The sequence below is a fragment of the Pelophylax lessonae genome, assembly GCF_965119305.1.
Source record: "Pelophylax lessonae genome assembly, chromosome: 12".
NCBI classification, from domain to species: domain Eukaryota; kingdom Metazoa; phylum Chordata; class Amphibia; order Anura; family Ranidae; genus Pelophylax; species Pelophylax lessonae.
The window spans coordinates 64,487,750-64,559,838 of record NC_138779.1 but is presented as its reverse complement, the minus strand read 5'-3'; positions in this window follow the sequence as shown (position 1 = coordinate 64,559,838).

The window sequence follows — 72,089 nt, the reverse complement described above, 5'->3', positions numbered from 1 at the left end:
GGGGATCACAGCTAAGGACCTCATATGTATTACTTTCAGAAAGTAGCCTCAGTGCTTCCTTCATATAGTCCTCTCTATTCTGGATTACTATGCCTCCCCTTTTATCCGCTACGCGGATAATGATGTCATGATTTTTCTTGAGCCAGCCTATGGCCGCTCTTTCCTCCTGGGATAGATTATAGGTATTTATCTTCCCCCTGGGGTGAGCACATATCTTGCTAAAATCCGCATACACCATGGCATAATAGGTTTTAATGAACTCAGTTTTTTACATGGTGAGGGTAGAACGTGGATTTTTGCCGAAAGTTGCTATGGATGATGTTATTGTAGTAGGGGTTTGAGACAGTAACTTCTGATGTAATACCCCCCTCTACAAATAGTTCCTCCAGAATATATAGAACTTCCCTATCCAGATCCGATGAACCAAGGTCTTTGCTTGAGTCAGGGAACAGTCCATGACCTTGGATAGGGATGGCAGGTTATTACCCATTAACAACAAACTTCAGGGACAACTCTTCCTCTATAAAGTCTCTTTATACAGTCTATGTACAGCTCCACTTTTTTCTCCAGCACTCACTTGCAGAACCCAGCTGGAACATTGTGAATACCTTACAGTCACTCAATCAGATTAAAGCAATGACCCATTAAAGCAGTGACCCCCCCGCCTTAGTTGTGTAGCAGAATTTTAGTGTCCAGCTTGCATCACTCCTGTGGCTACTGATCCCAGCACCACCACTTCAGGCACTGTCAACCCGCCTGGCTGCGGCTGCCTCTTTCACTAGCCCCCCACTGACACTCATAAGACCACCCGGCTGACTCCTGCTGTCCTTTCTCCTTGCTCATGTGACTCCAGGAAGGGCTTCCTTAGTGTGTATTGGCAGGATTCTTCCAGCACCCAAGCTCCAGGTCTGAGGTCACCCCCGACAGCTTCTTCCTCAGCACTCCATCTCCATCTTCCAATGAGGTAAGCTCTTCCCCCTGCTGGTCCCTTGCTGGGTATTGGCTGAGGCCTCATAAATATGCATGGCAGCCCCTCCTTACTCCCACCCTCCAGCTCTGGAAGTTTCTATCAACTTTCAGATGGGGGGGGGGTGCAAGAGATCTGAACCCTGAATCAGATTCACACAGCTCAGGTTTAGCCCTGAGCTAACTATGTTTTGTTTACTCTAATACCAAACCTATTTACATCTAGCACACATACTAGAGGGTGCTACAATAGGATTTGTATTTGCACGAATTTGATTGGCAATTATCTGCATATGTCTAAACTTTGGTGGTTCAGTGGTTCTTTACAAAATATAGCTGTTGGTGGTTCCATAGTGTGTCAGCCTATGTAGCATATCCCCCCACTTATACCTTAAATACTTTAGAGAACTTCTGGAGCTATAAAGAATGCACCTTGTGGTTCATGTAAAAAACTTAATAAAGGATCGCTGAACCCCCAATATTTCAGCATGCCCAATGCTGCCATGTTCCACAAGCAGTGGCTCCATTTCTATTGATAGGGTGACCTACTGATTTATATATTTCTACTCTCCAAATAAAGGCCAAGCCTCCTTTTTTGACTCCATGACACAAACTCTAAAACCCCACTTTGAGGGTACTGTAATTCTTGGAAGGAATTCGAACACAGCATTTGATCTTTCTGTGCATAAATCAGGGTACTGTAGTTCTTGGAAGGATTTCAAACACAGCATTTGACCTTTCTGTGCAGAAATCAGGCAACAGAATCCAAAAATCCAAACGTCCCCCAGACAAGGCCTAAAATTAGCACATCTGCTCTACACACTAGGTCTGACCAATATTTGGAGGGAACTAAATGCCTGTGCTAAAGACTACACTCACTATTCCACATCAAACCTACACCAGGATAAATCATATCTTCATACAGTCCTCCCCTATTCCTCTTGCTTCTATGTCCAAAATCCGGGACACAACCCTTTTGGATCACTTGATAGTATTCCTTCAGCCCCCCCCTAGGCTCACAAGGTCTTTCAAAATGGCGTCTCAAGGAAGCCCTTTTGAGCAACTCTGTACAATGTACAGTTCTAGAAAAGGCTCTGAAGGAATAATTAATGATTAATGATAATGATACAGTATCTCCTAAAATACTATTGGCGGTCCATGAATCGGTGACTAGGGGAAAAGTCATTCAGGTCTCCTCCCAACCAAAACGAGAATGCAGAACCAAAATAAATACTGACTAAGGACTTCTACTTCCTGAGCAAATGTCACAAATGAAATCCCACTTCGCACACTCTAGCAGAACTGGACGCAGCCCATCTAGGTCTAAACCTAGCTCTGACCACAGAAGTAGAGAAACTCCTTAGATGGACAGGGGCTTGATTTTTCTCACAATAAGATATGACTACCTCCAAATTGGCAGCCATATTCAACCCTAAACCCCTATCTTTATTTTTCCCCCAAATCCACTCCATTTCAGGCACTATAACTCAGAATCCTCTTAGAATAATGGTAACCTTCCATTAATTCTATGCTAAATTATATAGAGCAGATACTTCCTTTTCTCTCCTGAAACTGACTGAATTCCTCTGCGATACACCTATCCCCAAATTGTCATGAAATCACAGTGTGCTCTTTGACAAGCCTATTATGGTTCAGGAGGTCCTGGAAGTAATTAAATCCCTTAACCATTTGCCGCCCACCCATTGTCAAATGACGGCGGAGTGGTGCGGCTCTCGTCCTGGGGCGATGTCATATGATGGCCCCAGAACAGCCGCTCTCGCGCAGCGTGGAGTTCATGGCTGCGCCGTGTTTCTAGGAAACGGTGCAAACCTGATCTTGGTAAAGAGCCAATGACGTGGCTCTTTATCCATGTAATCGGCTGTGTCTAATCACAGCCGGTCACATGTAAATGCGGAACTGCCGTTTATCGGCGCTCCTCGCCTCACACTTTCAGAGTGTGTGGTGAGGAGAGCCCATCAGTGGCTCCTCCTCAAAGGGGAGTCCAGGACAAGTAATCAGGGCATTGATTATCAGTGCCCTGATTGCAGTAAAGCAACAGCAGTGCCCATCAGTGACACCAATCAGTGCCCATAAGTAACCCCAATCAGTGCCCATCAGTGACCCCAATCAGTGACTATTAGTGATGCCAGTCAGTGCTTGCTGATCTGTGCTGCCCATCAGTGCCCATCAGTGCTGCCCATCAGTGCCACCAGTCAGTGCCCATCAGTACTGCCCACCAGTGCTGTCTATCAGTACCACCTATCAGTGTCAATTAGTTCCGCCTATCAGTGCCCATCAGTGCCACCTATCAGTGCTCACCAGTACCGCGTATCAGTGCCACCTATCAGTGCAGCATATTAGTGCCTCCTCATCAGTGCCCATAAGTGGCACCTCGTCAGTGCCCATTTGTGCAGCCTATCAGTGCCCATCAGTGCCGACTCATCAACGCACATCAGTAAAGGAAAAAATTACTTATTTACAAAATTTACTGACAGAAAGGAAGAAAAACTTTTTTTTTTCAACATTTTCTGTCTTTTTTTTGTAAAAAATTAGCGGTGATTAAATACTACCAAAAGAAAGCTCTATTTGTGTAAAAAAAAATGTCATTTGGGTACTGCATTGCATGACCACACAATTGTCTTTCCAAGTGTGAAAAGCTGAAAATTGGCATAGGCAGAAAGGGGGTGAAAATGCCCTGTATTGAAGTGGTTAAAACAGGCAAAGTCCTAGGCCCTAACAGCTTCTTGGTATGCTATTTTCAGAAATTTGGTCTCTCACTATTCCCCTAATTAGCTTGGTTCTTCAATTCCCTTTATGATGGATCTCATTTGGGCAGTAACGTGCACTTAGCTTATGTCTCAGTCATTCCCAAACCAGGTTTTGACACGAGTGACATTAGTAACTACCATCTGATTTCCTTTATCAGTAACAATCTTAAAATTTTAACAAAAATACTTGCGATAACACTTTTAGGATTTAATGCATAATATATACACAAAGGCCAGGCAGGATTCATTCTAGGGAGAAAAAGCCCTGATGAAATTCAGAGAGCCATAGGTATAATTTCCTTGCTCAAATCCCAATGGAATGGTGGCAACTCACAAAAAGGCTTTTTTTTTATCCATTGATCTTTAGAAAGCCTTTGCTATGGTTCCTGGTCATGTCTTTTCAAAATCCTAGAAAGATGGGGCTTTGGCCCTAAATTCCTGGAAATAATGCATTCCCTTTATTCTAATCCTAGTGCTCAAGTTCGGCGACTGGGCCTGTATTCCGAGCCTTTTAACAGTGAGAAAGGAACTAAACAAGGTTGTCCCCTCTCTCCCCTGATATTCGCTATCACTATTGAAACCCTGCCCATCGCTATCAGAAACCATCCTAATATTAGGGGAGTCCAATGCGGTCCACAGGAACACAAATGCACATTGCTTGCTGACTACCTATGGCTTTTTGTAACCTCCCACTAATATCTACCCCTGATATATTTCAATTGCTCCAAGATTTTGGTTCAGTCTTAGGTCTCCAGGTCAATGTGTCTAAATCTAAAGCCTTAAATATCTTGGTCCCACCTGCGTTAGTAGACCAACTACAACAGAACTTCCCCTTTTCATGGGCCTCTAACTTTTTTCTCTATCTGGGAAATAGCTTACCTCTTATAGATAAACTATACTCCATTAACTAACCTCCATGTTAAAAAAACTAGAGGAGGGTTTAACACTTTGGTCGAAACATGATCTATCCTATGTCTGATGTACCTCTTCCGGTCTCTCCCTATCCTAATAAAGAAAACACTCCTACTCAAATTCTGATCTAAAATAATCTGCTTTGTCTGGGGGAAAAGGGGCCACCATTTCTCAAAAGACATACTATTGGTTGAAAAGCAAAGGAGGGCCAGGCCTCCCTAACCTATGGTGGTACTATCAAGCCCCCTAAATGGCACAATTTCCATTGTATACTCCAGGGGTCCAAAACCAGACTGGGACTCCATGGAAAGACAAGCAGTCCCTCATCATACTATTGTTTTCCTTCTTTGGAGTACTCCCAACTGAGACCCCCAGTTTTGGCACCTACTCTCTCACATCCCTAGCTCTGTGCAATACCCTACACAAACAGCCTTCACTAATCTCTAACACACGTCCTTTATCTCACTTATTCCATAATCCTTCCTTTCCTCCAAGCATTAATTTACAAGCCTTTTAAATGGTGGCTGAAAAAAAGGACTCTCTAGAATAGGTAACTTTTTCAATTCAGCGGGACCCATTTCCCTGGTATATTGTGTAAGCAAACTTAAAATGCCCATTTCTGAGAAATTCAGATTTTCCCAAATCTTTTACTTCCTGCACACTAACTGGCCCAACAAACCAGAACCTCCTAAACTCACTGCCAACAAACAATGGTGCTTCAAGATTATAGATCAGAGAGGAGGCATCTCTATCATATACTCCTCCCTGACGGAAACCTGTAGATAAAATTTCCTATGCTTGGGGCTGGGAATCTGACTAGGAGGCACAGTGAGATCCCGACAAGTGGTTTCAGTGTTTCCAACGTACTTACAAGAGCATCATGAACATCTCCCTAATCCCTAATATAAGCAAACGGTATCATTTTTACCAGTTGGTATCAAGGTCCCATCAGACTAGCCAAGATCTATCCGGACTCTTCTTCCATGTGCTTCAGAGGGTGCAACCTCAAAGGTTCCATGTTCCATACATGGTGGCCTTGTCCTCGTATTAGGAACTTTTGGAATAAATTCTTCCATTTGCAACGTAAAGTTACGAGCGTTGCTATTCCACAAGATCCCAAAATAGCCATCTGAAATTACAAAGTTGAAAACAACCCTAAATATTCTTGGGCTCTCATTTTTTATATGCTTTTGGGTGCTAAAATCAGGCTTGCCAGGGCCTGGAAAAAAACAGCAGTTTCACTATCAGAAGCAAAACAGAAAATATCTTGGATTATATCTCAGAAAAAAATAGTTGGTACGCTACAAGACAAAATCCGGTTTTTAAAGCAATATGGGAACCTTGGGAATTATATGTCAAAGCCCCCCTCTACCCTGGATTCCTGATCTTCTAATTGTAATCTCTTAGTTAACCCTGGTCAACTCTGCCCAGCTTTTCTTTTTTTTCTTCACTATATTCCTCTTGAATCTCATATGTTCTATCATGGCACCCGGGGCATACTGTCCTGATGCTAAATGTATGATAATATAAGCAATGTTCTGTCAAAGCTTGATTTACTTGATTTGTAGGACCTTCTTAGTAAGACACATTGTTCTTACTTTTGTTTTTAAGGCCTTGACCTACAAGCAACTTGTTTGCTGTTGATATGTTTATTGTTGAGATGTGTGACTTTTGTAGTCTCGGCTTTGTACTTTTTTTTTCCATTTCAATAAAAAGAGACTGAAAAGAAATCCTTCTGCTAATAATACTCTATTATATGTATTTCACCAGAACATTTACCTTATTACTTTGTGTTCAACTTTAGTTATTTTTTATTATTCTTTTTTTGTGGGATTTCTAGTTTTCTTTTAAATTCAAATTATTTAGAAGAACTTACCACATAAGAGTTCCTGGGAAAAAAATGAAAGAGACAGGACATTTAGGCTTGCCACACACAAGTTATGATGTAACCATACAACCACTTGTAAGGGTCCCCTTACTGGGTGACAGTTTGCTCAATTCTGTCCCTGGATCTGCCCCTATCTCCTTGAATGCAACAGTCCCTTACCTGTTGTTGTAGAGAAACTCCACCTTCACCTGGCCTGAAGCCGGCTCATATACCTATTCTCGATCTGAAGCCTATTAGATGAAATAAGCAGATGTCCAGAAAAAGCTCATTTTAACTGCTTTACTGCTTAACTTCTCTGTAGCATATTTTTTATAGTTACAGCCACTTCTTCCAGAACACCCTTCTCTTTCTAATAAATCAGCAGTTTAAAAAAACGATCAAAGAATGCAGAATGAAGAATGCCAGCAAATAGAAAATTCCCCAAAAAAACAGCGTGGGATCCCCCCCAAAAATGAATATTAGACCCCTATGCGAGCATGCAGCACAGCAGGCCAAAAGAAAAGGGAGCGGATGAGCGAGCGCACCCCCCCCCCCCATCTCCTTAACCAAAGCAGCCAACATGACCTCAACATGAACCTAAGGACCTTGTCACCTCTTCCCCACTACCCAGGGAAATGGTTGTGGGCATCTGTGGACAGGGGGCTTATCAGAACCTGGACAACCCTCAAACCATTTGCAATAGATCCCAGCTCCCCTATGTGAATTAGTATGGGGTACATAGTAGCCCTACCCATTCACCAAAAAAAGTGTCAAAAAGAAATAAATACACACACACACACATGCTATGCCCACAGCACCTCCAGACCCGAATAAAGAAAACAAAAACCTCCAGTCTCTTTGAATGCTCCCACTGACTGCCTGCTCCACTGTCTGACATTTCATAAATAGCTAAGGGGCGGGGTTACCTGATGATGTCATATGGTGACCCCACCCATTTTGTGGAATCGTCACCCCAGTATGCCCTGGTCGCGTGGGGGGGATAAGATTTGAGGCCCCCTTGTTAAAGGGGGCTTATAGATTCCGATATGCCCCCTACCTGCAGACCCCCACAAATACCGCCCAGGGTTGTGGAGAAGAGGCCCTTAGTCCGATCAACATGGGAACAAGGTGCTTTGGAGTGGGGGGGGGCAGAGATTCCTCTGTCCAAAAGCACCCCCCCCCCCCCCATGGATTTGGGTGGCCTCATGCTGTTTTTTTCTGGATTTTCTATTGCCTGAATTATTTTGTTTACATTTCAGCTATCAGCAGTAAAGCCTGCTGACAGCTGAAGAGTCGTTGGTTGTAAAGGACGCGGCGGCCGGCTTCCCGGCCCACTCCTTAACAACCAGCTATTCTTTACACAGATTTTCAATCGTTCTGAAAATTTGGAATTCCTTAGAAAACAAATAAACAAAATTAAATTTACAGATTTCAATGAAATTCTTTACTATTTCAATCAGAGATTCAGATACATCTGAATCTCTGAAAACCCCAAAAAATATAAATTAGTCCGAATTTACATTCCGACCAAAACAAATTGCACATGTCTACTGAAAGTGAAAAGGAGAGTCTTTGACATTCCAGATAATTATGTTTGTTTTCAAAAAAGTGTAGTGACATCGGGCTGTCTGATGAGAATTGTACTATTCATGAAATGATTCCAAGAATAAGAACACCCTAAACTCGTAAATGATAAATAGCAAGTGGTTGCCTTCTTGCATTTAATATTTGTTTTATTTATTGCTTCACATCTTTGCTCTTTTATTTGTTGAGTTGTACACTAAATTTTCATTCTCTTTTTAAGCATAAGATGAAAGATGAAGCCAATGCAAAATAGTTATATATTCATTCATATGTACACATAAATATATGCACACTAGCTGAGTAATCAAAAATAATATAGGATATCCGCACATAACATAACATATAAATTACAAATATGCAGCTGCTTAAGCAATCTGTGACACTACATGCAAGAATTGTGATAAATATATGAAGCAGCGCTAAAAATTTAACTCAATGTTGTGAAAACACAGAAATGAATCAATATAATGACACCAAACCTATTATCTGAAAAAAGTGTAAAAATAAATCACACCAAATATATAAATAGTCTCCATAAGGGTCCATACACAAGCACTGAAAAGAAAAAAATATATGTGAAACAAGAAAGTCCAAAGAAAACAAATTGTCCACGATTAACTTGCTCTACCAGTGTCCCCACAATCACAATTCCAGGTGACGGCAAGTATTAAAGCCTCTTACCGGATCCTGTGGAACATCATATAGTATGGTCAAATGTGCGTGTTACATCTCCTAATGAAGGGAAACTCCAAAGCGCCAACCGCGGCTACGACGCTTCGTCATTACGCATGCTTGTTGACCGGCGGGAGAGTCCGGTGCACCCACGTAGCCTGCTGCTTTTTGGGTAGAGCCATCGTATCTATTTTTATTGCTATATGCAAGTTTTTTTAAACATATTCCCCAAGGATTTGCTTAATGTGATTCCTTTTGCAAGTTTCACTTGTTATTTTTTGAAAAAATATTTTTTATGGGTTACACTACGGGCGTAAATGCTTTTTATTTTTCATCCTGCTGATGAACCAACCCTGACTGGATCACGTTTGGCGCTTTGAAGTTTCCCTTCATAAGGAGATGTAGCATGCGTATTTGACCAAATTATATGATGTTCCACGGGATGCGGTAAGAGGCTTTACTATTCAGTGTCACCTGGTGGTGGAAGCACTATGAATTGTGATTGTGGGGACACTGGTGGAGCAAGCGAATCATAGACAATTTGTTACCTTTGGACTTTCTTGTTTCCCATATATTTTTTTTCTTTTCAGCCCTTGTGTATGGGCCCTTTTGGACACTATTTATATACAGTATTTGGTGTAATTTCTTTTTACACATGTTTTACCTAATAAGTTTGATGTTATTATATTGATTCATTACCCTGTTTTCACAATATTGAGTTACATTTTTTAGGGCTGCATCATATATTTGTCACTAACTAATACTTCTAATCTTTGAAATTCAGTTAAATAAAATAGGTTGCCATTTACAGAAGAAGCTTTTTCAGTAAAGGATGTCCTTACAATTTCTCTGAGATCTTATCACCTCAACATAGTTACATGAAACATTTTGTTACTTTTTCAGACTTCATACTTTCTTGAAACATTTTGTTACTTTTTCAGACTTCATACTTTCTTGTTCTTAAGTGAAAACGTAACTTAACTACAAATTGTGTTCTTTGATGTTGTCTTTTAAATCCTGCTGCTCTGAAAAGGACTAGGGAGTATCCAAACCCAAAACCAAAAATGTAATATATTGCATCTTACGAGTTCTTAGATGAGGTGGCTGCATTTTTCTTATTGGGCTTTTCACTGAGTTTTTCTGCAAATAACACACTTCCTATCTCTTTATGAGTCCACTCGCTTCTTCATTTTATACACTGCTCAAAAAGATTAAAATAAAACTTTTTAATCAGAGTATAGCATCAAGTCAATGAAACTCCTGGGGTATTGATCTGGTCAGTTAAGTAGCAGAGGGGTTGTTAATCAGTTTCAGCTACTTTGGTGTTAATGAAATTATCAACAGGGGCACTAGATGGGCAATAATGAGATGACCTCCAAAACAGAATTGTTTTACAAGTGGAAGCCACTAAAAAATAAATCCCCTTCTTTTCTGACTGTTTTTTACTAGTTTTGCATTTGGCTAGGGTCAGTGTCACTACTGGTAGCATGAGGCGATACCTGGACCTTATAGAGGTTGCACAGGCAGTCCAACTCCTCCAGGATGGCACATCAACGCGTGCCATTGCCAGGTTTGCGGTGTCTCCCACCACAGTCTCAAGAGCATGGAGGAGATTCCAGGAGACAGGCCGTTACACTAGGAGAGCTGGACAGGGCTGTGGAAGGTCCTTAACCCATCAACAGGACAGGTATCTGCTCCTTTGTGCAAGGATGAACAGGATGAGCACCGCCAGAGCCCTACAAAATGACCTCCAGCAGGCCACTGGTGTGAATGTCTCTGACCAAACAAAGAGAAACAGACTTCAGGATGGTGGGCCCTGTGTTCACTACCCAGCATTGTGGAGCTTGAATGGCATTTTCCATTGAACACCAGAATTGGCAGGTCCACCACTGGCGCCCTGTGCTTTTCACAGATGAGAAAAGGTTCACCCTTAGCACATCTGACAGACGTGAAAGGGCGTGTAGAAGCCATGAATGTTATACTGCCTGTAACATTGTTCAGCATGGCCGGTTTGGTGGTGGGTCTGTGATGGTCTGGGGAAGCATATCCATGGAGGGATGCACAGACCTCTACAGGCTAGACAATGGCACCCTGACTGACATTAGGTATCCAGATTAATTCCTTGGACCCACTGTCAGACCATATGCTGGTGCAGTGGGTCCTGGGTTCCTCCTGGTGTATGACAATGCCTGGCCTCATGTGGAGAGAGTATGCAGTGAGTTCCTGGAGGATGAAGGATCAGATACCATTGAATGGCCCCCACGCTCGCTTGACCTAAATCCAATAGAACACCTCTGGGACATTATGTTTTGGTCCAACAGGTTACACCTCAGTCTATTCAGGAGCTCAGTGATGTCCTGGTCCAGATCTAAGAGGAAATACCCCAGTACACCATCCGTCGCCTCAAAGGAGCATGCCCTGACATTGTTAGGCATGCATGCAAGCATGTGGGGGCCATACAAACTACTAAGTACCATTTTGAGTTGCTGCAATGGAATTTCAGCAAAATGGACTAGCCTGCTGCATAATTTTTTCACTTTGATAGAAATGAAAATTATCAACCTACAAGAGGGCTGAATTCATAGACAACCCAAAAATCAAACGATGTGACATCCTTTCATTCCTAACACATTACCCAGTCCATATCAGTATAGTTATCCAGCATGATATTTTTCTCCATTGAGATCTGATGTGTCTTAAACGTGTTCCTTTAATTTTTTTTTGCAGTGTATATGAGAATAGCCATGTTTGCCGCAGTTAAGGATACTCCAAACATGTCTGCCTTTGATCATCTCCGTTACATAGTGGGCTGGTGGGGTTAGTGGTCTGCATAGCAAAGATGTTATTTTTTGTTCTGTATTTTTAGTTCATAAGAGATGACAAGGACACCACGCAAGGCAAGACAATTGGGTATTTTCTGTACTTGCTGTAAATGCTCCTAGACTGACAAGTGAAAAAAACTGTAGCCACCACCAAAAACTTGTAATCTACAATATGTTACATTTTTGTTTGGGGTTTTTAAATACCCTATAATGAGAGAGTTAGGCTCCGTTCACATCTTGGCGTTGCTATTACAGGCGTTTTTATGGGCGTTTTTTCAGGCGTTTTTATGGGCGTTTTTGCAGGCGTTTTTACAGGCGTTTTTTGGTCAGGCGTTTTTTGGTCAGGCGTTTTTTGGTCAGGCGTTTTTTGGTCAGGTGTTTTTAGATTGACTAGAGACCAATGGAAAACACCTGTAATCTGCCCAAAAAGAAGCTCAAGTACTTTTTTGAGCGTTGGGCGTTTTGCTCATGGCGTCAAAACGCTCAGATGTGAACAGGGGCCATAGAAATGAATAGGATTTGTCTTGTTGGGCGTTTTGAGAGCTAATCCTAGAGCAGAAAAACGCCCCCAAAACGCCTACATGTGAACGTAGCCTTATCTTAAATGTGTTCCTATTATAAGGGATTACTTATGAATAGGGTTGAGCGGACACCTAGATGTCCGTGTTCGACGGGTTCGGCCGAACTTTAAAAAAAAGTCCGGGTCCGTGTCCCGGACTTTTACCGAACTTTTCCCGGACACCGAACCCCATTGAAGTCAATGGGGACCCGAACTTTAAGGCACTAAAATGGCTCTAAAACACCAAAGGAAAGGGCTAGAGTGCTGCAAATGGCAGCAAAACGTAATTAAGAGCATGGCAAGTGCTCTGCAAACAAATGTGGATAGGGAAATAACTTAAAACAACAAAAAAAAACAGAAAAATAAAACAATGTTCTTCTTCATCTCTGAAGGACGAGGCCCATATGGAGTAGGAGGGAGGTTGAGGTGGTGGTGGATGTGGCGGTGACATAGGCGTGCGCACAGGGTGTGCTGGGTGTGCCTGGGCACACCCTAATCACCTAGGGCACATAGCATTGCCAGTGAGGAGATGGGAAAGATCTCCCTGGGACCTGCTCTGCTCTATTTCTCCTTGCCTACAGGTACATGGCCCCGATACATTACTCTCCCTGCTGGCAAACACATGCATGTGTATTTCAACTTTGGGGTGCACACCTTAATGCAATAGGCTGCGCACACCTATGGGCGGTGTAGGTGGAAGCGGCGGTGGAGGAGGACCAGGGCCGGATTAACAGCATCATGGGCTTGGTGCTGAGGATTTTGAAGGGCCTTAGGGCCGTGCCTTGCCATGCACCCAGAGGAGGAAGGGTGCAGCCATGCATGCCTAATTCAACATGGGATGCTGTCTCTGAAGCCCATAAACACATCCATGCATCGCCAACTGTCCCTCCTTGTCCGGCCTTCACGCTGTGTGGGGAGGTTCTGAGGGTGCTGCCTGGGGAAGCGAGCATAGAAGCCAGACTTCTGTGTTTACAAGTGACAGAAGAGCGGTAACAGTGAATATGGCCAACCCGGGGCCTATATAAAAGGTAGGGGCCTGGAGCTGCAGCTCCAATAGCCCCTACATTAATCTGGCCCTGAGGAGGAGGACGAGGTAGCCAACACTGCTTCTTTTCACAAATTTTAAATGAGGGTACACCCCAAAAGAGTGAGAAAGAGCAAAAATGGAACAATGGGTGGGTAAGGTCGGTATCCATTGCTATTCTGCATAAGGTACGGAAAAGTCCCGTGGGATCCATGCCTGGTTCATTTTAATGAACGTGAGCTTGTCCACATTGTCTCTGGACAGGCGGCTGCGCTTGTCTGTTATAACGCCCCCAGCCGTGCTAAATACCCGTTCAGATAATACACTGGCTGCAGGGCACGCCAGCACCTCCAAGGCGTAAAGGGCAAGCTCAGGCCATGTGCCCAATTTGGAGACCCAGAAGTTGAAGGGGGCAGACCCGTCATTCACTACATGTAGGCGTGTGCACACATACTGCTCCACCATGTTGGTAAAATGCTGCCTCCTGCTAAGACGTTCCATCTGAGCTGCTGGTGCTGCTGTTTGTTGTGGCGTGCTGACAAAGCTTTTCCACATTTCGGCCATGCTAACCCTGCCTTCTGAGGTGCTGGCGGTGCCCTGGTTGCGTTGGCGACCTCCTCCTCCTCCTCCTCTGCCTTGTGCTTCCACTGTGGCCCCGCTGTCAGATGGGAATGCCAGCAGCATGGCGTCTACCAGCGTGCGCTTGTACTCGCGCATCTTGCGATCGCGCTCCAGTGAGTGAATTAAGGACGGTACGTTGTCCTTGTAACGGGGATCCAGCAGCGTGGCCACCCAGTAATCAGCACAAGTTAGAATGTGGGCAACTCGGCGGTCGTTGTGGAGACACTGCAGCATGTAATCGCTCATGTGTGCCAGGCTGCCCAGAGGCAACGAAAGGCTGTCCTCTGTGGGAGGTGTATGGTCCGTGTCCTCTGTATCCCCCCAGCCACGCACCAGTGATGGCCATGAGCTGGCCTGGGTGCCACCCTGCTGTGAACATGGTTCCATCTCCTCCTCCAGCTCCTCCTCCTCCTCATCCTCCTCATCCTCCAGAACTGTGCCCCTGCTGGACAATTGCGTCCCTGGCGTTTGCGTGTGCAGGAACCCACCCTCGGAGCCCCTTGCGAATGACTGCCCTGAAAGCCTTGGAAATGTTACCTCTTCATCCTCCTCCTCCTCCTCATCCTGTGCCACATCCTCTTCCATCATCGCCCGAATTGTTTTTTCAAGGAGGCATAGAAGTGGGATAGTTAAGCTGAGAACGGCGTCATTGCCACTGGCCATGTTGGTGGAGTACTCAAAACAGCGCAACAAGGCACACAGGTCTCGCATGGAGGCCCAGTTATTGGTGGTGAAGTGGTGCTGTTCCGCAGAGCGACTCACGCGTGCGTGCTGCAGCTGAAACTCCACTATGGCCTGCTGCTGCTCGCACAGTCTTTCCAGCATGTGCAAGGTGGAGTTCCACCTTGTGGGCACGTCACATATGAGGCGGTGAGCGGGAAGGCCGAAGTTACGCTGCAGCGCTGCCAGGCGAGCAGCAGCAGGGTGAGAACGCCGAAAGTGCGCACAAACGGCCCGCACTTTCTGCAGCAGCTCTGACATATCGGGGTAGTTTTTAAGGAACCTCTGCACCACCAAATTCAGCACATGCGCCAGGCAAGGGATGTGCGTCAAACCGGCTAGGCCCAGAGCTGCTATGAGATTTCGCCCGTTATCGCACACCACCAGGCCGGGCTTGAGGCTCGCTGGCAGCAACCACTCATTTGTCTGCTGTTCCATGCTCCTCCACAACTCCTGCGCGGTGTGTGGTTTGTCCCCCAAACAGGCAAGTTGTAAAACTGCCTGCTGTCGTTTACCCCTGGCCGTGCTGAAGTTGGTGGTGAAGGTGTTACGCTGTCCGGATGAGGAGGCGGTAGAGGATGAGGAAGCGGAGTAGGAGGAGTTAGGAACAGGAGGCAAACTGAAGCGCCCTGCAATCCTCGGTGGTGGAAGGACATGCGCCAAATTGCTATCCGCCTCAGGCCCATCCGCCACTGCATTTACCCAGTGTGCCGTTAGGGAGATATAACGCCCCTGACCGTGCTTACTGGTCCACGTATCCGTAGTTAGGTGGACCTTGGCACAGATGGCGTTGCGCAGTGCACACCTGATTTTTTCCCCCACTTGGTTGTGCAGGGAAGGGATGGCTTGCCTGGAAAAGTAGTGGCGGCTGGGCACGACGTACTGTGGGACAGCCACCGACATAAGGTTTTTAAAACTGTGCGTCTCCACCAGACGGAATGACAGCATTTCAAAGGCCAATAATTTTGAAATGCTGGCATTCAGGGCCAGGGATCGCGGGTGGGTAGGGGGGTACTTCCTCTTCCTCTCAAGTGTTTGGGAGATGGAAAGCTGAACGCTTCCACGGGACATTGTGGAGATGGTTGTTGGTGACCCAGGTGGTGGTGTTGCTGACAGATCGTCTGTTTGCGGGGTGGCAGGTGCCGGTATCACTACAGATGTGGCTGGAGCGGCCGAGACTGCAGCAGAAGAGGAAGCAGGATGAGCCAGAGACGTTTCTTGGTTTTGAAGGTGTGTACTCCACTGCAGCTCGTGCTTTGCACTTAGATGCCTGATCATGCAGGTTGTGCTCAGGTTGAGAAGGTTCATGCCTCGCTTCAAGCTCTGATTGCACAGGGTGCAAACCACTCGTGTCCTGTCATCAGCACATTTTCTAAAGAACTTCCACGCTAGAGAACTCCTTTGAGCTGACTTTGGTGCGCTCGTTCCCTTGCTGCGTTGGGCAGTAGCGGGCGTAGTGTCTAGGGCACGGCCGCTCCGCTTCTGCACCCTGCTCCCTCTTCTGCTGTGCTGGTGGCTCTGTGCGACCACCGCCTCTTCCTCCAAACTACTCAGTTCACCTGCATGACGTTCATTCCATGTGGGGTCGAGGACCTCATCGTCCTCCACATCATCTTCCACCCAGTCTTCACCCCTGCCCTCCTTGTCGGTCTCCACAATGCTGAACGCCGCAGCAGTTGGCACCTGCGTTTCGTCATCATCGGAGACGTGCTGCGATGATCCTTGCATGTACTCATCTTGAGAAATAAGTGGTTGGGCATCGCTGCACTCAATCTCTTCCACTTCTGGGGCAGGGCTAGGTGGATGGCCCTGGGAAACCCTGCTGACAGAGTCCTCAAAAAGAATAAGAGACTGCTGTATGGCTTGGGGCTCAGACTGCTGGCCTGATTTGCAAGGGGGTGAGGTGAAAGACGGTTGGACATTGGCTGCAGGTGCCAACTCTGACCTTTCTGCAGTAGACTGGGTGGGAGACAATGTGAAGGAACTGGAGGCACTGTCAGCAGCAAACCAATCTACTATCGCCTCAACTTGTTCTGGCCTCATCACTTCTAGGGGCGTTTGATGCCCTACCAAATACTGATGCAGGTTCTGTCGCCTACTCACACTTGAGGAAGGTGTTTCACTTGTGCGTGTAGCTGGCACAGATCGACCATGTCCTCTCCTTGCAACAGGAGCTCTACCAGCAGCACCACGACCCAGGCCACGGCCCTTATTTGACGGTCTCCTCATATTTCTGTAATTTAAGATCTTGCCCTAGAAAGGTTTTTATTGAATAGCGGAATAGAAAATATGATCCAAAAAAAGTGTATGTATATCACACGTACACAACCACACTAGGCCCCAATTACTATTGTTTGTACCCCTAAAAGGCTAGATGAGGAGTAGGGGGAGTATGGAACAGGCAGCACCCTCAAACCTTCAGAAGTATGAGATGAACCCCAACAACTTGGAAAGGTGGATCTCTCTCACACGTACCGACACAGACTATCCCGCAATTCAATTGATCCTCAAAGGTTTTTATTGAATAGCGGAATAGGAAATATGATCAAAAAAAGTGTATGTATCTCGCACGTACACAACCACACTAGGCCCCAATTACTATTGTTTGTACCCCTAAAAGGCTAGATGAGGAGTAGGGGGGGTATGGAACAGGCAGCACCCTCAAACCTTCAGAAGTATGAGATGAACCCCAACAACTTGGAAAGGTGGATCTCTCTCACACGTACCAACACAGACTATCCCCCAATTTAACTGATCCCCAAAGGTTTTTGATTAAATAGCGGAATAGAAAATATGATCCCAAAAAAGTGTATGTATATCACACGTACACAACCACACTAGGCCCCAATTACTATTGTTTGTACCCCTAAAAGGCTAGGAGTAGGGGGAGTATGGAACAGGCAGCACCCTCAAACCTTCAGAAGTATGAGATGAACCCCAACAACTTGGAAAGGTGGATCTCTCTCACACGTACCAACACAGACTATCCCCCAATTTAACTGATCCCCAAAGGTTTTTGATTAAATAGCGGAATAGAAAATATGATCCCAAAAAAGTGTATGTATATCACACGTACACAACCACACTAGGCCCCAATTACTATTGTTTGTACCCCTAAAAGGCTAGGAGTAGGGGGAGTATGGAACAGGCAGCACCCTCAAACCTTCAGAAGTATGAGATGAACCTCAACAACTTGGAAAGGTGGATCTCTCTCACACGTACCAACACAGACTATCCCCCAATTTAACTGATCCCCAAAGGTTTTTGATTAAATAGCGGAATAGAAAATATGATCCCAAAAAAGTGTATGTATATCACACGTACACAACCACACTAGGCCCCAATTACTATTGTTTGTACCCCTAAAAGGCTAGGAGTAGGGGGAGTATGGAACAGGCAGCACCCTCAAACCTTCAGAAGTATGAGATGAACCCCAACAACTTGGAAAGGTGGATCTCTCTCACACGTACCAACACAGACTATCCCCCAATTTAACTGATCCCCAAAGGTTTTTGATTAAATAGCGGAATAGAAAATATGATCCCAAAAAAGTGTATGTATATCACACGTACACAACCACACTAGGCCCCAATTACTATTGTTTGTACCCCTAAAAGGCTAGATGAGGAGTAGGGGGGGTATGGAACAGGCAGCACCCTCAAACCTTCAGAAGTATGAGATGAACCCCAACAACTTGGAAAGGTGGATCTCTCTCACACGTACCGACACAGACTATCCCGCAATTCAATTGATCCTCAAAGGTTTTTATTGAATAGCGGAATAGGAAATATGATCAAAAAAAGTGTATGTATCTCGCACGTACACAACCACACTAGGCCCCAATTACTATTGTTTGTACCCCTAAAAGGCTAGATGAGGAGTAGGGGGGGTATGGAACAGGCAGCACCCTCAAACCTTCAGAAGTATGAGATGAACCCCAACAACTTGGAAAGGTGGATCTCTCTCACACGTACCGACACAGACTATCCCGCAATTCAATTGATCCTCAAAGGTTTTTATTGAATAGCGGAATAGGAAATATGATCAAAAAAAGTGTATGTATCTCGCACGTACACAACCACACTAGGCCCCAATTACTATTGTTTGTACCCCTAAAAGGCTAGATGAGGAGTAGGGGGGGTATGGAACAGGCAGCACCCTCAAACCTTCAGAAGTATGAGATGAACCCCAACAACTTGGAAAGGTGGATCTCTCTCACACGTACCGACACAGACTATCCCGCAATTCAATTGATCCTCAAAGGTTTTTATTGAATAGCGGAATAGGAAATATGATCAAAAAAAGTGTATGTATCTCGCACGTACACAACCACACTAGGCCCCAATTACTATTGTTTGTACCCCTAAAAGGCTAGATGAGGAGTAGGGGGGGTATGGAACAGGCAGCACCCTCAAACCTTCAGAAGTATGAGATGAACCCCAACAACTTGGAAAGGTGGATCTCTCTCACACGTACCAACACAGACTATCCCCCAATTTAACTGATCCCCAAAGGTTTTTGATTAAATAGCGGAATAGAAAATATGATCCCAAAAAAGTGTATGTATATCACACGTACACAACCACACTAGGCCCCAATTACTATTGTTTGTACCCCTAAAAGGCTAGGAGTAGGGGGAGTATGGAACAGGCAGCACCCTCAAACCTTCAGAAGTATGAGATGAACCCCAACAACTTGGAAAGGTGGATCTCTCTCACACGTACCAACACAGACTATCCCCCAATTTAACTGATCCCCAAAGGTTTTTGATTAAATAGCGGAATAGAAAATATGATCCCAAAAAAGTGTATGTATATCACACGTACACAACCACACTAGGCCCCAATTACTATTGTTTGTACCCCTAAAAGGCTAGGAGTAGGGGGAGTATGGAACAGGCAGCACCCTCAAACCTTCAGAAGTATGAGATGAACCTCAACAACTTGGAAAGGTGGATCTCTCTCACACGTACCAACACAGACTATCCCCCAATTTAACTGATCCCCAAAGGTTTTTGATTAAATAGCGGAATAGAAAATATGATCCCAAAAAAGTGTATGTATATCACACGTACACAACCACACTAGGCCCCAATTACTATTGTTTGTACCCCTAAAAGGCTAGGAGTAGGGGGAGTATGGAACAGGCAGCACCCTCAAACCTTCAGAAGTATGAGATGAACCCCAACAACTTGGAAAGGTGGATCTCTCTCACACGTACCAACACAGACTATCCCCCAATTTAACTGATCCCCAAAGGTTTTTGATTAAATAGCGGAATAGAAAATATGATCCCAAAAAAGTGTATGTATATCACACGTACACAACCACACTAGGCCCCAATTACTATTGTTTGTACCCCTAAAAGGCTAGGAGTAGGGGGAGTATGGAACAGGCAGCACCCTCAAACCTTCAGAAGTATGAGATGAACCCCAACAACTTGGAAAGGTGGATCTCTCTCACACGTACCAACACAGACTATCCCCCAATTTAACTGATCCCCAAAGGTTTTTGATTAAATAGCGGAATAGAAAATATGATCCCAAAAAAGTGTATGTATATCACACGTACACAACCACACTAGGCCCCAATTACTATTGTTTGTACCCCTAAAAGGCTAGGAGTAGGGGGAGTATGGAACAGGCAGCACCCTCAAACCTTCAGAAGTATGAGATGAACCTCAACAACTTGGAAAGGTGGATCTCTCTCACACGTACCAACACAGACTATCCCCCAATTTAACTGATCCCCAAAGGTTTTTGATTAAATAGCGGAATAGAAAATATGATCCCAAAAAAGTGTATGTATATCACACGTACACAACCACACTAGGCCCCAATTACTATTGTTTGTACCCCTAAAAGGCTAGGAGTAGGGGGAGTATGGAACAGGCAGCACCCTCAAACCTTCAGAAGTATGAGATGAACCCCAACAACTTGGAAAGGTGGATCTCTCTCACACGTACCAACACAGACTATCCCCCAATTTAACTGATCCCCAAAGGTTTTTGATTAAATAGCGGAATAGAAAATATGATCCCAAAAAAGTGTATGTATATCACACGTACACAACCACACTAGGCCCCAATTACTATTGTTTGTACCCCTAAAAGGCTAGGAGTAGGGGGAGTATGGAACAGGCAGCACCCTCAAACCTTCAGAAGTATGAGATGAACCCCAACAACTTGGAAAGGTGGATCTCTCTCACACGTACCAACACAGACTATCCCCCAATTTAACTGATCCCCAAAGGTTTTTGATTAAATAGCGGAATAGAAAATATGATCCCAAAAAAGTGTATGTATATCACACGTACACAACCACACTAGGCCCCAATTACTATTGTTTGTACCCCTAAAAGGCTAGGAGTAGGGGGAGTATGGAACAGGCAGCACCCTCAAACCTTCAGAAGTATGAGATGAACCTCAACAACTTGGAAAGGTGGATCTCTCTCACACGTACCAACACAGACTATCCCCCAATTTAACTGATCCCCAAAGGTTTTTGATTAAATAGCGGAATAGAAAATATGATCCCAAAAAAGTGTATGTATATCACACGTACACAACCACACTAGGCCCCAATTACTATTGTTTGTACCCCTAAAAGGCTAGGAGTAGGGGGAGTATGGAACAGGCAGCACCCTCAAACCTTCAGAAGTATGAGATGAACCTCAACAACTTGGAAAGTTGGATCTCTCTCACACGTACCAACACAGACTATCCCCCAATTTAACTGATCCCCAAAGGTTTTTGATTAAATAGCGGAATAGAAAATATGATCCCAAAAAAGTGTATGTATATCACACGTACACAACCACACTAGGCCCCAATTACTATTGTTTGTACCCCTAAAAGGCTAGGAGTAGGGGGAGTATGGAACAGGCAGCACCCTCAAACCTTCAGAAGTATGAGATGAACCCCAACAACTTGGAAAGGTGGATCTCTCTCACACGTACCAACACAGACTATCCCCCAATTTAACTGATCCCCAAAGGTTTTTGATTAAATAGCGGAATAGAAAATATGATCCCAAAAAAGTGTATGTATATCACACGTACACAACCACACTAGGCCCCAATTACTATTGTTTGTACCCCTAAAAGGCTAGATGAGGAGTAGGGGGGGTATGGAACAGGCAGCACCCTCAAACCTTCAGAAGTATGAGATGAACCCCAACAACTTGGAAAGGTGGATCTCTCTCACACGTACCGACACAGACTATCCCGCAATTCAATTGATCCTCAAAGGTTTTTATTGAATAGCGGAATAGGAAATATGATCAAAAAAAGTGTATGTATCTCGCACGTACACAACCACACTAGGCCCCAATTACTATTGTTTGTACCCCTAAAAGGCTAGATGAGGAGTAGGGGGGGTATGGAACAGGCAGCACCCTCAAACCTTCAGAAGTATGAGATGAACCCCAACAACTTGGAAAGGTGGATCTCTCTCACACGTACCGACACAGACTATCCCGCAATTCAATTGATCCTCAAAGGTTTTTATTGAATAGCGGAATAGGAAATATGATCAAAAAAAGTGTATGTATCTCGCACGTACACAACCACACTAGGCCCCAATTACTATTGTTTGTACCCCTAAAAGGCTAGATGAGGAGTAGGGGGGGTATGGAACAGGCAGCACCCTCAAACCTTCAGAAGTATGAGATGAACCCCAACAACTTGGAAAGGTGGATCTCTCTCACACGTACCGACACAGACTATCCCGCAATTCAATTGATCCTCAAAGGTTTTTATTGAATAGCGGAATAGGAAATATGATCAAAAAAAGTGTATGTATCTCACACGTACACAACCACACTAGGCCCCAATTACTATTGTTTGTACCCCTAAAAGGCTAGATGAGGAGTAGGGGGGGTATGGAACAGGCAGCACCCTCAAACCTTCAGAAGTATGAGATGAACCCCAACAACTTGGAAAGGTGGATCTCTCTCACACGTACCGACACAGACTATCCCGCAATTCAATTGATCCTCAAAGGTTTTTATTGAATAGCGGAATAGGAAATATGATCAAAAAAAGTGTATGTATCTCGCACGTACACAACCACACTAGGCCCCAATTACTATTGTTTGTACCCCTAAAAGGCTAGATGAGGAGTAGGGGGGGTATGGAACAGGCAGCACCCTCAAACCTTCAGAAGTATGAGATGAACCCCAACAACTTGGAAAGGTGGATCTCTCTCACACGTACCAACACAGACTATCCCCCAATTTAACTGATCCCCAAAGGTTTTTGATTAAATAGCGGAATAGAAAATATGATCCCAAAAAAGTGTATGTATATCACACGTACACAACCACACTAGGCCCCAATTACTATTGTTTGTACCCCTAAAAGGCTAGGAGTAGGGGGAGTATGGAACAGGCAGCACCCTCAAACCTTCAGAAGTATGAGATGAACCCCAACAACTTGGAAAGGTGGATCTCTCTCACACGTACCAACACAGACTATCCCCCAATTTAACTGATCCCCAAAGGTTTTTGATTAAATAGCGGAATAGAAAATATGATCCCAAAAAAGTGTATGTATATCACACGTACACAACCACACTAGGCCCCAATTACTATTGTTTGTACCCCTAAAAGGCTAGGAGTAGGGGGAGTATGGAACAGGCAGCACCCTCAAACCTTCAGAAGTATGAGATGAACCTCAACAACTTGGAAAGGTGGATCTCTCTCACACGTACCAACACAGACTATCCCCCAATTTAACTGATCCCCAAAGGTTTTTGATTAAATAGCGGAATAGAAAATATGATCCCAAAAAAGTGTATGTATATCACACGTACACAACCACACTAGGCCCCAATTACTATTGTTTGTACCCCTAAAAGGCTAGGAGTAGGGGGAGTATGGAACAGGCAGCACCCTCAAACCTTCAGAAGTATGAGATGAACCCCAACAACTTGGAAAGGTGGATCTCTCTCACACGTACCAACACAGACTATCCCCCAATTTAACTGATCCCCAAAGGTTTTTGATTAAATAGCGGAATAGAAAATATGATCCCAAAAAAGTGTATGTATATCACACGTACACAACCACACTAGGCCCCAATTACTATTGTTTGTACCCCTAAAAGGCTAGGAGTAGGGGGAGTATGGAACAGGCAGCACCCTCAAACCTTCAGAAGTATGAGATGAACCTCAACAACTTGGAAAGGTGGATCTCTCTCACACGTACCAACACAGACTATCCCCCAATTTAACTGATCCCCAAAGGTTTTTGATTAAATAGCGGAATAGAAAATATGATCCCAAAAAAGTGTATGTATATCACACGTACACAACCACACTAGGCCCCAATTACTATTGTTTGTACCCCTAAAAGGCTAGGAGTAGGGGGAGTATGGAACAGGCAGCACCCTCAAACCTTCAGAAGTATGAGATGAACCCCAACAACTTGGAAAGGTGGATCTCTCTCACACGTACCAACACAGACTATCCCCCAATTTAACTGATCCCCAAAGGTTTTTGATTAAATAGCGGAATAGAAAATATGATCCCAAAAAAGTGTATGTATATCACACGTACACAACCACACTAGGCCCCAATTACTATTGTTTGTACCCCTAAAAGGCTAGGAGTAGGGGGAGTATGGAACAGGCAGCACCCTCAAACCTTCAGAAGTATGAGATGAACCCCAACAACTTGGAAAGGTGGATCTCTCTCACACGTACCAACACAGACTATCCCCCAATTTAACTGATCCCCAAAGGTTTTTGATTAAATAGCGGAATAGAAAATATGATCCCAAAAAAGTGTATGTATATCACACGTACACAACCACACTAGGCCCCAATTACTATTGTTTGTACCCCTAAAAGGCTAGGAGTAGGGGGAGTATGGAACAGGCAGCACCCTCAAACCTTCAGAAGTATGAGATGAACCTCAACAACTTGGAAAGGTGGATCTCTCTCACACGTACCAACACAGACTATCCCCCAATTTAACTGATCCCCAAAGGTTTTTGATTAAATAGCGGAATAGAAAATATGATCCCAAAAAAGTGTATGTATATCACACGTACACAACCACACTAGGCCCCAATTACTATTGTTTGTACCCCTAAAAGGCTAGGAGTAGGGGGAGTATGGAACAGGCAGCACCCTCAAACCTTCAGAAGTATGAGATGAACCCCAACAACTTGGAAAGGTGGATCTCTCTCACACGTACCAACACAGACTATCCCCCAATTTAACTGATCCCCAAAGGTTTTTGATTAAATAGCGGAATAGAAAATATGATCCCAAAAAAGTGTATGTATATCACACGTACACAACCACACTAGGCCCCAATTACTATTGTTTGTACCCCTAAAAGGCTAGGAGTAGGGGGAGTATGGAACAGGCAGCACCCTCAAACCTTCAGAAGTATGAGATGAACCCCAACAACTTGGAAAGGTGGATCTCTCTCACACGTACCAACACAGACTATCCCCCAATTTAACTGATCCCCAAAGGTTTTTGATTAAATAGCGGAATAGAAAATATGATCCCAAAAAAGTGTATGTATATCACACGTACACAACCACACTAGGCCCCAATTACTATTGTTTGTACCCCTAAAAGGCTAGGAGTAGGGGGAGTATGGAACAGGCAGCACCCTCAAACCTTCAGAAGTATGAGATGAACCTCAACAACTTGGAAAGGTGGATCTCTCTCACACGTACCAACACAGACTATCCCCCAATTTAACTGATCCCCAAAGGTTTTTGATTAAATAGCGGAATAGAAAATATGATCCCAAAAAAGTGTATGTATATCACACGTACACAACCACACTAGGCCCCAATTACTATTGTTTGTACCCCTAAAAGGCTAGGAGTAGGGGGAGTATGGAACAGGCAGCACCCTCAAACCTTCAGAAGTATGAGATGAACCCCAACAACTTGGAAAGGTGGATCTCTCTCACACGTACCAACACAGACTATCCCCCAATTTAACTGATCCCCAAAGGTTTTTGATTAAATAGCGGAATAGAAAATATGATCCCAAAAAAGTGTATGTATATCACACGTACACAACCACACTAGGCCCCAATTACTATTGTTTGTACCCCTAAAAGGCTAGATGAGGAGTAGGGGGGGTATGGAACAGGCAGCACCCTCAAACCTTCAGAAGTATGAGATGAACCCCAACAACTTGGAAAGGTGGATCTCTCTCACACGTACCGACACAGACTATCCCGCAATTCAATTGATCCTCAAAGGTTTTTATTGAATAGCGGAATAGGAAATATGATCAAAAAAAGTGTATGTATCTCGCACGTACACAACCACACTAGGCCCCAATTACTATTGTTTGTACCCCTAAAAGGCTAGATGAGGAGTAGGGGGGGTATGAAACAGGCAGCACCCTCAAACCTTCAGAAGTATGAGATGAACCCCAACAACTTGGAAAGGTGGATCTCTCTCACACGTACCGACACAGACTATCCCGCAATTCAATTGATCCTCAAAGGTTTTTATTGAATAGCGGAATAGGAAATATGATCAAAAAAAGTGTATGTATCTCGCACGTACACAACCACACTAGGCCCCAATTACTATTGTTTGTACCCCTAAAAGGCTAGATGAGGAGTAGGGGGGGTATGGAACAGGCAGCACCCTCAAACCTTCAGAAGTATGAGATGAACCCCAACAACTTGGAAAGGTGGATCTCTCTCACACGTACCGACACAGACTATCCCGCAATTCAATTGATCCTCAAAGGTTTTTATTGAATAGCGGAATAGGAAATATGATCAAAAAAAGTGTATGTATCTCGCACGTACACAACCACACTAGGCCCCAATTACTATTGTTTGTACCCCTAAAAGGCTAGATGAGGAGTAGGGGGGGTATGGAACAGGCAGCACCCTCAAACCTTCAGAAGTATGAGATGAACCCCAACAACTTGGAAAGGTGGATCTCTCTCACACGTACCAACACAGACTATCCCCCAATTTAACTGATCCCCAAAGGTTTTTGATTAAATAGCGGAATAGAAAATATGATCCCAAAAAAGTGTATGTATATCACACGTACACAACCACACTAGGCCCCAATTACTATTGTTTGTACCCCTAAAAGGCTAGGAGTAGGGGGAGTATGGAACAGGCAGCACCCTCAAACCTTCAGAAGTATGAGATGAACCTCAACAACTTGGAAAGGTGGATCTCTCTCACACGTACCAACACAGACTATCCCCCAATTTAACTGATCCCCAAAGGTTTTTGATTAAATAGCGGAATAGAAAATATGATCCCAAAAAAGTGTATGTATATCACACGTACACAACCACACTAGGCCCCAATTACTATTGTTTGTACCCCTAAAAGGCTAGGAGTAGGGGGAGTATGGAACAGGCAGCACCCTCAAACCTTCAGAAGTATGAGATGAACCCCAACAACTTGGAAAGGTGGATCTCTCTCACACGTACCAACACAGACTATCCCCCAATTTAACTGATCCCCAAAGGTTTTTGATTAAATAGCGGAATAGAAAATATGATCCCAAAAAAGTGTATGTATATCACACGTACACAACCACACTAGGCCCCAATTACTATTGTTTGTACCCCTAAAAGGCTAGGAGTAGGGGGAGTATGGAACAGGCAGCACCCTCAAACCTTCAGAAGTATGAGATGAACCCCAACAACTTGGAAAGGTGGATCTCTCTCACACGTACCAACACAGACTATCCCCCAATTTAACTGATCCCCAAAGGTTTTTGATTAAATAGCGGAATAGAAAATATGATCCCAAAAAAGTGTATGTATATCACACGTACACAACCACACTAGGCCCCAATTACTATTGTTTGTACCCCTAAAAGGCTAGGAGTAGGGGGAGTATGGAACAGGCAGCACCCTCAAACCTTCAGAAGTATGAGATGAACCTCAACAACTTGGAAAGGTGGATCTCTCTCACACGTACCAACACAGACTATCCCCCAATTTAACTGATCCCCAAAGGTTTTTGATTAAATAGCGGAATAGAAAATATGATCCCAAAAAAGTGTATGTATATCACACGTACACAACCACACTAGGCCCCAATTACTATTGTTTGTACCCCTAAAAGGCTAGGAGTAGGGGGAGTATGGAACAGGCAGCACCCTCAAACCTTCAGAAGTATGAGATGAACCCCAACAACTTGGAAAGGTGGATCTCTCTCACACGTACCAACACAGACTATCCCCCAATTTAACTGATCCCCAAAGGTTTTTGATTAAATAGCGGAATAGAAAATATGATCCCAAAAAAGTGTATGTATATCACACGTACACAACCACACTAGGCCCCAATTACTATTGTTTGTACCCCTAAAAGGCTAGGAGTAGGGGGAGTATGGAACAGGCAGCACCCTCAAACCTTCAGAAGTATGAGATGAACCCCAACAACTTGGAAAGGTGGATCTCTCTCACACGTACCAACACAGACTATCCCCCAATTTAACTGATCCCCAAAGGTTTTTGATTAAATAGCGGAATAGAAAATATGATCCCAAAAAAGTGTATGTATATCACACGTACACAACCACACTAGGCCCCAATTACTATTGTTTGTACCCCTAAAAGGCTAGGAGTAGGGGGAGTATGGAACAGGCAGCACCCTCAAACCTTCAGAAGTATGAGATGAACCTCAACAACTTGGAAAGGTGGATCTCTCTCACACGTACCAACACAGACTATCCCCCAATTTAACTGATCCCCAAAGGTTTTTGATTAAATAGCGGAATAGAAAATATGATCCCAAAAAAGTGTATGTATATCACACGTACACAACCACACTAGGCCCCAATTACTATTGTTTGTACCCCTAAAAGGCTAGGAGTAGGGGGAGTATGGAATAGGCAGCACCCTCAAACCTTCAGAAGTATGAGATGAACCCCAACAACTTGGAAAGGTGGATCTCTCTCACACGTACCAACACAGACTATCCCCCAATTTAACTGATCCCCAAAGGTTTTTGATTAAATAGCAGAATAGAAAATATGATCCCAAAAAAGTGTATGTATATCACACGTACACAACCACACTAGGCCCCAATTACTATTGTTTGTACCCCTAAAAGGCTAGGAGTAGGGGGAGTATGGAACAGGCAGCACCCTCAAACCTTCAGAAGTATGAGATGAACCTCAACAACTTGGAAAGGTGGATCTCTCTCACACGTACCAACACAGACTATCCCCCAATTTAACTGATCCCCAAAGGTTTTTGATTAAATAGCGGAATAGAAAATATGATCCCAAAAAAGTGTATGTATATCACACGTACACAACCACACTAGGCCCCAATTACTATTGTTTGTACCCCTAAAAGGCTAGGAGTAGGGGGAGTATGGAACAGGCAGCACCCTCAAACCTTCAGAAGTATGAGATGAACCCCAACAACTTGGAAAGGTGGATCTCTCTCACACGTACCAACACAGACTATCCCCCAATTTAACTGATCCCCAAAGGTTTTTGATTAAATAGCGGAATAGAAAATATGATCCCAAAAAAGTGTATGTATATCACACGTACACAACCACACTAGGCCCCAATTACTATTGTTTGTACCCCTAAAAGGCTAGGAGTAGGGGGAGTATGGAACAGGCAGCACCCTCAAACCTTCAGAAGTATGAGATGAACCCCAACAACTTGGAAAGGTGGATCTCTCTCACACGTACCAACACAGACTATCCCCCAATTTAACTGATCCCCAAAGGTTTTTGATTAAATAGCGGAATAGAAAATATGATCCCAAAAAAGTGTATGTATATCACACGTACACAACCACACTAGGCCCCAATTACTATTGTTTGTACCCCTAAAAGGCTAGGAGTAGGGGGAGTATGGAACAGGCAGCACCCTCAAACCTTCAGAAGTATGAGATGAACCCCAACAACTTGGAAAGGTGGATCTCTCTCACACGTACCAACACAGACTATCCCCCAATTTAACTGATCCCCAAAGGTTTTTGATTAAATAGCGGAATAGAAAATATGATCCCAAAAAAGTGTATGTATATCACACGTACACAACCACACTAGGCCCCAATTACTATTGTTTGTACCCCTAAAAGGCTAGGAGTAGGGGGAGTATGGAACAGGCAGCACCCTCAAACCTTCAGAAGTATGAGATGAACCCCAACAACTTGGAAAGGTGGATCTCTCTCACACGTACCAACACAGACTATCCCCCAATTTAACTGATCCCCAAAGGTTTTTGATTAAATAGCGGAATAGAAAATATGATCCCAAAAAAGTGTATGTATATCACACGTACACAACCACACTAGGCCCCAATTACTATTGTTTGTACCCCTAAAAGGCTAGGAGTAGGGGGAGTATGGAACAGGCAGCACCCTCAAACCTTCAGAAGTATGAGATGAACCTCAACAACTTGGAAAGGTGGATCTCTCTCACACGTACCAACACAGACTATCCCCCAATTTAACTGATCCCCAAAGGTTTTTGATTAAATAGCGGAATAGAAAATATGATCCCAAAAAAGTGTATGTATATCACACGTACACAACCACACTAGGCCCCAATTACTATTGTTTGTACCCCTAAAAGGCTAGGAGTAGGGGGAGTATGGAACAGGCAGCACCCTCAAACCTTCAGAAGTATGAGATGAACCCCAACAACTTGGAAAGGTGGATCTCTCTCACACGTACCAACACAGACTATCCCCCAATTTAACTGATCCCCAAAGGTTTTTGATTAAATAGCGGAATAGAAAATATGATCCCAAAAAAGTGTATGTATATCACACGTACACAACCACACTAGGCCCCAATTACTATTGTTTGTACCCCTAAAAGGCTAGGAGTAGGGGGAGTATGGAACAGGCAGCACCCTCAAACCTTCAGAAGTATGAGATGAACCCCAACAACTTGGAAAGGTGGATCTCTCTCACACGTACCAACACAGACTATCCCCCAATTTAACTGATCCCCAAAGGTTTTTGATTAAATAGCGGAATAGAAAATATGATCCCAAAAAAGTGTATGTATATCACACGTACACAACCACACTAGGCCCCAATTACTATTGTTTGTACCCCTAAAAGGCTAGGAGTAGGGGGAGTATGGAACAGGCAGCACCCTCAAACCTTCAGAAGTATGAGATGAACCCCAACAACTTGGAAAGGTGGATCTCTCTCACACGTACCAACACAGACTATCCCCCAATTTAACTGATCCCCAAAGGTTTTTGATTAAATAGCGGAATAGAAAATATGATCCCAAAAAAGTGTATGTATATCACACGTACACAACCACACTAGGCCCCAATTACTATTGTTTGTACCCCTAAAAGGCTAGATGAGGAGTAGGGGGAGTATGGAACAGGCAGCACCCTCAAACCTTCAGTATGAGATTGTGTTCACTGTACCCCACAAAGATTGAGTTCACTGCACCCCACAATGATTGTGTTCACTGCACCCCACAAAGATTGTGTTCACTGCACCTCACAAAGATTGTGTTCACTGTACCCCCCAAAGATTGTGTTCACTGCACCCCACAAAGATTCTGTTCACTGTACCCCACAAAGATTGTGTTCACTGCACCCCAAAAAGATTGTGTTCACTGCACCCCAAAAAGGATGTTGTTCACTGCACCCCAAAAAGGATGTTGTTCACTCCACCCCAAAAAGATTGTGTTCACTGCACCCCACAAAGATTGTGTTCACTGCACCCCAAAAAGATTGTGTTCACTGCACCCCAAAAATGATTTTGTTCACTGCACCCCAAAAAGGATTTTGTTCACTGCACCCCAAAAAGGATGTTGTTCACTCCACCCCAAAAAGATTGTGTTCACTGCACCCCAAAAAGATTGTGTTCACTGCACCCCACAAAGGATTTTGTTCACTGCACCCCAAAAAGATTGTGTTCACTGCACCCCAAAAAGGATGTTGTTCACTGCACCCCAAAAAGGATTTTGTTCACTGCACCCCAAAAAGATTGTGTTCACTGCACCCCACAAAGGATTTTGTTCACTGCACCCCACAAAGATTGTGTTCACTGCACACCAAAAAGGATTGTGTTCACTGCACCCCAAAAAGATTTTGTTCACTGCACCCCAAAAAGATTGTGTTCACTGCAGCCCAAAAAGATTGTGTTCACTGCAGCCCAAAAAGATTGTGTTCACTGCAGCCCAAAAAGATTGTGTTCACTGCAGCCCAAAAAGATTGTGTTCACTGCAGCTCACACACAGAAAAATGGATGTGGATCACTGACACCTGCCTATCTCCAATCCCACACCACACAGCAATATCGATTGTAGTTTGTAGAACACAGTTTCCCTAAAATTCAGCAGACTCTGTCCCTAACAGGATTGAGAAGAGATCGTAGATCAGGATTGAGTGCAGACCCCACCCCCCACACAGCAATATCGATTGTAGTTTGTAGAAGACACTGACCCTATATAATTCAGCAGACTCTATCCCTAAAATGCCTACAACTCGCCCTGCCTAAACACTCCGACCTGTCCCTCAATTCTATCCGGACACAAATGGTTTTTTCCTGCCTATCTTTCCCTAATCAGCAGCCAGCACGTTGATGTGTGCTCTGTCCCTGAATCTAAGCAGCATAATGACGCCGCTGCGGCTGCCTTGAACTTATAAAGACTTGGTCACATGCTTCAGACGGCCAATCACAGCTACTGAGACATTTGCAGGCATGGCTGGGATGGCTTAAGGCACACCAGTTAAACGATTGTTGATTGGCTGTTGAAAGCCCGCCATGAAAAGAGCGCCAAAGCATGCAAAACCCGGAAATAAAACGACCGAACACGGATTTTTACCCGAACATACAGTAAAGTGTCCGTGTCCGTGTTCGGGTACAAAAAATCCAATTATTCGGTACGAACACGAATAATACAGTCCGTGTTCGCTCAACACTACAATGAACCCATGAAATTAGTTTGCTTCCTAAACCATGTTTTTTTGTAAATAAAATTAATAATCTGCAATGTATGCATTCTGCTATGACTCTCAGGAATAAAAACTGAAAAAAAAAAAAAGAAATCCATTCTTTTGTAGGGGGGTCAGCTGTAATCCAAATTGACTAGTCAATTTGTATAAAGGATCTACTAGGAGGATATTCTGTAAACATTTGCAGTGTAATTGGTGAAGTTTTCCTTTAAAGCTTGGGAATTTATGATGACAAAACACTAAAAAAAAATTGCATGCAACTTAATTATTAGTTTATCTTTTTGTTATGATAGAAAGTCAAGAGTGTGTATATAGAAATATAAATGTGGAGACAACAGATTGATTTTAACCAAGAACTATCCCTTGCCATTCCATTGTTATGCACAGGTCATACAATGCCTGGGACATATTGTGTGTAAAATATTATTGATTCAGTTTTGAAAAAAAAAAAAATCAATCTCTATAAATTACAGTGTAATGGACTGTCTAGTCTTTCCCTGGTGAAAGTCATTTTAGAATTATAAGGCTAGGACTGTGCTGCACTAAAACTGCCCCATCATCTACTCTGATGATCACAACACTGTTTTCTAGAGTTTAGAAAACAGATATTATAAACTTCAACTTACCCTACTATCTGCTTAGCACAATAGGTCACAGCATGCAATTCACTACAAGTAAAATATAGAGTATGTCTAAAGGCAATATATATAACAGCAAGAAAAGACAAACATATTATACACAAAATTGTAATTCACATCCATTACAATATTTTAAGTGAATAAATAAAAATTGCAGCGCTAAACCAGAACATCATATATATCAAATAAATCATATATAACCAAATTCAAAGATGATAGTGAACCGTGCCAAGGGACCCCACACCAAGGATCAAAAGATTGCGCTCACCGGAGTGTATGGACCCAAAATACTTTATGGTATATGGGCCATACGGGCTGATAATGCTGTATACTACCAAGATAAGGCTGGAACACGGGATGATCAGGAAGGTAGCCAAAGCGTCACAAATGGAAGCTGTAGATCTCTCACAGTCATACATGGAGGAAGTCAGACAAAACCAACATAGTGTAAAACTGCTAAAACTTTAATAATATATAAAAGCCAAAGAAACACTTCCAAACATCCAATGGACTTAGGCATGTAATACAGAAACTGATGGCATGAATAACGTTCTTGACATGTTTCCTCTAAGCAGACATAATTATAGGAAGCTGCCATGTCTCCGGTGAGCGCAATCTTTTGATCCTTGGTGTGGGGTCCCTTGCCACGGTTCACTATCATCTTTGAATTTGGATGCACATTTAGTTTTATCACCACCTGGGACTTTCTTTATGAACTTTTTTCAGTGGCAACACATTTGATTATTCCCAGTCACGTTTGGTTATATATGATTTATTTGATACATATGATGTTCATTTATCCATATATGGTCACATGTTTATGTGTTTTGGTTTAGCGCTGCAATTTTAAATTTTTTCACTTTATTTACAACACGTCAGTTGATTTTCTAGCAGCTTTTTAGATTAATTATTGTAGTTAGCACAGTTTGATACACTTTATATTACAATATTTTAGTTTGCCCTCTTTACAATATATGAATTCACTGTCAATTATTCTCTTCACTAGAGAGACACAAGAGAAAAAAAAAAAAAACCTTCATCGTGGGAAGAAAACAGAATATAATAATACCAGAGAGAAGAAAAAGAAAAGGTTACATGGTTCCTACTCACAAAGAAAAGCAATCCACACCCCTACACAACATCTTACAAGTTTCTTCAATACCATATTCAATCCCCTATTTACCACAATTCTCTATATTTAGAGGAAGAACAGAAATACTTTACTGGGTATTGAAACCATCTGGATAGCAACCTAAGGTCCCTTTCACACTGGCTTTCTGATCCCGTCCACCTGTTGGTTTTTCAGCCGGACCGGATCGGATGCTCCATGCAGCCCTATGGAGCAGTGGATGTCAGCGGAAACACCCGTTGCTATCCGATCCTGTCTGTGAAATCCAGATGGATGGAAACCCTATTTTCCATCTGTCTGGAGGATCGGATCGGATAAGATCGGATAAAAACGGACAGACAGTCCATTATCATCCGAACTCCCATAGAGGAGAGTTGGGATCTGACAGCTCCATCTCTGCACACAGAGTGGAGCTGTCATCCGCCTGCTCAGTGGGGATCGGTGGATCCCTGCTGAGCAAAATGGATTCCGTCGGGCATATCGCCCATGTGAAAGGAGCCTAAAACTACTTTCTTGTGCCCTGCTTGTTTAAAGACATCTTTTTAATCAGGATAAAGGATTTATTATTATTATTAATATTCATTCCTAGAAATCGAAAACTGTAATTTATTTTCTCATTCTTCTAAATAATTTGGTAAGTTTAAGGAGATGTGTGATAATAAAATTGCATAAATTATTAAGATCAGATGTTTCAGCATTTTTTTTTCTTCAACATAACTGTTCTATTGAGGTTAGTGGTCTATGCAGAGAGCCCATCTCTTTAAAAGGGTTTTATTAAAAAATCTCTGAGCTGAAAAAATAAAAACTAAGGTCCTGTGGATATTCCAACATACTCCCATACAGTATATTCCCATATTCCAAATACATATGACCAGGGATAGGCATGGACCACGGCTTTGGCAGACATTTTCCAAAGTACAGACCTTAGTGAAGGACACCAAGATACATTGCAGATTAAAACCATCAAAAAACAGTCTGTCTACTCTCTGACCTAGTTCTACAATTACAAATAAGTTTAAAATAACTGCTTGTGGTATACTGTTATTAATGGTTTAAAATTTTTTCAAAATTCTTACCTTATTTTTTTCTGTTGTATTGAGTTGAGCAGCAGCATCAAAGTCCCTACCATATAGATCCCCCTTTAGTCTTACCTTTTGTTCACCAATATTCCCCGTGCAGCTGCTACCAGGTTTTCCTGCACCACCAGGTACTCCAAGGTCTTCCTGCAAAGAATATATACATATATTTAGCCAAAATAACCCCCTTAGAACAGGCTAGGATCCCTTATATAGATTCCCCTTTAGTGTCTTACCTTTTGTTCACCAATATTCCAAGTGCAGCTGCTACCAGGTTTTCCTGCACCACCAGGTACTCCAAGTTCTCTCTGCAAAGAATATACATATATTTACCCGAAATAACCCCCTTTAGAACAGGCCAGGATCCCCCATAAATCACCTTTTAGAGCAGGCCAGGGCAGGTCCCCCATAGATTCCCCCTTTAGAGCAGGCCAGGTCCCCCATAGATCCACATTTAGTGCAGGCCCCTGTAGATCCCCCCTTTAGTGCAGGCAAGTCCCCCCATAGATCCCATCCCCCCTTAGAGCAGGCCAGGTTCCCCCTCCCATAGATCCCCCTTGGAGCAGGCCTGGTCTGCTCTAAGGGGATCTATATGGGGACCCTGGTGGTCCTGGCCAGCTCTAGGGGGATCTATATGGGGGACTTCTGGCCTGGTGACTGGTCCAAACTCCAAACCCATAGACCCCCCTCAGGGTGGATACCCCACTCCCCCCCGGGCCCCCTCCCTCATAAAGAACCCTTAAAACAGGCCAGGCCCCAGGGCCAGGGTAGGTCCCATCCCTTCCTGAGGTGGCCTACTGGCCCCCCATAGACTTCAGTTTAAATTTTAAAAACTTGTACCTTGTGTCTCCCCTCTGGTGGTCCCTGGAGTCCGACTCCGGCCTCTCTCTCTCTCCACTAGACTGCTAGACTAGTGGCCCCCCCGGATGCCTGCAACAAGATAATTTATTCAAGACCAGTCCAGAGAATCTGACTGACTTGTGCTCTCCTCGGCTCCTTCCTTCTTCTGCTCTGAGCGGTGAGCACGTGGTCTCACAAGCCGCCCACAGCCACAGTGCCACTTTCTAGTCCCTCCTCCAGAGTGAGAGAGACAGTTCTCTGGACTAGTCCTGCCGCTGCACCTATTCAACAGTCCATCCTCCAGCCAGCAGAGAGAAACCTCGTTGCAGCCGCAGCCCGCGCAGCCCAGGCAGGCGTGTCTTCTTGTAACTTCTGAGCGGCGCTGGCGGCTGGCCAGTGGGAGGTGGGACTATTTGCAGGAAGCGGCGGGCGGCGACTCTGGCCAGCGAGACAGCAGTAAACAATGACTTGAGCTGTGGCACATGATGACATTTGATGATAGATGGGTGCAAAAAAATTCCATGATGGCGGGGCAACGTAGCGGCAAGGACCTTTCCGACCCCTGATAGTCAGACATCCTTTCTAAAAATGGACACTTGCCTTATTTGTGAACCCCTATTTTAGGCTAGTCTCCCTGGTCACATTCACTTACTGTCCTGGTGATGGCTTTTTTTTTTTTTTTTTTTGTTTTACTAAACCATTACAAAGGGATCTAACTCTTATAATTTTGAAAAATTGGGTGTACAGGCATATGGAGGTTGAGGTATATCTGGGATAAGGGTTTGTGGTGCTTTTGGTGCACAGTGTTTTTACATTTTTTTTAAGGATTTATTGTGTTGCTACAAAAAGAAAAGGCAGCTTTGAAGAGACTCGGAAACAACTGTCTGCAGTCTAATTACTCCAAGTTAAAAGTTATAATGTGAAAAAAAAGGAAAATACCCATAATAATAGAAAAAGATAGTTAAGGACAGCTGATTAGTTAGCTATGAGTCAGTTGTTGAGGACAGATTTGTACACACAAGCAGCGCACGTAAAAAAATGTAACCCAGTGCTGCAGTTTAAAGAACTCTAGTGTAGTTTCTTAAAGCGGTAATCAACCCCAAACAAAAACATTTAATATTTTGCAGCGCACAAAGCATTAGACATGATGGCTGCATTAGTTTACTTTTGTAGGCTTTTGTCCCTCCAGTTTCACATGGTGGTCTGGCCAATAACACACCTGTAGTATTAGAGAGCCCCTACTCTGGATGAAGTAGCACAGGAACATCTTTGGACAGCAGCATTGTCAGTCTGGGGGGAGGGTAGTGTTAGATGTACTAGCACATTTAGATATACTACCAAATTGAAGCCAAGCTCCAGCTAATACTTTATAAACAATTAAACCAAAATTGTTGTTTCCCTTAGGAATAAAGGTTTTACATAAATAAATAAAAGCCAATCATTGCAAGCACTCCTGTCAGTGTTAAATGGTTTGTCTTATACCTGTATCTGCACGACAGCTTGTTCTTTTGAAAAACAATAGACTTGCTGTCAGAATCACCAGGTGAAAAAAAAATTAAAATAAATACATTATATAAAGAAAACAAATGCAGCCATCACATCTAAGAATTGGTAAGCTGCAATATAATAAATATTTGTATGTATGTAAACCCAACTACTAAAAACTCCTATAAGCTTTACCATGATAAAATCACTTGGAAAGCCTATTTTTTTTATTTAAATAACTACCTTTCATGAAAACTACAGCTAGTAATTCTAATAAGGTCCTTGTTGGGCATTTTGTGTTATTTGATGACTAGGGATGATCGAACGGTTCGGGTCGACCATCGGTTCGGCCCGAACATTGGGTGTTCGAGGTTCAGCCGAATTTAGAACTTTTTGCCCAAAAAGTTCGGAATTCGGCAACCAGAACCGCCCAAAATGCAATGCTTCAGGAAATGGGCTTTAAAAGCCCGTGATTGGACCAGAACCATTAGCAAAAGCCAATTGAGGGGGCAGGAGAATTCTAGGAATGTGATTGGAGTGACTAGGGGGTCCCTAGACCAATCATTAGTGAATACGCCCCCCAGTATATAAGATCGCCCCCGCCAAATTCCTAGCATTCTTATACTGGACATGGAAGAGAGTGGAAGCAGTTCTGTTAATTTTACTTTAAAAGTGTCATTTAGCTATTTTTAGTGTGAGGAAAGGGATATCTAGTGTAGTTAGAGTGCTCCTTTACACTTTAGTTAGCTTCAAAAAATTAGTTTCTGTAGGGAAAGTGTTAAGTGTAAGGGGACCGTAGTGTAGTGTAGGGGAAACTGACTGCCATGGCAGGCTGACCGACTGACCAAACCCTTCCATACCAGGGTGACCGTAATGTAGTGTAGGGTGAACTGACAGTGACTGCCATGGCAGGGTGACCAAACCCTTCCATGTCAGGGTGACCGCAATAGAGAAATGATCATTTCTCTGAAGAGCTTCGGAACACCATTATGGCTTCTCACCAGCAAGCATTTTTTATGCTGCAGGGGCTGCCACTGTCAGTGCTTTTTTGAGGACATGTTTGATGTCAGACATGACATCTGAACATGTGTATAGGGGGTATATATACACATATATGTCTGAATATATACCCCTAGACATATATAGGTGTGATAGTAGCAGAAATATATGCTTGCGCTAATGAAATCATTTACAGTAATATATTTCTGCTACTATCACACCTATATATGTCTAGGGGTATATATTCAGACATATATGTGTATATATACCCCCTATACACATGTTCAGATGTTTTGCCTGCCTCAAAAGAACCCAAAAAAATGCCAAAAAAACGCTAGCGTCAAAAAAAAATGCCCAGGTGTGTTTTTGCTGGCATTTTTGGGGGGGTTTTGGAGGCAGGCAAAACATCTGAACTTGTGCACAGTACCACTATACACAAGTTCAGATGTTTTTCCTGACTGCAAAGAACCCAAAAAAATGCCTGCTATTAAATTAAATTAATAGCAGGCAATTTTTTGGGGTTCTTTGCAGTCAGGAAAATCATCTGAACTTGTGTATATTGGTACTGTGCACAAGTTCTGATGTTTTGCCTGCCTCCAAAAACACCCCAAAAATGGCAGCAAAAACACACCTGGGCATTTTTTTCTTTTGACGCTAGCGTTTTTTTTGGCATTTTTTTGGGTTCTTTTGAGGCAGGCAAAACATCTGAACTTGTCTATAGTGGTATATATACACACATACTTATATGTTTATACACACCTAGACATATATAGGTGTGATAGTAGCAGAAATATATTAGTGTAAATGATTTCATTAGTGCAAGCATATATTTCTGCTACTATTACACCTATATATGTCTAGGTGTGTATAAACATATAAGTATGTGTGTATATATACCACTATAGACAAGTTCAGATGTTTTGCCTACCTCAAAAGAACCCAAAAAAATGCCAAAAAAACCACTAGCGTCAAAAAAAAAAAATGCCCAGGTGTGTTTTTGCTGCCATTTTTGGGGGGTTTTTAGAGGCAGGCAAAACATCAGAACTTGTGCACAGTACCAATATACACAAGTTCAAATGTTTTTCCTGACTGAAAAGAACCCCAAAAAATGCCTTCTATTAAACCGGGAGAGAAGCTAACTACCTGTCCTGAAAGAAAGTGTTCTAATACAAACAATCTTTTTTTTTCTGGTTCTGGACATGCTACAGAGCTGAAACTTCACATGCACACCCTTTAGACCCCCCAGATACGAAATACAAAGTAAAAATCAAAAAATCTCTTTTTTTTTTTAATTTTTTCAATAATTGGCTTTTTTTTATCAGAAATTACAATTTTTAAGAACTTTTTTTGTGTGATTTTGTGTCTGGTGGGTCTAAAAGGTGTACCTGTGAAGTTTCAGCTCTGTAGCATGTCCAGAACCAGAAAAAAAGATCATATAGGTGTTAAAGTTAAAGGAGGCTCCCGATCCACATCCCGGTTCTACTGAAAAATTATCTTTTTTTTTTTTCATGGTTCTGGACATGCTACAGAGCTGAAACTCCACATGCACACCTTTTAGACCCCCCAGATACTAAATCCAAAGTAAAAATAAAAAAATCTCTCTTTTTTTTTTTTTTCAATAATTGGCTTTTTTATCAAAAATGACAATTTTTAAGAACTTTTTTTGTGTGATTAATAGTTAATGGGGCATGACCCAGAACCCTGGGCACTTTTTAGGGGCTTTTATTGGGTTTTAGGGCTTAAAAATTGTGTTTTTTGATTACTGAAGTTCGGGTCCCATTGATTTCAATGGGGTTCTGAAATCCGGGCCGAACTTTCAGGAAGTTCGGATGTTCTGGCCGAACCAAACTTTTCAAAAGTTGGATCATCCCTATTGATGACAATGCTCGGACCCATGCTCTCCCAAAGGAAACTCTAAGGCTCCGTTCACATGTTAGCGTATGGATCGCGGGCAGAACCGCCGCGATTCCGCCCGCAATTCCGGAGATTTTTGCAAATCGCGGGATGCCTGTCCATTGCCCGTTGATTTGCAATAGCCCCCCCAAATGCTGAGCGTTGTTGCCGCGATCTCCGCCTGCCGAATCGCGGTAACATCGCGCAAAAAAAATCACGGGACGCAATACACTCCAAAGAAGCTCTTGTACTTTTTTGGGCGTAATGCATCCGTGATTTTCTTTTGTGCGATGTTACCGCGATTCGGCAGGCGGAAATCGCGGCAACATCGCTCAGCGTTTGGGGTGCTATTGCAAATCAACGGGCAACGCACAGGCGTCCCGCGATTTGCAATAATCTCCAGATCGCGGGCGGAATCGCGGCGGTTCTGCCCGCGATCCATACGCTAACCTGTGAATGGAGCCTAAGCTTCTATAGTGATGTACACTGCCTGGGCATATTCCACTGTTGTCACAATTGGAGTCAGTAACCATTAGAACAAAACACATGCAGCCTGTTACTGTAGTGCGTGTGTATAGGGACAGGCTGTAAAGAAACTTCAGGGCAACAGCAATAACAATTGAAGAAAGGAGTAAAGGGGTAGGCGGAGTCTATTTTGTTCAGATGGCATTTTTATCCAAGGCACTTTTTTTTTCCTTTACAGGTGTTAGTAATTTAATTTGAAATATTTAATACTGATTTATATTAAAATGGATGTAAACCCTTACATATAACCAGTGAAGTGAACAGCCTCAGATGATACACAGAGATGAAACAAATCTTTCTACATACGTTTTACATGTATATCTGCTGTCTTCAGCTTTCTACACTGTTTATAATGTGAACATATTTTTCCCATATACTGTGGGACAGCTTATTGGAAGAAAGGAACACCCCCCCCCCCTCCACATAGGCAGAAGAAAGAAGAAACATGCAGAGCTGTGCTGTGAATAGACAAGCTACCTGCTAATCTATCTCTATGCACCCACCTCATCACAAATATCCAGCTGCTTTTATCTCCTGTGTCGGAGAACTTGTCAGAAGAACGGAGATGCACAAAGACACAGGACTTAGGGCTTTGGAGAGAGATTAGATAAACACTACAGATATATGTGCCCAGGTCAAATTTCATGAATGGGGTTTACATCCACTTTAAAACAAACTTTTTTTGTGAGTTTAGTGAATGTAATCAATCAGCATACTATATCCCATCCTCATAATATTTACCAATAGGAAGAAATGGAGGAGGCAGAGAAGGAGGGAGGGGAGTATAGTTTACCCCTATGCATATTGCACATGTGTGACTTTATACCAGTGATGGTGAACCTTGGCACGCCAGATGTTTTGGAACTACATTTCCCATGATGCTTACGCACTCTGCAGGGTAGATGAGCATCATGGGAAATGTAGTTCCAAAAAATCTGGGGTGTCAAGGTTCACCATCACTGCTCTATACTCATATGGGCTGCAAAGATAAGAAAAATGAGGAAATGAAGAGCTAAGAGAGGAATTGAAACAGAGCATGCTCCATAGAGGACACCGGCTAGTCTACACAATCTCAACCCGCAGAGGGAACACTGAGAAGATGGGAGGGGCAGCTGAATGCAGGATTAACAAGGTATTATTTGCCCTACACAAAACAAATGCTATAGTGGTTTTGTGAGTTTTCACAGAGGAATTACACAACTAACTCAAAATTCATACATTTTCCTATGGGATTCAACTTGGAAAAATATGTGATTCCCTGATAAAAGTGGTGTGAATCTTCTGTTAAAATATTTACAAATGGATGTCTAAGAGACCAGTTTTTTTTTGCAATATTCACCTTTAGTTTAGAAACCTTTGCCACTAGATGTCCTAAGTCCAATGGCCATCGTCATTTAACCCACATCCTCTGAGCCTAGGTTGTCCTGGACCTGCCTCAGCCTGTGATTAAAATTGAAAGGAGAAGCAGCACAGTGATGAGCTCAACTCTCTGACACTTTGCTTTCTTTTTCTATCAATATGCTTCAGGTCAGCACATGAACACATTATATAGTAATGAGTTCTATGTTAATTTGTATCGTTTATATCTGTCCAGACTTCAGCTTAAGACTGGTACTTGCTATATAATCCTCCTGCCCAGTGGCGGCTGGTGCACGATAATTTTGGGGGGCCGGCAAAAACAACACCCCCCCGCTCCCTCCGGCCGGCAAATCCACCACCACCACCCCCTGTGGGACAGCTGGCCAACCAGCAGTCAAATCTAACACCCCCCCCCCCCGGGATGGACGGATGGACTGACGGCTGGCTGCCCAGCTGGACAGCCAGAATCCTTACCTCCTCCTTCCCCAAGTGGCTGTGAGTCTCCTCCGGTGTCTGCCGTATGTCTCCTCCCTCTTCCTGGCCAATGGCCAGTAAAATCGCTTCTCTTTTCAGCCAATCAGGAAAGGGGTCTCACGACCTAACACCTGATTGGATGGGAGGAGAATCAGTGTGATAAAAGCGAATATTCATTCGCTATTGTCATACAACTGTTTTTTGAACACTATTAGAGCCTCTGGCTCTTATGATGTGCTTAAAAAAAAATCCCCTATTGGAATCCATGCATCTGGCCCTGCATGTAGATTAGGGGCTGGATGCTTGGACGGGGGGGCGGCGCCCCTGCGCCCCCAATGGACGGGCCGCCACTGCTCCTGCCTTTTATTAAATATGGACATTTGTGTTTATTCTGTCAAAGTGCAAATCTTGTAAAGTGGGGATACTGTAATAGAACAGCTCAGTGTACATGACTAGCAGACTATAAACAGGCAAGGAAACCAGAGAACACAAAATTTAGCTGATAAGCTAAGTAGCCATGTGACAAGTTGAAAGTGACAGCAGAAACCCGCAGGGATCTGTATGAGGAGAATATGGAAAGAAAAAAAAATGCTGGAGATTGGAACTTTGATGAATGGTGACAAATTTGTAGCAGGGCTGTGAAACAAACAAATTAGACAGTGAACTATAGTCTATATTGCTTCCTCGAGTAGCCAAAGGGAAAGTTTGCTCTCATAATGTGATTTTTGTTCAGTCTCCTATGCTGTCTAGTTTGTGTTATCTATTATAAATAATACTCTGAGCTGTAGCATATTTCAACTCAAAATGCTTAAGGGGTTTTTTTACTTTACCTGTAGATGTAATCAATCCTCTTGTGAAATCCTTAAATTTAAAAATAAATAAACTTGTATATACAATAAGCCATGCAAGGGATAAAAGCCTAGTGCAAAATGTAGTAAAACAAATGCTACCAATCAGAATTCACTTTACTGAGATCAAACCAATACAAATTAATTCTGACTGGTTGTTATGGGTACGGCACTTTATGCTTAGCTCTCACACTTTAATAAATTTTCACTAAAACCCTTAACCAGTTCTGGACCGGAAGGATTTGCCCCTTTAATGTATAGTGTGATGTGGAAGGATGCACTACCCTTAACGTGAAAAGGCAGCACCAAGAACTCCTTAAACATTAGGAGAAAAATAAAACAGTGAAAATAAACTAGTGCGCTCAAAAAATGACCTTAGTGACCAGGCCATTTTTTGCGATTCAGCACTGCGTTACTTTAACAGGAAAATTGCAACGCTGTACCAAAATAAAATTGATGTCCTTTTTTCCCCACAAATAGAGCTTTCCTATATAGAAGGATCACAGGTGCTCTGTGATCATTTCAAAGAGAAAAACGGTCAGCTGTGTTTACAACAGCTGACCGTCCTTTTTTATCAGCGGGGAGCGATCGCGGGTGCCCGGCGGCAATTGCGCCCGCATGCCCCATGCATTGGCATCTGCTGCCATAACCCCAGTATTTAACGTCAAACTACCAACGTAAATCTGTGGTGGGCTGTCCGGAAATGGTAAGTAGACAGATCAAGCTAAGCACCATCTTTTTAGCCTTCATTTCTTGGGCTTAGACCATTTAAAGCTCAACCATCCCAGTATAGTTAAATTTTTCCCAAGCATCTTTTAACTGGTCTGGTTATATCATGGTCCTTCCACCTCTCATCTGATATCATAACAGGGGAGTCATTACCAGGGCCGCTGATAGGGGGGGACCACCAGCCCTCTTGTAGGGGGCCCGAGCACACAGGGGGGCCCACACAGAGAGGGAGATTAGTGATGGACAACAAATACAGAAATCTTCCTCCAGCACCTGAATCTGATCTGTCCCTCTCCCTGCTATCATCTTTTATCTGTTGAGAAAGAGACAGTTGTCCCTCACTAATCCCCCTCCCAGTACGTATCTCTGCTCAGGAGTTTATTTGTAAATTGTAACTTTATTTCTCTCTCTCTGTCTCTCTGATCACTGAGCTACAACTGCCCAGCCTGTATATTTTTCTCATCTCATCTTCTTTTTTATTTAACATCGTTTTTTTTTTTTTTTTTTTTAGATTTAGCAGGAATTGTGCGAGTTATGTTATATTTGTGTCTGCTAATAGTGATTTTGTTGGAATTTTAGCTAAATATATTTTTAATATTTTCTTGGGGGGGCCCTGCCAGGTAGTCTGTACGGGGCGCCGCGATTTCTAACAGCAGCCCTGGTCGTTACTATCACACTGAAATGCTCATGTAAAGATATGCAAGGACAGTTCAATACAGCAAATTTTCTTCTGCGATATCTGTCGGACAGTGCTAAAAAATGCCTACTTGTCAAAGTGACCATGTTCCTACCAATGTCAGGACCATGGCAAGAAGTTTTGGTATGCAGTATTACCATGTTCCAGCACAAAAAAATTCTGGAGGTACTAACTTTGTCTAAAGCAAAAAACGAAAAATAATAATAATGATAATGTTTTGACTGTTGTTATGCATTACTTGCAATGTGTAGCGTTTAAGCCAGGGGCTTGTCCGTGCAAAATAGGAAGACACATGAAGCATGAAAACAGTTCAAAAACATGTGTATAAAGATCTACAAAAACACACTGAAAATGCATGATTATGCAGCAGCATTAGTGTAAACCTAGGCTTAAAAATGTTACTTTTAACAAAATTGTTTCTACCTTGAACTGTGTATGACTGACAGCAGGCCAAAGCTAATAGTTTATTTACATTTCCTTTAGTAACTTCCATTTTTTTTTAAAGTTTCTGGTGCAAATCAAATTTAGATAATGTTCATCAGAGACACATAGCAATGAACATATGGTCCTGATACACAAAGTGGAATGCAACATGATTAAACGCATAACTAGTTTTGTGCTTTGTTTTTATTTAAACTCAGTTTGTGCTAAATTTGTACCCCTGACATTACTTGTTGTGTTCCCCTATGGTCTTATTTAAGGGCTGATATTGTTATAAGAAAAACTTGAGCTATCACTAATCATGTCTGATCGCCCAAACCATCCACAAAAATGTTATTAAAAAGATATTAAAAGGACACTGAATATTCATAAGGTCCTGCTTTATGCAATATGAATATTTCCTGAATAGTTTCCTATAATTGTAAACTATAATATTTTAGGTCATTTTCTTTTCACAATTTTTCAAAGTTTGTAGGCTTAACCACTTGCTGACCAGCCGCCATAGTTATACTCTCTCGGCTCTGCTACGCAAAAACGACATACATGTACGTTGCTTCGTGTAACAGTTAGTGTGGATGTACGCACACTGCTAAAGGCACACGCACATGCCGATTGGCTAGAGGGGGAGCTAATCAGCGGGTCTGGCGGCCGCGATGTTCCCCTGGGCACCCATGATCACCCTGCATGGAGACAGAATGGTGGTCTGCCGATGTAAGCATGGCAGACCGCTGTTCTGTCAGTGCTGAACATAGGGATCCTGTGTTCCTCCTATTTAGGTCCAGTGAGCCCATCCCCCACACAGTTAGAAAACATCCCCTAGGCACACATTTAACCCTTGAATTGCCCCTGATGTTAACCCCTTCCCTGCCAGTGTCATTAGTGCAGTAATAGTGCATTTGTTTAGCACTGATCACTGTAATAATGTCACTGGTCCCCACAAAAGTGTCAGTCAGGTGTCCAATCTGTCTGCCGCACTGTCGCAGTACCGCTAAAATCGCTGATTGCTTCCATTACTAAAAAAAATAAAAATGACATAAATCTTTCCCCTAGTTTGTAGACGCAATAACTTTTGTGCAAACCAATTAATATATTATTATTGGGATTTTTGTTAACCAGAAATATGTAGCAGAATACATATTGGCCTAAAATGATGAACAAATTACATTTTTAATTTTTTTTTTTATTGTAAATGTTTTATAGCAGAATGGGAATTTTTTTTTTTTTTTTTTTTCAGAACTGTTGCTCTTTTTTTGTTTAGAGCACAAATATTAAAAATAGTAGAGGTGATCAAATACCACCAAAAGAAAGCTCCATTTGTGGGAACAAAAGAACATGACCGCGCAATTTTCAGTTAAATTAGCACAGTGTCCTATCTCAAAAAAATGGCCTGGTCATTAAGGGGGTAAAACCTTCCAGGCCTTAAGTGGTTAACCACCTAAGGACCAAGCCTATTTCGGACACATGTTGTTTACAAGTTAAAATCAGTATTTTTTGCTAGAAAATTACTTAGAACCCACAAACATTCTATATATCTATATATATATATCTATATATATCTATATATATATATATATATATATATATATATATATATATATATTTATAAATACTGTATATATATATATATATATATATATATATATATATATATATATGTATATAGATATATATATATATATATATATATATATATATATATATATATATATATATATATATATATATATATATTTTTTTTTTTTTTTTTTTTTAGTAAAGACTGGAGAATAAAAAGGCGGTCGTTGAAATATTTTTTGTCACGCGGTATTTGTGCAGCGGTCTTTCAAATGCAATTTTTTTTTTTTAATTACACTTTACTGAATTGAAAAAAAAAAAATAAACAGTAAAGTTGGCTAAATTTTTTGATATATTGTGAAAGATGATATCACACTGAGTAAATAGATTCCTAACATATAATGGTTTAAAATTGCACACACTCGTGGAATGGCGACAAACTATAGTACTTAAAGATCTCTATAGCCAACGCTTTCAAATGGTTACCAGTTTGAAGTTCCAGAGAAAGCCTTTTGCTAGAACTATTGCTCTCTCTCTGACGATCGGGGCGATACCTCACATGTGTGGTTTGAACACCGTTTACATTTGCGGGCTCGACTTACGTATGCGTTTTCTTTGTTGAGCAAGCTCACAGGGACGGGGCACACATTTTTTTTTCCTATTTATTTTTATTTTATTTTTTATATTTAACACTGTTCCTTAAAAATGTAAACATCCCTTGTGACAGTAACAGGCAGTGACAGGTACACTTTATAGAGGGATCTGGGGTCTAAAAGACCCCAAACCACTCCACTGCACTTCTAAGTATTCAAAACGCCGAAATCTGCATTTTTGAATACTGTCAGTTTTTATATTGGTGCTGTTGGCAACTGAGTAAACCGGAAGTGACGTCGTACGTCGTTGCTTCCTGGTTACTTGGCTGGAGACTTGATCAAAGCCGAATCCGGGACTGTAACCAGCTGGCAGATGTGGCAGAGTGGCCGAAGGTGGGGGTCCCCTCCCGCTTGCTGGGATAATGGCCAAGCACCTGCTGAGCCACGCTTTGGTTGTTGTCATCGGAAAGCTGACCACCGGCTCTAAAAAACAATACTAGGTTGATGCCTGCAGCTGCAGGCATCACCCCGGTACAACCACTTCTTCAAGCTGACGTACAGGTATGTCGGTTTGCAGGAAGTGGTTAAACTGATGTTTTCTGTTTTACAGTTTTTTATAAAATATGTGTTTTACAAGTATATAATGAAGGGTACACTTATGACAGGACATTAAGGTAGGGATTATTAAAAATGAGTAAAGAGGAAACTGCTTGCTTTAAAACTTTTTCTCTCTGGTTAAAGCTTCATAAAGAAGCTCTGTGAACAGGCAGGCAGTGAAGGGATTGAAGAGCATAGGTTACTGCATTGACAACATGCCATAGGACAGTTGGTAAAGAAATAGCCGCACATCCAGGGATTCCAATAAGTTTCAAATACCTTTAATTCCAAAATGTTGCAAGTGATGACACCAAAGACATCAACATGAAGTCTCGTAGACGCATTTCACACATACATCTTGTGCTTAATCATTACCGTAATGATTAAGCACAAGATGTATGTGTGAAATGCGTCTACGAGACTTCATGTTGGTGTCTTTGGTGTCATCACTTGCAACATTTTGGAATTAAAGGTGTTTGAAACTTATTGGAATCCCTGGATGTGCGGCTATTTCTTTTTCTACAAGTGTTCCCACGGAGGCAGGCCGAGGCCAGCACTCTATGGCAGGGATCCTCAAACTACGGCCCTCCAGCTGTTGTAGAACTACACGTCCCATGAGGCATTGTAAAACTCTGACATTCCCAGACATTACTAGGCATGATGGGAATTGTAGTTCCTGAACAACTGGAGGGCCATAGTTTGAAGACCCCTGCTCTATGGGATATCCCATCTCTTGGCATTTACTACACACTATACACCTGGGGCAGCGTTTTCCTTTCTTCAGTATCAGGACAGTTGGTGCTTATCTCCATCCTATACCCAAACAATATGCCGGCATAGAGGAGCCAATAATTTTTTTCCTCAGCTGTTTTTTACTTAACCCCCTCCGGGATCACTTTGCACCTGCTAATAACACTAAAGAAAGGATGCAGCTCAGAAGACCCTTACTAACCAAATACTCTGGGCCAGGGAGAAATACGGCATGGCTCAGGGTGGTGCAACTTTTCCCACCAGCAGCTCTAGCCTCATAGCCCCAGCAGCCTCTGCCTTCTATAAAGCAGGACTGTAGGTATTCTTCCCAACTCACTGAAGGGGACCTATAGAGAAGTCTGAAGGCAATGTATAACAAGCTGACAGACAACCTCTAGTCTAACTTGTATAAAACTACCCACACACTCTCCCAAGAGAATTGGGGAATTGCACCAACAGGCTGAAAACTAAACATAGTGAGCTCAGCCTTTCACACAATGAGCTTAACAGAGAACATGAAGGTTAAGTAGCTGAATTTAACTATCGGGTGAAATAATCTTATAATCCTTGGAATCCCAGAAACCACCATGGATTTATTACCTGCAGTACCTTGGCTGTTTAAATCCCTGATACTAGACCAGGACCCACGTAGTTTCACCTCAAACCATATACATAGGATATTGTGTCCCAATCCCCTACCTGAAACCCCCCTAGGAACATTATCCTTTGTATGAAGGAGTTTCTCATCAAAGAGTATATCCTCAGAGACATCTCTCCTGCAAATTTAGACAGATATAGTAAGTTGAAATAAATTACTACAGTGCTTGCAGACCCAACAATCTGTTACAGGTGGTACAGACTACAAACTCCAAAGCTCATTAAGTGTTACATAAATTAGGACATATAGAAGTTGATGCTTTCCCTTAGACTACCCTCTATGCCTTGACCCACACCTACTGTATATGGAACACTCCTTCTCCTCTGAGGGACAGATGTAGAGTTGGGCAGAAATTGGATGAAACAACATAGAGAATCAGGGAATACTCAGCAATAGGAAACACCAGAGGAACAGGTGGGTCTGGCTTCAGTGTGGGGACACAATGCTCCAACACTAAGCCACAGGTGCACAGGCTTAATAAAATCTAGGTTCAGGGCGGATTGGAAGGAGCAGCTCCAACAGGAGGTAAAACCTGGCACCGGATCAATGTGCATGGAACCGTGACATATGATTAGTATATACACTGGGTATATACACTTATTTGATTTAACCTACCTCATAATGTCTTCTTTATCTAACCTTACACAGAGATGTGGATATATCGTTCTCTTCTACTTTTTTTTTAAGAATATACTTTTGTAGGAAACACACTTTTTCTCTTCTGGTCATTCAAAATTCTCTCATAAGACCTTTAACCAATCTTTTTATTCATTTTATTCTGATAAAAAAAGGAGTATTGATCTTTAAGCACAAGTCTATATTCTTTGAAGTACAAAATATCTATAGAGATACAGAGAGTAGATTCTATATGCTTAAGTGTACAGTCGCTGGTTGAGAAATCACCATTGCCAATATATATGCTTTTAATGAACCACGAGTATTGTTTTTTAATGTCTTTGATATACTTAAATATTACAATTCTCCTCATCTATATATTGGAGGAGATTTTAATTTAGTGTTTTATCCAGCTTGAAGTAAGTCCGCTCTGTCATCTAAAGCATTTCCCAAAACTCTGGTTCAAGGCTTACACTCCCTTCAATTTTTAGATACCTGACACGTACATAATGTTAGCACCAGAAACGTTACCTTTTTCTCATACCCCTTCTCATACGCTAGCCTGCACTACATTTTCTGCACCCCTGTGAGTCTGGCTAACTATAGTGGAGCAGATATTACTCTCTGCACTGGGTCAAATCACCAAAATCACTTCCTGTATCGGATTAGACCCCCATACTCATGACATCTCAATGGCTCACTTTTGTCTGGTCCAACCACTTACCACCCAGATAGCAAGCAAATAGCTGCAAGTTTGAAAATTATTTGCTAAGCTATTGCTAGACTTGCCAGGCTTCACAAGTTTGTAGCACAATTGCAGCAAATTCACGTTTCATGACTCCAGATCAACTTTCTTTGCAAACCATCAGCAAGTCTGCTGCAAGTTCTGGTTCAGGTATGTTGTGCAATAGTCATCCCATCACAGGGGTCAATGTGACTTGCAGAGCTCTTGTTGTAGACTCACCACTGCAACTTTGCTCTTGCTAGAGACTTGCCATGTAAATTTGATACAAATGGGAAAAATGTCAACTAGAACTTGTGCTTTAAGTGCTCTGCAAGTGTACAACTTGCCAATCAAAATGTGCAACAAATTAACAAGACTTACAATTCAACAATTTAACACTGCCACACATTTGTGGCTAGTTATCCTTGCCTTTTGGGTAGGACATTTTTAAGAATATTGCAGAACAGTTTAATTTGCATTCTACTCCATATGCATGGCATAACTATGTGACAGCACTGCTAATATAAATCAGTTGAAGCCATGATGGATGTGGCGTAACGCGTAGAGGTACCAAGTGGTGGGCAGGTTTAACGCTCTTCAATGTGATCACTGTTGGAACTGTGATTTTTAAGCTGTATTTTATTTCAATAAATGTGAGTTTAATGTTTGAAGCTGGGATATGTCTTATTGCTTCCTAAATTTCTTCCATGATGGATGTGGGGTAACGCATAGAGGTACCAATCGGTGGGCAGATTTGACGCTCTTCAATGAGATTACTGTTGGAACTGTGATTTTTAAGCTGTATTTTATTTCAATAAATGTGAATTTAATGTTTGAAGCTGGGATATGTCTTATTGCTTCCTAAACGGTTGGGTATTGCGCCATTGGAGATTGTCTTCTTTATGTTTCTACATGTGCTATTTTTGGAGCATTGCCAACGACTGTGGAGTAGCCGAGAGTTCATTCAGAACATTACCAAGGAATGTGGAGTAGCCTAGAGTTAATTTGGAACGTTACCAAGGAGTGTGGTTTTTGTCCAGAAAGTGGACAGCAGTGATTATCTTTCTTAATATTGCCTTAGACCCCTAGTGGGTTAATTATGGAGGTGAGCAGACACTTCACCTGGGGATTGCAGCACAAGTTTTAAGGAGTGGACACATATGGAATGATTCACATATAGCACCCCTTATAGAGTTTTAGACTTTTTTTTTTTGCACATTTTGCATATAGGGGTGCCTTTTTTTTCTTTTTTATTTAATTTCATATTTTTTGTACTTCAGGAATTATTGTCTTCACTTGCACCTTTTAATACCAGAGTCAGTGTTTATGCACTATTGTTGCACTTTAGGAGGTGCTCACTTGTTGCACTTTAGGAGGTGCCCCCTTTGGATTACATATATATAATACTTTTTTGTTGTTTTATCACATCATATGTCATATAATGTATCACTTTCTGTTAATGTTTGTCTATTCATTTAGTCGATTGGTTTATGTTAACAGCGCTATTACATAGTTATACCATTTATCACCCTGCAGATGTGGGAACACCTGTAGGTGGTAGCAGCAGCTTTATTAGTTATCAACCTGTTTTTTCTTCATCTAGGGTAGCGCACAATTACATTTGTTTTTTTTTTTTTTTTTCAGTTTTCTACTCCATACACAGTTGCCATCACATTATGGGTTGTCCATATGGCAGTGCTAAGGTGTCGTTTGACTACTATCAGACCTTATTATTTACTTGACTACTGTGGGTCCAAATCCATCTCACACAGTGAGCTTTCTCCATTTATTATGTTAGTATCTCAATCTTTCAAACTGCGGAACTTTTATACAGATAAATATCAGTTAATCTTAGACTGACAAGCTGCCCACAGCTAAGCTCTCACAGGTTTTCTTTGCACTCCTCTCCCTCCAGCAGAGGGCAGATTCTAACTGAAAAGATGTGGTGCTGCCCTCTGCAGCTTTCATCTTGTTAGTCCAGAGTGGGGGTGGAGCCTTGACAACCTAGGCTCACAGGAAGTGGCTTGAATGATGCTTTATCTATCAGTGAGTCTGTGGGGGAAAGTGTCAGAGATCTGCCCCCACAACCTCAGCATCTTTTTTTTTAGAAGAATCCTCCTTTGTTGTTTATCTTTTCTCTATTCTGCCCAATTTTAATGGTGTAAAGCTCCTTAGTTACTCTCTCTGCTATTCACAATAAATCTAACTTTATTTCATTTACTGATCTTTAAAAACAAAAAAGTGCACCCCCAGGAGTACTTATGTTACTTAAAAATAACACGTTTTGCACATATTATCTCTGTCCGATCTCCCTAACATTATCTCCTATCACTTATGAACTGATATGCAAAAATAGAGGTAAAGGTTTGATCTCTACATTATACCATAATATTTCCACCATTTAATCTTCTGCTAAACTTCCTCAGATATTAAAATGGGGAGAGGATTGTGACCTTCAATTTTCTACCCAAGATTGAGACTCAATATTGGAAAATGTATGTAAATGTACCATATCCCTTTCAGTAATGGAAAAATAAACTAAACTCCTCATTCGCTAGTATTACACCTCTCTTCTACTTCACTCTGTATATCCAACTCTATCTAATACGTGTTTCAGAGGCTGTTCTAGTCCAGGCTTATTGGTGAAACGTTTTTGCAATTCCAAAAAAATATGCATCAATCTGGCCAAAGGTTTCAGATATCTCTTCTGTTATTGCTGGGCATTGATTACATCTAATTTCTTGTTATGTACCCCAATGTATGATGCCTATTAGAATTCCAAAAATGTATGCATCTGTTTTTTGTGGCTAATCTGTGGACTATAACTTTAAATTAGAAATTACCTACTATTCATCTCTCCCCAGTTCTAGCCCAAATTGTTGATGGAATGCATATTTTACATACTTTACGATTCCATTCTGCATTTTTCTGCTGAATGAGATCTATGGTATTCTAACTGTAACAATTTATAGTGATTTATAGTGTGATCCTCCTGATGATTTCCTGTTTGATATATCCTTTGAATTCTTTGTTAATTCATTAGCTTAGGTTATGCCTTTGTTGCAAATTTCTTTGATAAGCTCATGTTTTTCACTGTATAAAAGAGGCAATCTGTCAATACATTTTCAGTTCAGAAGCTTGATTGCTCATATATTTTAAACCCTATGATGTCATACATGTAAAGGACCATCAGGGAATTTCCTTATTAAAGAGTCCAAAGTTTGACCACTTAATTGGCTCACTAACTCCAATACTCTATGCACCCATTTCTCCTGTAGGATTTGGTGACATGTTTTAAATATGGCAGGTTTTGCATTAGCTTACTGAATATGTTATTCTTAGTGAAAAAGCTTTGATGCACCTTGATTTGCTTTCTTAAAAAAGAAGAAGATGCTGAATTGAGAAATGTGTTAAAATACTGTCTGCTTAAAGCCTTTAGTTCTAGTAGAATAAATGCTGTTCTATGCAGTAAATGAAAATTTCAGAGCATGGACATGTGTAAAAGTGTTTGTAGCAAAAGAATGGCAGTATTCTGCATCAAATCTTTTTAATATACAAAAAATGAAGGAATCCAGTTTTTCCTCGTTTATATACAAGGTATAATACTCAGGGCTTTTTTTCTGCCAGAATGCGCCGGAACGGTGTTCTGGAACATTTGGCAACCCTGTCCTCTCCGTTCTCCAGGGCCGATCCTAGGTGCGTGCATGGGGTGCACAGAGCTGCCACAGATGGGGGGCACTGAAGCTGTGTCACTCTTTAATGTAATTCAGGAGCAGCAGCGCTGCCTTGCCCTGTTTGCTGCCTCCAGCACTGGTTGCTAGAATCGCCTGCAGCCTGGCGTCTAGCAACCAGTGACGCCATGTTATGAGGCCGAGGAGAGGACCAAGCATTCAGATCGGAGGAGGAACTTCTTCCTCCTTCGTGCCTAGTCAGTTTTGGCTCCACCCACCTCCTCCAGCATGGCTCAGAGACATGCCACTGGTGACTGCTGAAGACATGCCAGAAGAATGTGAGAGACTGGGGGAATATTACATAAGGTAAGTAAAGATTCCTGCTATCTTACCTTTATAAATTAATGTTCCCACTACAGTCTGCTGGGGTCCAAGTGCACAAGTACCAAAGGACAGCATGGTGGGCACCAGGGGTTTAGACCTATGGGCCTCATTTACACAATATCTGCAAAAAATTGATGGAAAACTCATGCAACATCTACAGTGACAGTGGCCTGCGGCTGAAACATTCACCAGGCTCTGTCCATCCATGCAGGAAACAGCTCAAGTGGTTTTAATATGGTCGTAAAGAGCTCTGTAGCTGTACTGTCAAGCGGTTGTTGTTCTGTCCTCTGACCAGTAGGGGTGGTGTGCGGACAGTCAGGTGGACAGATGAAGTTGAATCTGTAGTTGGGTCCTCTGTGACTGTGTGCACTAGACAGGTATGGGGGTAATCTGTGTATAGAGGAGATGAATTCTGTGTTATCAGGAGGCGCCATCCTCCTGACCCCTCCATAACACAGATAGAACATGCAGAGTCAGTGTGCAGCAGGAGGACGGGAGTTGCTGGGTAAAGCACAGGGCTCAGCATGTCATCATCACAGCCTAAAATTCAACCTTAATTTTATTGTGTTCTTGATAGAGTGTGGAGAGCAGCCTGCCTGGTCTTTACTTCCATTCACTTCCTATCCTGGGATTCCTGTCCTTTGGCCCCACTAGAGGGAGACTTCCCCTCACTTCCTGACCATGTGAAGCCAATGGTGGGAGATTTCCTATTTCTGTGACACCACTGGAAGGAGACTTCCCCCCCTTTCCCAAATACTAACCCTGGGACAGGAACAACCATAAAAGAATTGACAGAGGTTTAACCCCTTTCTTGCTGTACTATAAATGCGTTCTTGTCTGTGTCCCCATTTAATATGTTTCACATCATCTCCTGTAATATGTCTGCAGTCTCTGACCATCTCCTGTAGTATATTTGCTGTCTCTGATCATTTCCTGTAGTATGTCTGCAGTCTCTGACCATCTCCTTTAGTATGTTTGCTTTTTCTGACCATCTCCTGTAGTATGTCTGCAATCTCTGACCATCTCCTGTAGTATGTCTGCAGTATCTGACCATCTCCTGTAGTATGTCTGCAGTCTCTGAACATCTCCTGTAGTATGTGTGCAGTCTCTGACCATCTCCTGTACTATTTGGCGACCGTGTAATTTTCACCTCTGAGGACGGCGTGGCTGGGGGTGGGGTTGTGGGCGGAGTTTGGGTGGGATTGTGAGCGGGGTTGAGGTAGGGTTGTGGGCGGAGTTGGGGTGGGGTTGTGGTCGGGGTTGGGGTGTGGTTGTGGGTGGGAAAGTTAAGTTCTAGCACCTATTTTCTGAGAAAAAAAAGCCCTGTGTATACTTAATAATATGTGATGTTTTAAATTTGGCAAAAATGTGAATACTTTATTAAGTATCAATCCTTATATAGAAATTGGTTACAACATAAACTTTGAGCTATATCTGTATTGTAAGAAAAACATATATACATATAGTACTGTGCAGAAGTTTTAGACAGGTGTGAAGAATAGCTGTAAAGCAAGAATGCGTTCAAAAATATATGTTTTATTTTTTTTATCAGTTTACAAAATTCTAAGTGAACAAACAAAAGAAAAATGTAAATCAAATCAATATTTAGTGGGACTATCCTTTGTGCAAGTTTAAGAGTTGATTCTAGCTTGAAGCCAAAGTCAGGAATTTAGTAAAATATGTAGGTTGAAATGCAGTAGGTGCTCTGGACTGATGAGTCAAAATTTCAAATATTTTACTGTAGCAGGGGGCAGTTTGTTAGCCGAAGGACTGGAGATCAGTAGAATTAAGAGTGTCTGCAGGCAACAGTGAAGCATGGTGAAGGTTCCTTGCAAGTTTGGGGCTGCATTTCTCTACATGGATTTGGAAATTTGATCAGGATCAATGGTGTCCTCAATGCTGATAAATACACGCAGATATTTATCCATCATGCCATACTATCAGGGAGATCTGTGATTGGCCCCAATTTTTTCTGCAGTAGGACAACAAACCCAAACATACAGCCAATGTCATTATGACCTATTTTCAGTTTGAAGTCAAATAAGGAGTCCTGGAAGTAATGATTTGGCTCCCAAGAGTCCTGATCTCAACATTATTGAGTCTTTCTGTGATTACATGAATAGTTAGAAGGATTTGAGGCAAACTACATCCACGGAAGATCTGTGGTTAGTTCTCCAAGATGTTTGGAACAAACTGCCTGCTAAGTCCCTTGAAAAACTGTATTTGAAGGCAAATGGTGGTCACAACAAATATTGATTTGATTTGGATTTCTCTTCTGTTCATTTACTATCCATTTTGTTAATTAATTTACTATCCATTGTGTTAATTGATAAAAAGAAACTATTCTATACTACTTCTATTTCTGAAGCTATCTTTAAAATACAGCATTTTTTCACACCTGCCTAAAATGTTTGCACAATAGTGTATATATATTTAGTAAAAATTAGAGCTGTTTTTTTTTTTAATTGTGTTGGGCATATACATGGTAACTAGTATCAGATCTAGCAATACTTCGCTTTACTTTAACCACTTGAGCCCCGGAAGATTTTACCCCCATTCCGACCAGGGATTTTTTTGCGATTCGGCACTGCGTGACTATAACGGACATTTGCGTGGTTGTGCGACGCTGTACCTAAACAAATTTGACGTCCTTTTTTTCCCACAAGCAGAGCTTTCTTTTGGTAGTATTTGATCACCTGTGTGATATTTTGATCATGCGCTATAAACAAAAAAAGAGCGTAAATTTTGCAAAAATAACAATATTTTTCACATTTTTTCATATGAAATTCCCCAAAAAAAAAATTTAAAAATCAAAATTTTTTAACATTTTCGGCCAATTTGTTTTCTGCTACATATGTTTGGTAAAAAAAAAATTGCAAAAAGCGTATTTTGATTGGTTTGTGCAAAATTTATCGCGTTTACTAACAAAGTGAAAGATTTTTGTCATTTTTGTTGTTTTTTTTTTAACGCGTAATGGCGGCGATCTGCGATTTTTTTTGCGGTACTGCGACATTGCGGCGGACAGATCGGACCCTTGACTGACATTTTTGACACTTTTAGGGTTACCAGTGACATTTCTACAGTAATCAGTGCTATACATATGCACTGTTACTGTAAAATTACACTGGCAGTGAAGGGGTTAACTTTTTCTGAGAGGGAGGGGTTATGTGTGTCCCTAGGGGCGTGATTCTAACTGTGATTGGCTGTGGCTTGAGGTGCAGGAACAGTGATCAACGGTCCTACATAGTAGAATCGTATAATCACTATTCTTACACAGGGGAGAATGACAGACGGCTTGTTTACATCAGCCGCCTGCCTTTCTCCCTCTGCACCGACGATCGCCGAGTGACCGGCGGACATCGGGTCCGCCGGTCACGCGCGCGGGGGGGTCCGTGACCGCGCAGGAGCACGCCTCCGGGGGGCGCGCGCTCGCTCCCTAGACCCTCACAGGCTAGCGATGTAGTACTACGTCGCTCTGCCTGTGAGGGGCTGACCGCCGCAGTAAATAATATATAAATAAAGCTGCGCTAACAAATGAAACAGTCCATGTGAATGTCCATAAATGAGAGGGAAAAATGATGACCCTTGTGCAGGTACCGCTTACCAGATTCCAATCATTAAAGAGCCAAGAAATTTAAAGGCAGAGTCTTCAAATGTGGAACACAGCAAGCTTCATAGGGCTCCGATGTAAATCAGAAGTAGCAGATACTGTAGCCAAAATAATGGGAACCGAATCCACAGACCTCAGAAGGCAGCAACCCGTACCGTGGTGATGCAGGTGTCCAGGGATACGTTTAAATGAGGGAAAAAAAGGCAAACGCCATAGCGTAAAACCACAAAACAAACGATGATAACACCCAAATAGTGATAACTAAAAATCCAATAGTGGTGAATAGTGACAGCCACCACCGAAGAGGGTAGGTTCCCTTATAGACTGTACCAAGAAGTTTAAGCAGGTAGTGAGATAAACCGCTTACCAGATAGACTAGAAGGTAGACGTATAATAGAACCTAGAGGGCACCAGTGAGAATGGGTACTCTTACCAGCTCCAGATATTAATTGAGCGGGGGTTCAAAGTGACGCTGGACAACACTCCTGATAGCGCTCGTCAACCAGACTCAATGACAATGGAGAGCAAACAGAGGACAGCTTTATTCACTTTGGTTTTCTCAGTTTCCTTTCATGTTATCCTTCATTGCTTGTAACTCGTGTGCGACTCCCAAATCCTCGCTTTTCAAGATCTTGTGCTTTTAAAAAGTTGCTCTTCTGCTCATGTCCTCTCTCAGACTGAGTCTCCATTGTCTCCATTGTCATTGAGTCTGGTTGACGAGCGCTATCAGGAGTGTTGTCCAGCGTCACTTTGAACCCCCGCTCAATTAATATCTGGAGCTGGTAAGAGTACCCATTCTCACTGGTGCCCTCTAGGTTCTATTATACGTCTACCTTCTAGTCTATCTGGTAAGCGGTTTATCTCACTACCTGCTTAAACTTCTTGGTACAGTCTATAAGGGAACCTACCCTCTTCGGTGGTGGCTGTCACTATTCACCACTATTGGATTTTTAGTTATCACTATTTGGGTGTTATCATCGTTTGTTTTGTGGTTTTACGCTATGGCGTTTGCCTTTTTTTCCCTCATTTAAACGTATCCCTGGACACCTGCATCACCACGGTACGGGTTGCTGCCTTCTGAGGTCTGTGGATTCGGTTCCCATTATTTTGGCTACAGTATCTGCTACTTCTGATTTACATCGGAGCCCTATGAAGCTTGCTGTGTTCCACATTTGAAGACTCTGCCTTTAAATTTCTTGGCTCTTTAATGATTGGAATCTGGTAAGCGGTACCTGCACAAGGGTCATCATTTTTCCCTCTCATTTATGGACATTCACATGGACTGTTTCATTTGTTAGCGCAGCTTTATTTATATATTTTCTTCTTGGGGTGTCAGTCGCACTTGAAGCTGCTGCTTTGCTTTTTTGAATTAGCGCAGTTGTTTTTTCTTCTTTATTTCGCCGCAGTAAATAGTCGTGCGGCGGTCGGCAAGCAGTTAAGTACAGTTGAGAGTTTTCATATCTATAACATGTTGGCTAAGCTTTTTTTTCTGCATATCTATAACCAAATTTAGGATTTTGCCTAAAATGTTTAAATACTGACCAATTTTCCAGTTTACTATTCCAAAGCAGAACACACAACAATCTGATTATCACTTTTCATCAAGCAGCGTGCACACTTTGAATTAATTGAAACAGACACAGATTAGGTTTGGTCACTCAGTAAAGTTTAATATGGCAGAAAGGCAAGATCTGTGCCATTTATAATAATGCAATATATCACAACATTCAAAAGTATTTCTGTAAGGATATTAATGGCTGAACACTAATTCACAGTACTGCACAGAAAATGGCATTTTTATATAATGGTCATGATGACCACAGTTTTTATTTTAAAGTCAGAATGTGTGCTATTTGCTGTGGTACATGTCAGAAATTCATTCTTCAGCCAGAGCATAAGTACTCTGGTTTCTTTAAACATTCATTTTTTTTCTAGTATTAGTTTACATGTTATTTCCAACTGTAAATATTCTGACACCTTGCCATAATGAATCCTTATGAAATTAGCAGACATTAATTTACAATTGCCAGTAGGCAGAAACATCAGGATATTACAGATGTATGTTATTTATCAAAAAATAGCTCCAAAATTTTGCTATCAGGATCCTACCTTATTTTTGCTCCAGAACTGGAAGCCATTTTACCTTATTACTTATTGGATCTCTCATAGATATTCTAGGTTTTTGGGGATAGTTGTAGGCTACATCCCTTGCAAATTATTTGCTTTAAGTGCTATCAGTGAAAGATACAGGTAATGCTTCGTCATACAAAGACATTTTAGACAATTGTGTGTGCCAAACCTATGGAAACAGTTTGGAGCAGGCTCTTTTCTGCTCCATCATAAATGTTTCCCTGTATTGAAAACCAGGTTTATAAGGGCCTAGACTAATCCCTACTGAACGTTTGTGATGATGGAACACAATGTAACTCTGGCTTTCTCATTCAACATCAGTACCTGACCTCACAAAATCCAACAGTTTGTGAAAAGTTTTTATAGAAGAGCGGCAAGGATTTTATATCCACAAAAGAGGACCAATTATATAAACATTCCTATGGTTTAGGAATGGGTTTTACAACAAACTCATGAAAGCATGATGCTCAGACATCCACAAACATTTGGCCTTGTATTGTACTGTAGGTCTTACTCTCAAATGCAGAGATGCCACAATAAACGAAAAAGCCAGTGATTCATTCAAGTAGTCGTTTTTATAAATGCTAAAGTATACGTTTGGCAGGAAATGATAATTTAAAAGGTTAAAAGAAAAATCTTATCACCTACTATATTTTTAGCAGAAATACTCTAAGATACAGGATAGTTTCCAGAGCAAGAAAAGTTATCATAGACAAAATGCTTACTTTCGGCAACCGTACTATAAGTGCTGCATGTTTACTGTTTCTTACTATAAAATAGCTTCTATTATCTCAGGTTTTCTTGTGAAAAAATAAAATATGATATATAATTACATGTTTTGGTTTTAGTAACAATACAATGCAGCATACCGTATGCTACCAGATTTTTTTATTATTGTTTCAGTATGTAGTTGGCAAAGCAGACTCTACTGGCCACCTTTGCCACTCTTATTTAATTAGATGTAAGGAAAGAATAATATAAAATGAATATATATATATATATATATATATATATATATATATATATATATATATAGATAGATAAGAAACTGTCTCTCCCCTTAGTCGCTTCCTGCATTTGTGGTGAGAGCATCTCAGGGTATCAACAAGTCTTATAGTGTAGATGTCAAACTTGTTTTCATGGATTTCTTGGCTTAATGGCTAATAAGTTCACCCCAGAGCTAATGACATATTGCATAGCTATCAGTCTGGGCCTTGGCGCCCCAGGATTGGACACAGTGTGGATCCCAATGGGGTGTCCTTTCCTAAGTTGTCCGGGTTTAGGTAGTATATGATTTGCAAGGGATTATATTATTGATATGTCACCCTTTTGGCGACATCTAGTGGCAGCTAGGATGTTTACACTCTGTATGGTATCTGGTTCCAAGTATATGATTATATATGACTACAGGCATAATGTGTATGTTTATGCTTTTACATATTGGTATACATTTGCCTAATGTTATGTTTACTATTGTTGACGGACAAATTGTTTACTGCGATTATTGTTCACTTTTGGGAATTGTACTTCCCTGTTGTCTGTATTTTTTGAGATGAAAATTTTATAAGAAGATTTATGCAAAAAAAAAAACTTGTTTTCTATATTTACTCATGGCTTTATATGGTTGTGGGGGCAATATGAAAAAAAAAATATATATATATATACAAAACACATGTTTTAACTGCAATATAGATGCCTAATGACTGGATTGATTCAAGTATGTTTGTAATCTACCTAGATAGATCAATGAGTGACATGTTAATGTTCATCAGAATTCCTGATCTGCCAGGTTAATTATTATGGGAGCTTCCAGACTTTTACAATACAAGATTAATCCAATGAGTATCTATCCTTTACAAAGAATGGAAGTTTGGGAAGAACCCCATAGCCCAAGCCATCTTAGGAGCATTATAGGCCTCAGGGCAATGCAGTGCACTGGGACACTGCCTACACAATCACCCACGAGAATAAAAATGCTAATTATCGATAAGGCTATATTTATTGGTACAGCAGTGCCAGGCTAATGGCAGCTTCCAAGTTCGGTGGCTGGGCCCGGTGAACACACACACGGACGGGAGTCAGACTCATCTGTCCTGTGTGTGCCTGTTTCTGTGGAGGCAGACAGGCATTACTGCAGTTGTGGGCTCCCCCTCCACAGCCCAGGTGGCCTGACAGTAGTGCAGGGCTGACAGGCGCCTACCACCTGCTAAGTTAGGCAGCAGGATGCACACGGGTTTTGGGACTAATGCTTGGCTGGGGCTGGGGCAGGGTTGCTGGGCAGGTGGGGCCCCCTGGGCAACTGCCCAGCGTGCCCATTCGGTAAGATGGCCCTGGCCCAATCCAGTAGCCTAATAGGGAAGTATTTTTTCTCAGTAGTTCATTACATGAAATGACTCACCCAGAGGAGCAAATTTCAGTTGCTTTTAAGGACTTATTATTTTACTAAGTTCTTTATTCTGACTATGATTTTAAGGAAAATAAACACACAAATTAATAATTTCTTCTTTCATGAAGCTGTGATATTGTCCTTAGAGATGAACTTCAGGTTTAACTCGACCACAAGTTCATCCCAAAGCTGAACTGTGTGCAATTCTCAAAGATAAACTACATTTCCAGTGACCAGTTCTTTCACCCACCTAAACTTCCAGCTGCAGCAGTCATTCACTTAGTGGCAGTATTACTACCACCGCTAAATTACAGCTTCTGTCCACCTGCCCCGGCTGGGGTTAAATTGTAAACAAGTGGGCGGGCATGTCCGGTGATGTCTTTGACCAAAATTGGTCAAAATCATATTTGGTTAATTACATCAGCTAGTGTCATAGTGTTATTTTAAACACATTCAACACGCAGTGTTTTTTTTTTTTTTTTTTTAATCAGGTTTAAAGAATAACATTAAAAATACACTTCCTTTAACTAACATGACATGGATGAGGGAAGCCTTAAACCTGATATTAAAGCATGTAGTCTAGCAAAAAAAACTATTGCCTTTGAATTATAGAATTATAAATCTGATGCCTTGCCTGATTCTGTTTCTAAACAGAGTGGGCAGGGGATCCTTGGTGATGTCATTGACGACATCAGAATGTTTAACCACTTCAACCCCGGAAGGTTTAACCCTCTTAATGACCGATACGGCACTGCGTTAATTTACCTGACAATTGCACGGTCGTGCAATGCTGTACCAAAATAAAATCGATGTCCTTTTTTTCCCCACAAATAGAGCTTTCTTTTGGTGGTATTTTATCACCTCTGCATATTTCTTTTTTTGCGCTATAAACAAAAAAAGAGCGACAATTTTGAAAAAAAAAAAATATATATATATATATATTTTTTTTTTTCTTTCTGCTATAAAACACATCCAATAATTAAAAAAAAAAAAAAAAATCAAAGTTCTTTATCAATTTAGGCCAATATCTCTTCTGCTACATATTTTTGGAAAAAAAATCCCAATAAGCGTATATTGATTGGTTTGTGCAAAAGTTATCACGTCTACAAACTATAAGATTTTTTTTGCCATGTTTTTTAATTTTAATTATTTTTTGCTAGTAATAGTGGTGATCAGCAATTTTTAGCGGGACTGCGACATTGCCACTGACAAATTGGACACCTAACACTTTTGACACTTTTTTGGGGACCAGTGACATTATTACAGTGATCAGTGCTAAAAAAAATGCACTTTTATTGTACTAATGACACATGCAGGGAAGGGGTTAACATCAGGGGCGATTAAAGGGTTAAATGTGTCCCTAGGGGGTGCTTGATAATTGTGGGGGGATTGCTCTGGCTGGGGGAAGACAGAGATCCTGTGTTGCTGCTTAGCAGGAACACGAGGTCTCTATCTTCTCCCCTGTCAGAACGGTGATCTGCCTTGTTTACATGGCAGACTGCCATTCTGACTCTCACGGGAATGATCGCAGGTGCCCCCCCACCCCATTTAACCCCCATCAGACCTGATGTCTGCCGGACCCACTGATTGGCACCCCTCTGTCCAATCAGTGCATGATCGCACCTCCGGTAGCATGCCCACGCCACCTAGTGACTATAGCACGAAATAACGTACAGGTACATGATTTCAAGCAATAGAGCCACTTTGCCACAGTTAATTTACGTCAGGCAGTCTGTGAGTGGTTAATGTCATCAGACTGGCTGGTATGTGGCGGGAGAGGATTGTTGGTGCAGGTCATTGTGTTTGTGCAGGAAGATTGTGGGGGCAACAATCATTGCAAATGACAATACCTCCCCACCCACAGAACTCCCTTCACCAGGATAGGGATATGGGGTTGAGACCCTTGTTCCCATTAACATGAGCACAAGTTGCCTTGCCTTCTTGACCCTGCATGCTCACTGTCCCTCCCTTTCCTTGCACAAAACTGCATACCTGGAATTGGGGCGAATCCATGCCAGTTTTTCTATTTGTTTGCATTGGGTGCCCCAAAATCCACACCAGATCCCTGTCTAAGAAAAGCATCTGGTACAGATATTTAGGGGTTCTCTATGCCATTTCTTTTAGCTTGAGGTCTTAAAAATCCATACCAGACCTTTCTGATGTTGCTGGAAACAAGGGCATTGTTCCCACATCCTTGGCCTGATGGATGTGGGGGTCTGCAGGGGAGACTTATCAGAATTTGGAAGCCCATATTGAGTAAGGGACACACACACAAAAAAGCAAAAGTACATAAACACACAGGAGTAGAGCCAACAATAATCAGATTGTCCATGATCAGCGATGTGCAATGACCCACTGACACAAACAGGACAACCAGTACAATGAAGATCCTCTCCACCGGACCCAAACCACAAATGACAGTTCCCTGGATGGCTGTTAAATATCAACTGATCAAGAATACTAAATTACATCTTTGACCACATAAAGCAAGACATAACCATATGTGGATAATGCAAAGTCACCTGGGATCACCCAACCATTTTGTTTAAAAGTAAAAGCAAGGGCTCAGAATGGCCATTTTATTGCAAACATTTTTCTTTGCTTGGTTTGCTCATCGCTAATTGCCATCTACAGTCTTGCTAACTCTTCCTGATTTCAAAGCAAATTCCAAAAAGACTTTTAGGATTTTAAGGCTAATATTTGTTGACAGTCAGACATTACATTTAAGATTTACAGTTCAGTTTATGAAAAAGGAAATTCAGTCTGTCTTCCATGTGTTCCTCCCCTCCTCCTTGGATCCACTGATTATGAAGCATGCGCAGATGCATCCATGGGCTCTGCCTGGGCTTAGGGTCCTGGTGCAGCCCGTTTGCCCATCTGTGCAAGCACAGGGGATTTCACACGTGAAAAGACAGAGAAGGTTTTGGAATCTCCTGGTATTAGTCTTTGCATGTTCATAGATAGACAGGGACTCCAGTGCATGTAGGGCAAAGGAAGGGGGGAGGAAACAAGGAAGCACAACATGGGAGTTAAGGTTAAAGTCTGCTTAAATGTGTTGTAATTAGTTTATAGTTGACATCGCTATACCAAATCAGCTGAAAAGTGTGCCTAAAATATATATTTTTTTCCAGTAAGATTAGCAGGTTGCGGTGATATTCTGTTAACATTTTTTTTTGCTGGTCAGGCATAGCATTGTGACAGATATCTTTTTACGAGCAAGCAATACTCCAGTGCCGAACATCATTTTGCTCAGACAGATGGAGATGCTTATGATCACAGAAGAGATTTTCCAACTTGTTGAAAAATCTCTCTGAAGTATGTCAGAGCCATTTCCCTTCCATATGGCGCAATGTGAATGATTTGAAGCACCATAATGCATTGCTATCTGCATCTGTGGAGGATTGCAGCTGGTCAAGGTGCTTATTTGAATTGTGTGAGAACATCTCCCCACATGTCGTTCTCAGGATATATTTGCCAAACAATGGTGAGTTTTAAAAATTGAATATAGAAGCCAGGCTTAAATACTAGGTGAAGAAAATGGAATATGCAGTGCTTGTAAAAAAAACAAATCCACTCAAAAACATTCATCCTTTCTACAGTATGTACAGTAAATCCTGCCCAACATATCTATGCTTCCTGAAACAATATCCAAAATCACAGATGAGTTCCACCTCTCTCATAGTCTCTAGGGCTGATTTAGCAGTTTATGGTAAATAGTTTGTTAGGTCCTTCTTTAGAGCTCAGTTAATATCAGGGCTAATATTCTACATTAACTGAAAGGCAGTGATTGACATTTTAACTTAAACAGCACAGTGACACATTTGATTTTAAACAGATAAAAGTATAATTGAAGTAGAAGTTTGACCCAAGATGTCCTTTCTAACCTTTGTAATGGACACAGCATGAGAACAATGCCAAGACACAATTGCCTGACAGATAAGAAGCAGGTAGTTGAATCAACCTGCTCTTGTTAAATTAAGAAATAGGGGTAGACATAGCTTTAATTTATTTAATTGATTCATATTCCATTATTGACATGCACCACTATAATGTGGTTATTGTACATCAAACATTTGGATATTAAAAATAAAATATAAAAATAACTGCTCATATTGTAATATTTAAATATATTCATGCATTTGACGAATCATCTAGTCTGCCGCTTGGATTGACATATCCTATTATTTTGTAGCGATTTTTTGCTCTTAGATATGGAGGCTATATATTATTATTAACCCTCCTCTTATGTTAGAATTCCGTTACTATCCATGATGTTAGGGTCAGTTTTGACCCGTGTTTTAAATCAGCCATAAAATACCCTCTGAATAATTATTTATCATCAAATTTGTTTCTTACCTCTTGGTTACCTTGTTAGGCTTCTTTATCCTTGAAAAGATTGGTTTTAATATTTTTGGTGTGACCCCTAGACCTTTCTTTTGATAGCATACCTCTCATTGTCAAATTTAAAAAATGGTAAAATAAAGTCAGCAACTCTGAAATAAATTTGTCCTATGTTTCTTCACTTTATTTAGAGAAGCAGACAAGCAGGAAAAGAGATAGGCCCCTCCCTAACTACAGCTCACAGGGTTGAGAGGTGATTGGCTGTCACTTTTACTAAGCAGAGAGAGTGTTTATGATTTCAGTTTTGGCACTTATTAGTGTCCTAAAATCCTATATTATAACTGGGTCAGAATTGACCCTAACACCATGAACGTCTTAATTTTCACCACAGTATTTTATAATTTAGTGAAAAGGATTATTTTTCTATTACATTGTTTAAATAGAGGTTCCTGACAAAGTAAAAAAATCTTGATGCAATAAACAAATTTATGTGATACTTATATACATTCAAAACCTGAAAACTGGTCAGTTTTGACCCTAACACAAGAGGAGGGTTAAATATGTTTGTATGTTTGTTTCATGGGTGTTCAGGCTTGTTAACTGCCGTTCTGCTGTTTTAAAGCACAGTATTAGCTTGTTCTACTAGGAATTGTAAGCTGATAACCTTTAAGGACAGTCTTCTACTGACTCAATATTAGTTGTGAAAATGTCAAAATAAAGCATGCTGAAAAATCTGGAAGATGCCCTTGCTGAACTTTCTTTCTTAAAATGTATTTTAGGTATTGACCTGGAGAATGTTCCTTTCTTGTTTCAGGTCAGTGTCTCTGATAGAATTGTAACCAAAGACATCTAACAAATACTTTTGCAGTCAACAGTGACACTTCTCATATTTCTCCCATTTTAGGTTTAGGTAGGCCATCAAAATGCAACTTTGGACACCCACTGAACACTCTGGTTGGTTATTGGAATGCAGATTCATACACACACTAAGTATTCCAATTTGCTTTAAGAGAAAGTTGGAAATCTTTGAAAACCCCTTTCCCCACCAGAAGATTTGGCAAAAACTAAATTATTGACTATACTTTGGATCAGAACTGCATTGTATCTAATTGAGGTAAAGATCAATAGTTGGTAAGGAAGCAATAGCTGCTACGTTCTTACCAGCTGCTGATAGCACCCAGCCCATTCACTTACATGGCTGGAAAATGGGCAGGGAATGGAGTGGGTAACATTATTGACTAAATTTGGCCACATGGCCATATTTGGGCAACTATGCCACTACTATCCCGACTGTCAATGGTTGCTGTTAAGGATGTAGTGGCTGCTTACACCCACTGTTTTCTTATCAACCACATTTTGTATGTAGGCAAATGGGCAGGGAATGGCACCCTACATTATTGCCTAAATATGGTCACATGGTACTTTTGGTACTTTTTGGGGATATATATATATATATTTTTTTTTTAAAAAAAAGGACTTGTCAAACATTTGGGAATCTTTATTTTTAGGTGACATACTCATTCACACTGGAGGGGTAAGTGGTATCTGGGGGCCCCATATTATTAAAGGGGGCTTCCAGAATAAGATAAGCCCCCTGCCCATGGACTCCCTCGACAACCATCAGGCAAGGGTTGAGGGGATGAGGTCCTTGTCTTCATCAGCATGATGACAAGGACCCCCCCCCCCCACATTAAGATAATGTGTCCTAGTTTGGTTTGATGGGGTGGGGGGGGGGCACACTCAGCTTTTCCCTTTCCTTGCCTGCCAGGCTGCATACTTAAGTTAAGAGTCTGGTATGGATTTTTAGGGGATCTCATGCATTTTTTTTTTTACTTTTTTGCCCCCTTAAAATCCATACCAGACTCAAAGGCACATTTTTTTCATCCTTGCTGTTTTTGTGCTACAGCAAAAAAAAAAAAAAAAAAAATTACTAAGGAAAAAATGACAGTTGAAATTGCCAACAAATAAAACTGCTGTTCCAGTTGCTTTATTTAAAAAAAAATCCCCAAAAAAACATAACAGGCCCATAGGGGTCTGGTATGTATTTTGTTGGACCATTGGGGGTCTGTGTGCTGTTTTATCTTAAAAAAAAAAGCATTATTTGGCTAAGTAATTTACTGCCAATGTAAAACTATTTTTCCTTTGTAAATGTCAGTGCTCAAAATCACTGCTCCTGCCTACATGTTTTTTTTTTCCCAAGGGTAGTGCCCACCCCTATGCTTTTTTGCCTACTAGCCCAAAAATGTGCATTTTTATTTAGCAGATTCTGCTCCCATTGATTCAATAGGATTTGGGTTTGGCATTAGAACTTCTTTGAAGTTCGACAAATCCCTGCCATACCAAACACAGGGCAGTTTGACTCATCACTAATCCTCTGGTGCCCATTAGGAACACTCTGGGGTTGGTTTACTAAAGGCAAATGGACTGTGCACTTTGCAAGTGCAGTTGCACTCATTTTCCCTAGTAAATGTAATGTGTTAAAGCTATAATTTGTAAAGCATACCCAATCGGGTTCAAGACAAAAAAAGCATTTTTGCTTTCACATGATTGGAAATTGTAGATCAACAAAGCTTTACCACAGTCACTAAGCTCTTGGGAAAATGGGCATATTTGCACTTGCAAATTGCACAGTCTGTTTGCTTTTAGTAAATCCACCCCTATACAGTATCACTGGGCTGATGAGTTCTTAAAGTCCAAATGAACTTTAATTTTAAATTAGCTAAATGCATTCCAGGTGCATCAAAATAACAGTGCGCAAAATCTTACAGTTTATTTTATTTTGAAAGCAACCAAATCCTGAGTAGGCAAGGACCAATGTTTTTTGTGCAGAAGCAGGGGCAGCTACATACATTTCAAAACAAAGGAGTGCAAATTATTACAGTTCAATTTATTTAGAAAGCAACCACAGCCCGAGCAGAGAAAAGAGAACACTGCTCCCTCATAGAGTCCTTTGTTGCATCGTGCTAGCAGAGGACAGGCTTTTCTACTCAGAATGTTGCTGCTTTCTTAGGAGCTGTAAGACATTTGTTCTGATGCACATGTATTATATTTAGCTGATTTCAATTGAAAGTTGGACTTTAGTTAGTTGCACGGATCACAATGTCACAGAAGCACCATATACAGTACATTTATGTAGACTTACATGGTCAACCAATACCTTAGAACAGAGGTGCTCAATCTTTTGAAGAGTGTGGGCCACTTAAGGGATTTAAGAACCGGTCGTGGACCACAATGAAATTTAAACTGTTCAGAATTCACTTTTTATTTTTTTTAATAGCATCATGAAGATTTTAAACAACAGTCCGGATCTTCATTTTCTGTGGGACCAATCCCTGCTGGATGTTTACCCACTGTTTAATCACAATCACAAAAATAAAACAGACTGGCGGACCTGATCATGTGAAAGGAGCCTAAGGCTGCTTTCACACTGATTCTCTGCAGTTTACCTGCACCATAGAAGTCTATGGCTCAGTGCAGCTAACCTGCGGATCAGTGAAAGCAGTCTAATAACTCTTTTTTAAAAGTGTTCATATATGCCCATTGCAAGACTATGATGTTTAATACATAATATGTTCATTGATACACTGTGATGTTTAATATACTGACCTTTTATCTTTCAATTTCTGCTGGCATCCCTGGCTGTTAGAAAGGTTCCAGTTCCAGACACAGTAATACCAAATTTAATTCTTCTGGGACAGGAGCCAGCATTATAGAGGAAGCATCGGCTGCCTCTGCAGGCTGCTTTCTTCCTCTGGGGGCCAGGTCCATCTACTATGATGCTCTGGAATGGCGTATCGACAACCTGCGATCTGGGCTTGTTGAACCGCCATCTCAGAGCAGGAGGTTGCGGTCCACATCAGAGGACTCTGTGGGCCACATGTGGCTTGAGAGCCACAGGTTGAGCATCCCTGCCTTGGAACTTAAATATTTAAAAAAACATATTTTACCTAAGCCAAAACGTTTGTTATTCAATCTAACTACCAAATATGAATCACTAAACTGCATATCTAACAAAATATTACAGTAGATGCACAAATAAAATACCCCAGAGAGAAGACTTTTCTGTTCTCAAGCAGATGAGTAGCTTTTTTTGTCATATTTTTATTTGTAAGACCAGCTCTGAAGAATGACCCAATTTATGTGCCTGTAGGAATAATTTGTGTATATGCTCTGAAGGGAAGATCTCTACGGTGACAATCAGATATAATGCAATTGTGCATGCTAAAAATAATTACATTATCAAGCTACTGATTATTATTACACTTATGCTGAGTATTAATCCACTGAATTCTTGTGACTAGCTATTCCACTAGAAAGGCATTTAATACATTTGCATTAGGCTGTCAATCTTGTGCTACTTTATGGTGCTATACTGCCAATCAAAAAGCAGCAGGAAAGTAATTAACTTCACTACTGGCAGAGACGTTCTGCACTATCTGCTGTCTTTCTATTGCACAAGTCCCTTCCAATTTTCTGCTTGTCCTCCATGAGTGGTATTCTACCT